The following is a 72,089-nucleotide window of genomic DNA, read 5'->3' as shown; positions in this document are numbered from 1 at the left end:
CTACAGTTGATTCTGCAGCAGCATCAGCGTTTGCAGGTAAGTCGATCTTTAAGTCGATCTTACCTGCAAACGCTGATGCTGCTGCAGAATCAACTGTAGCCTCTGGTGCCGATGTGGCCGTCACGATGCAGGACCTGTGAGTGACGTCACAGATCTGCACTGTCAGAAGCTGGGCGTTCTGAAGAGAAGAGGATGTTACTTCTCTTCAGAGCGCCCAGCTAGTGAAAGTATTAAAAACGCCCCGATGTACGCACATAATACACGCCCACTTGGACTTTTACTTTTAAACACACCCACTTGGACTTTTGCAAGCCTCATTTGCATAATTACAAAAATGGTCATAACTTGGCCAAAAATGCTCGTTTTTTAAAAATAAAAACGTTACTGTAATCTACATTGCAGCGCCTATCTGCTGCAATAGCAGATAGGGGTTGCAAAATCTGGTGACAGAGCCTCTTTAAATTTGAGCTGTATAACTCCATACATGGTGGCTTCAGGCAGCCAGAGTTTTTGGCTCTGTAAAGATAATTTTTTTCAATTTGGAGTTTTGTAAAGATTTACTATGAAATTAAACTACACAAAATTTTAGGGGGGGGGGGGATGTTATGAATGTTATGATCCTTTCAATCTGAGCCACTGGGTGGTGAAATACAATTACGTTTACACAGGTAGTGATGCTCCCCCCCCCCTTCCCCCGGGACCAGTCTGGAAAGGTGCTTTAAAGGTATGTACAGAAGATCATGACTATTTAACTGTATGGGGCCCTGAAATTTCTAATGGCAGCCCAGTCTGCCATCATGCCCCCCCCCCTTTTTCATTTAATTTTAATTATAATAGTGTAATGCTGCATTTCTCCTGCGCTGCAAGGAAATAGAACACTTTTTGCCAGGTTCCCCCATGGATTTCAGCTGATCACTGGAGGTCTCCGAAGCGGGACATCCAGTGATACGTTTTTTGTTGGGGGACCTTTCTAATAAAAGGGGACTTCCACAGCAGACAATCCCTTTAAGGTGTGCACATGTTAGCCTTAGTACTAGGAAATATAGGTGCATTTCTACTCACAGTCAGCATCCTACTACAGAACCAAGGTCTACAGTGCAGCCAGGGTTGAAAATGTCCGTTAATTCACGAACAGTCTGCAAAATATGGGTGTTTTTTTCTGCTGTCAGTAGTGTCCGGCAGAAAAAATCCCCGTCCGTCAATTATAATTTTTTATATACATATATATGTACTGAGCGTCCACCCCGACGCGCGTTTCGGCCCGGAAGCCTTCGTCTGGGGGTGGTGTCATAGCGTGATCTCCGGCCATTTAAATAACCCCCCGCCAATCCCCAAAGGAGAAGGACATGCACTTGCCAGAGACAGCTGTGCACGCGGACTCGCGGGCCGGCACATCGACATCCGGGTCACAGACCCGGAAGCAGAAGACGTAAGGAACACGTGTCCCGCATTCGAGTCCGAGCCAGGAGGCTGAGGGCCGGGCCGCGACACTGCGCAGGCGCACAGCAGAAGAGAATGTCTGCCAGAGAATGCCGATAGCGCGCATGGCCACCGCCAGGGCGCGCCACGACCGAACAGCGAGAAGTGAAAACCGAAAACCCACAGATGGGTAGAATGACTGTCCCTAACCTTTCCCTACACAGTATTGTACAAAAGGGAAAAGAAAAAGAGAAAGAAGAAGGATGAAAGAATCATTAAAGTATACATAATGGTGTTTTGAATGTGTGAAACAAGTAAAAACAGGCATAAGTGGATGGATGAAATGAGTATAAACCCGAGGTGGCAAGTGCATGTCCTTCTCCTTTGGGGATTGGTGGGGGGGTTATTTAAATGGCCTGAGATCACGCTATGACACCACCCCCAGACGAAGGCTTCCGGGCCGAAACGCGCGTCGGGGTGGACGCCAGACACTCAACCTGGAGATGGGTAAGAGATATTGATACATTTCGATATATTGCAATAGGTACTTGCATTATGATGTGCATATATTTTCAGTTACTCTCTTCTACCATTCATGGGCTGTTGTCCCAGATGTATTATACAGAGAAATCATATAGTGTATTCATCATTGCTGCATTCATTACCCAGCACTTTGTATTGACATACAGTTGGCTGCTTGCACATTACTTTTCAACCATCAATGTTATTCGCCACAGTTGTGCTTAGCCTATCTACATAGTGCCGCCATTTGTACTATATGTTCTGGTTGTCCATTGTCCTTGTGGTAATCATCTCTATGCTTTTACATATGTGTTTATTTTAATTGATTCAATAAACTTTCACTGTATTAATTCATTTCTCGTGTGTCAGACTCCAAGTTATAGGTTTTGTTTCATATTTAGCGGGTTCACCGTCACCACCATGCTCATTATGGGCCTGTGGCCCGGTTCCCTATAGAGCCCATACATCACTGTTGAAGGGCCATTTACAATGGAATTTCTAGGGAGCTGTTTGGTGTCCTCCATCTAGGTACAATATATATATGTACTGAGCTCGGTTCTTGTGAGTATATATGTGCTGAGCTTGGTTCTGGTGCTGCATTTATGTACTGAGCTTGGTTATGTTGAGTATATATTTACTAAGCTTGGTTCTGGTGTATATATATACTGAGCTTGGTTGTGATGTGTAAATGTACTGAGCTTGGTTCTAGTGCTGTATATATGTACTGAGCTTTGTTCTGGTGCTGTATATATGTACTGAGTTTGGTTCTGGTGCTGTATATAAATACTAAGCTTGGATCTGGCGCTGTATTTATGTAATGAGCTTGGTTCTGGAGCCGTATATATGTACTGAGCTTTGTTCTGGTGTTGTATATATGTACTGAGCTTTGTTCTGGTGCTGTATATATGTACTGAGTTTTGTTCTGGTGCTGTATATAAATACTAAGCTTGGATCTGATGCTGTATTTATGTAATGAGCTTGGTTCTGGAGCCGTATATATGTACTGAGCTTGGTTCTGGTGTTGTATGTATGTACTGATCTTGGTTCTGGAGTTGCATATATGTTATGAGCTTCTCTTTGGTGGTGTTTATATGTATTGAGCTTGGTTGTTATGATGTATACAACTCAAGAACCAAGCTCAGTACATAAATACAGCACAAGCAGAAATCATTTGCAAATTTAGTTTAACCCCTGTAATATAAGTTTGTACAGCATAAAACTACAGCTCCCAGTATAGCCAGAATGATGGTAAGGATATGCTGGGAGTTGTTGTTTCACAAAAAAAGAACGATAGTACTGATCAGTCACAGGGAGAATAAACATTTACATTTAGTGACTCACCGGTGATGACTTCTCAGATTGAAGTCGTTCTTTTTCTCTTTTCTTTGGTCCTCTATGATGACTTCTCCCGGCCACGACCCATTTCTGCAGTTTGCCGCTCAGATGTCATCTTCTCACTTTTCCAACATTTCCACACCTATAAACGAAGATAAAATTCTCATGGTGCCGCACTCTATGCTCCTAAATATAATAGTATCATACACCGTGCTCCTAAAAATAATAGTATCATACACTGTGCTCCTAAAAATAATAGTATCATACACTGTGCTCCTAAAAATAATAGTATCATACACTCTGCCCCCGAACATAATAGTGCTACACACTGTGCTGAATATCATAGTACTATACACTGTACTCCTGGATATAATAGTATTAGACACTGTGCCCTGAATATAATAGTACTATACAACGTGCTCCTAAATATAATATTATCATACACTGTGCCCCTGAATATAATATTATTATACACTGTACCCCTGAATATAATAGTATCATACACTCTGCCCCCGAATATAATAGTGCTACACACTGTGCTGAATATAATAGTACTATACACTGTGCCCCTGAATATAATAGTAATATACGCTGTGCTCCAAAATATAATAGTACTTTACACTGTGCTCCTGAATATAATAGTATCTTACACTGTGCTCCAGTATATAATAGTACTATTCACTGTGTTCCTGAATATAATAGTACTATACACTACACTGTGCTCCAGAATATAATAGTACTATACACTGTACTCCTGAATATAATAGTACTATACACCGTGCTGAATATAATAGTACTATACACTGTGCTCCAGAATATAATAGTACTATACACTGCGCCCCTGAATATAATAGTATTATACACTGTGCTTCTGAATATAATAGTACTATACACTGTGCTCCTGAATATAATAGTGCTATACACTACGCTCCTGAATATAATAGTACTATACACTACGCTCCTGAATATAATAGTACTATACACTGTGCACCTGAATATAATAGTACTATACACTACGCTCCTGAATATAATAGTACTATACACTGTGCTCCTGAATATAATAGTACTATACACTGTGCTCCAGAATATAATAGTACTATTCACTGTATTCCTGAATATAATAGTACTATACACTGTATTCCTGAATATAATAGTACTATACACTGTGCACCTGAATATAATAGTACTATACACTGCACTCCTGAATATAATAGTACTATACACTGTACTCCTGAATATAATAGTACTATACACTGTGCACCTGAATATAATAGTACTATACACTGCACTCCTGAATATAATAGTACTATATACTGTATCCATGAATAAAATTGTGTCAAATACTGTAAAGTAATGCACCACACACAGGGCCTTTTACACCTGCCGATATTCGGCTGATGCAGTGAGCGCCGATTAACGATACATAGTTGATCGGTGCTCGTTTGCTCCTGTCACAAGGAGCTATGGATGGGGACGAGCGGTTGTTACTCCGAACGCTCTTCCCTATACATTACCATCATGTCGTCAGCGCATCTCCCTGTTTACACAAGGAGATGTGCTGCTTACAACGATAATATTTCACTTTTTTAAGACGATACGACCAGCAGATGATCGAGCATTTGCTCGTTCATCTGCTGATTGCTGCCCTGTCTACACAGGGCAATTATCGGCAACCAGCGTTCTAAGAACATTGGTCTGCCCGATAATCGCCCAGTGTAAAACCCCCTATCGTGTCTCTCATAGAGCCCCCTGTAGATAGTGCTCCCCATCGATAGTGAGCTCCATCTGTAGATAGTAGCGTTCCCTGCAGTTAGTGCCCCCTATATAGTCCTCCCCTGTTGTTAGTGCCCCCTATACTGACCTCCCCTGTGGTTAGTGCCCCCTATATAGAGCTCTCCTGTAGTTATTGTCCCCTAGATAGTTCTCTCCTATAGTTGGTGCCACCTATATAGTCCTACCCTGTAGATTGTGCCCCCTATATAGTCCTCCCCTGTAGTTATTGTCCCCCATATAGTCCTCCCCTGTAGTTATTGTCCGCTATATAGTCCACCCCTGTAGTTGGTGCCATTTATATAGTCCTCCCCTGTAGTTTGTGTCCCCTATATAGTCCTCCCCTGTAGTTATTGTCTCCTATATAGTCCTCCCCTGTAGTTAGTGCCCCTATATAGTCCTCCCCTGTAGTTAGTGTCCCATATATAGTCCTCCGCTGTAGTTATTGTCCCCTATAGAGTTCTCTCCTGTAGTTAGTGCCACCTATATAGTCCTCCCCTGTAGTTAGTGCCCCCTACATAGTCCTCCCCTGTAGTTATTGTCTCCTATATAGTCCTCCCCTGTAGTTAGTGTCCCCTATATAGTGCTCTCCTGTAGTTATTGTCCCCTATATCGTCCTCCCCTGTAGTTAGTGTCCCCTATATAGTCCTCCGCTGTAGTTATTGTCCCCTATAATTAAGGCCCCAACACTACCCACAATAAAAGGAAAAAAACATTATAATCTTACCTGTCCCATTGCCGCGCCATCCTCCAGTGACGCCAGTCCTCCTCCAGCGGAACGACGCAGCGGCGTGTCAGACTGCATCATCACTAAAGCACCAAATGGCGAGGCATCATGTACCTCGCCAGGGCAGCGCAAGTGAACTCAATTGTATTCGCGTCCTAAGGACATGAATACAATTGAGTGCACGGGACCGGTTCCGGTTTCCCACTTCACACCGGCTTTAATTTTAACAACCGGTTTGGGGGAACCGGGGCGAAACGGACGGATCCGACCCCTGCATACAAGGATGATTGCGGTTATATACAGGGATGATGGCGGTTATATAAAGTGATTATGGGGGTGATATAGAGGGATGATTGGAGTACATGAGGTTTATCACTAGCTCTTGATTTTGTAATGTGTCCGTAAAAATTTTGGTCTGTCTGTGATTTTTAGTTCAGTTATCCAGAAATGACTGAAGTGGAGGTTGGCAGTACATTTCTGGCTCAATACAACGTGCTCTATTGGTGTTCTGATATTTGGAACCATGACACATCTCATTAACATCACTTTGTAGCTGTAATGAATCATCAAGTGGAATTTTCTAATTATCAGGCTATACTTATATTTTATAAGGATATCCACAGGTGGGGGAGGGGTGTCATGTAAAATATATACAGGGGCGTAGCTGGGGGGGGCAGGCAGGGCGCAACTGGGTGAGAAGGTTGAGGGGGCGCCGGGCCGGGCACAGATACAATTAAATACTTCTGGAGCGAAATCACCCCTGACGTCACAACCCATATACGGACAGTGATGTCAGGGGCTCTTCCTCCAGGAGAGGAAACATACCTCCCAACCGTCCCGGGCGGCCGGGGGTATGTCCTCAGGACGCAGATACCGTTAAACCTAATGCTGACGCAAGGAACAGTCAGCTCCCTGCTTCAGGGGAGGGTGGCAATATCTACAAGTGGGGCTGTGTGGCACTATCTACATTGGGGCTGGCAGTACCCACATGGCGACGTGTGGCTTTATCTACAAGGGGGTGGGTGTGGCACTATCTCCTAGGGGGGGGGCGTGTGGCAGTATCTACAAGGGGGGGTGTGGCACTATCTACAAGGGGGACGTTTGTGGCACTATCAACAGGGGGCTGTGTGTGGCACTATCTACAGGGGGCTGTGTGGCCCTATCTACAGGGGGCTGTGTGGCCCTATCTACAGGGGGCTGTTTGGCCCTATCTACAGGGGGCTGTGTGGCACTATCTACAGGGGGCTGTGTGGCCCTATCTACAGGGGGCTGCGTGGCACTAACTACAGGGTGTGTGTGGCACTATCTACAGGGGACTGTGTGGCACTATCTACAGGGGGCTGTGTGGCCCTATCTACAGGGTGTGTGTGGCACTATCTACAGGGGGCTGTGTGGCACTATCTACAGGGGGCTGCGTGGCACTAACTACAGGGTGTGTGTGGCACTATCTACAGGGGACTGTTTGCCACTATCTACAGGGGGCTGTGTGGCATTAACTACAGGGTGTGTGTGGCACTATCTACAGGGGACTGTGTGGCACCATCTACAAGAGTTGGCTGTTCATTATGTCATTATATAGTCTCACAAGCCTCAGTTATACAATCTGTTTTAGTCAGGCAATGATCTCTTTATTTATTTTCTAGAGCTTGTAAAATGTACAAATGGTTTTATGCTTGAGTTACATAAAAAAAAAACTGAACAAAAAAAAAATACATCTCATTGATTGGTAGAGAAAGCAAACATGATGAGAGGGAAGAAAATGTTGGGTAATAGGTTGGGGGGGGGGGGGGGGGGCACCAATATGAATCTTTGCCCCGGGTGCTGGAGAACCTAGCTACGCCTCCGATATATCGCATGTACAATATGATGATAGATCAAATTGTTGATCTGTGCGACATATTCCTCCAAATCCCCCATGATACATGAAGAATACTATAAAACTGTTGTTTGAGTGTGACACATCTAAGGTGTAACCCACCAAGTGGAGTAATTCATTCATAAATAGAAATGAAGAATCCGCCTGGGTACTGCATTTTCTGGGGTGTAATACATTGATACTTGTACCCCACTGTGTCAGTCTATGCAATCTTCACAAGGTAAAACGTGTATATTTCATAATTAATATGACACTCACTTGTTGCTGATCCTCCGGAGGTGTCGATCTCATGCTGTGACCCATAGCGTAGGTCCCAAACACTTGCGTAGTTCCCGGGTCACTGGGGCTGTGGCTGCCTCTGCTGCACCCTAAACCCTGATGAGGAGAAGTCCTAGAAAAGTCCTTAAACATTGTCTGGAAGTTAATTCTTGCTCTGTCACGCTCACACTGACTCACAAATCTACGCTGTCTCATTTTTATCAATGGGGATTCCGATACTAAAGTAGCGACGCAATTAAAAACATGTAGGGGGGGATCTCAAAAGAAGAAACGTTACGAGATTCGTGTTATACTCCGACTATTAGCTTCTTCGTTTTACAAAAAGCTGTAATAAATAGTAATTAGTCAATTAAGATGCATAGAAAATGTATATTGGGGTTGTAAAAGCTCGATGAGAAATGTTAGATTCTCCCTTTCACCCTGCAAATGGTACGTTCTCAGGATTACCCAAACTGATGACGTACATACCCTTATAAGGGCATACTTCCTCAGTGACAGGAAAACCCTTCGCAAGAAGCGTCTGTTCTTTTTAACGCTGCTATTTCCATAGTGGAGCGGAAACTATAGGTGAATTGATATCGCTGCCGAGACACCTCGACGAAAATACTTCTGGGAAATGATACTTGTTTATATATCGACAGTTCCTATTTATTTGGTGAAGTCGTTTTACAATTCTTATGACCCTTTTGAGAGGAAACGCCTTCTAATCATTAAATGTTGAGAGGAAAACGTGCTCAGTTTGTCTTAACCTCTTTATTTCCCTTCAGAAAGGATTCCTATAGTTAATGTAGTTTAGAGCTTGTACTTTATTAGGTGAATAATGGAGGGAGATTTAACTAATTTCATGTATTTGTCCGAAAACTGAGGAAATTGTGCCAAATTTACCAAAATGGTGCTTGTGGCATGATGAATTTTGGGCAGCTCACCTTTCTCCTTAACCCTTCCAGGACCAGACAAATTTTTTTTTGTTTTTTTCCTCCCCTCCTTCAAAAAGTCATAAGGGTATGTTCACACGTCTTAACAAAATTACGTCTGAAATTACGCAGCTGTTTTCAGGCGAAAACAGCTCCTGAATTTCAGACGTTTTTGCAAGTGCTCGCGTTTTTCGCTGCATCTTTTACGGACATTATTGGAGCTTGTTTTCAATGGAGTCAATGAAAAACGGCTCCAATTACGTCCCAAGAAGTGACATGCACTTCTTTGAGGCGGGCGTCTTTTTACGCGCCGTCTTTCGACAGACAGCGCGTAGAAAAAAAAGCCCGTCTGCACAGAACACCGTAAGACCCATTGAATTCAATGGGCAGATGTTTGGAGCCGTTTTTTTGGGGCGTAATTCGAGGCGTAAAACGGCAGATTTACGTCCGTAAATAGGGCGTGTGAACATACCCTTATGTGTGATGTGCTGGGAAGCTGGAAAAAAAATCAGAATGTGGTGGAATTGGAAAAAAACAGCAGTTCCGCCATATTCTTATAGGTTTCTTTTTTACGGTGTTCAATGTACGATGAAAAAAACACATTACCTTTATTCTGCGGGTCTTTACGATCACGGTGATACCAAATTTCTATAGATTTTGTTATGTTTTAGTATCTTTAAAAAAAATTAAATGTTTGAAAGCGTCGCCATATTGTTTGTAACGCCATATTGTGACCCCCATAACTTTCCTATATTTCTGTGTACAGAGCTATGTAAGGCGTCTTTTTGTACGTGGAAAGATGTCGTTTTTATTAATACGATTTGGGGGAATGTCTGGCATTTCCATCACTTTTTTTTTTTCTTTTTTTGTGGGGGGCTGAAGTGGCAAAAAAAACAGTGATTCGGACAATTTAACCTTTTTCCCGCTACGACGTTCACTGTATTGGATAAATATTTTCATATTGTTCTAGTTCGGGCATTTTTTGATGCGGGGATACCCCGTGTTTATGGTTTATTTTTGTTTATTTATTTTTATATGTGATCTAGGGAAAGGGCAGTGATTTAAAAAATTTTTGTATATTTATTTTTATATGTGATCTAGAGAAAGGGCAGTGATTTAAAAATTTTTATTTTTATTTTTTTTTTTTACTGTTATTTAGCCCCCCCTAGGGGGCTTGATCCTGCGATCATTAAATCGCTTATGCCTTAGACTGCAATATCACAATATTGCAGTCTATGGCAAAATGAGTGCATTGCTATGGAGACCTTCCACAGTTCACAAGGCTCCCAGCTGCTACAGGAATAATGCGGCTGCGGCGATCTTGCCACGTGGGAGCAGAGACCCGGCGGCTATGGTGCCCACTCTGCTTCTGAGGGGGCGCCATATTTAAATACCCTTTCCCAACATAAATAGGCATATTAGCGCCAGGAAAGGGTTTAACGCTCCATTCACGTCTGCATTGGAGGATCTATTAGAAGCCTCCATCACAGATCCAGTAAAAAATGCAGGGAAAACAAAGCCTGCGCTATTTTTTGCGGAAAAACGACAGACACCATGATGGAAACCTGACGAAACCCATTATAGTCAAGGGTTCCATTGCTCGCCGTTGGTGTCTGTCATGCGACGGATCTGGCACTTCCGTTTTTCTATTTTTCTGCTACTGCGACAAAGCAGAACAGCAGAAATTCTGACTCTGATGTGAAACCAGTCTAAGGCCCTGTTCACACTGAGTTTTTTTGCAGGCAGACTTTGAACAGGCTGCACGTATTTTTCAGTGTTTTTTCGCTGCGTTTTTCACTTACGGCCATTGAAACTAATGCAAGGACCGCAGGTGAAAAAAGCTGTGAAATATGCTCAGAAACGAGCGCCACATTTATTTTCTGCCTCAAAGGCAGAATCTGCGGTAACAAAGGACATTACGATTTTTTTTGTCCTGCAAGCAGTCGAAAGCCGCCCTGGAAAAAAAAATGCCTCTACCTCCTGTTGAAAACAATGGGGGGAGATTTCGGCCATTTTCTGTCGCTAATTCCACTGCGGTTTCCGCATCAAAATCAGTGCCAAAAAAACTCTGTGACAACAGAGTTTTCAGGGATAAAGAAAACAAACTGGCCAAGATGACTGACTTTTTTTTTCCGCGCTTTTTTCCGCGTAAACCGTATCGGAAACTGTGCCAAAAGAACGTCCGAAATCTCCTCCCATTGATTTCAATAGGAGGCAGAGGTGTTTTTTTCCCACGAGCTGAAAAAAAAACGCTTGCGGGAAAAAGAAGCGACATGCCCTTTCTTTGCGTGTTTCCGTCTCTGACCTCCCATTGCCCGTGGCGCTCAATGGCCACAACCGAAAAACGCAGCGAGAAACGCGGCAAACGGAGTGCAGGCAGGTCAAAATTCCAGACAGATGAAAAATTAACCAAGCCTAAAAATTCTAGACTGTTCATGACTTTGACAGTGGCCAATTTTACAAAATCAGCAAGGGATCAAATACTTATTTCCTTCAGGCTGGGTTCACACAACCTATTTTCAGACGTAAACGAGGCGTATTATGCCTCGTTTTATGTCTGAAAATAGGGCTACAATACGTCGGCAAACATCTGCCCATTCATTTAAATGGGTTTGCCGACGTACTGTGCAGACAACCTGTCATTTACGCGTCGTCGTTTGACAGCTGTCAAACGACGACGCGTAAAAATACAGCCTCGTCAAAAGAAGTGCAGGACACTTCTTTCAGACGTAATTTGAGCCGTTCTTCATTGAACTCAATGAAGAGCAGCTCAAAATTTACGGCTGTCAGAGAAGCCTCGCAAAATGCGAGGAGGAGGAATTACGGCTGAAACGAGGCAGCTGTTTTCTCCTGGAAACAGTCTGTCATTTCAGCCGTAAATGACAGCTAGCGTGTGCACATACCCTCACTGTACATCCCCAGAACAAAGCTCAGTACATAAATACAGCACCACAAGCAAGCTCAGTACATGTATACATACCCAGAACCAAGCCCAGTATATAAATACAGCACCAGAACAAAGCTCAGTACATATATACATCCCCAGAACCAAGCTTATTACATATATACAGCACCAGAACAAATCTCATACATAAATACAGCACCAGAACCAAGCTCAGTACATATATACAGCACCAGAACAAAGCTCAGTACTTAAATACAGCATCAGAACCAAGCTCAGTACATATATACAGCCCCAGAACTAAGCTCAGTACATATATACAGCCCCAGAACTAAGCTCAGTACATATATACATCACCAACTGAACAGCTGAACTACAGCTCCCAGCATGACCCGAACAAAAGTAAGGATATGCTGGGAGATGCTGTTTCACAAAAAAAAAAATCATACCACGTATCATCTCGCTGCAGATCATACAGTGACTACAGAACTAATTGGAGCCATTTCTGCAGTTTTCCGCTCAGCTGTCTTCAGCTTCTCACTTTTAAATATTTCTGCACCTATAAATGAAGTAAAAATTCTCAACACCTCTAAATATAATAAAGAGCTATACACTGCACCTCTAGCTATAATAGCGCCATACACTGTGTCCCTGATTATAATAGTACAATACACCGTGCCCCCTGTAGATAGTGCCCCATAGAGCCTCTGTAGATAGTGCCCTACATAGAAGCCCCTGTAGATAGTGTCCCACATACAGCCCTCTGTAGATAGTGCCCACATATTGACTCCAGAGCTGCAAGGCAATAGTGCTAACCACTGAGCCACCGTGCTGCCCTACATATAGCTTCCCCTATAGATAGTGCTCCACGTATAGCCCACCTCTGTAGATTGTACCTCACATATAGCTCCCCTGTATATAGTGTCCCACATATAGCCCACCCCTGCATACAGCGCCCTACATATAGCCCCCCTGTAGCTAGTGCCCCACAGGTAACCCACCCCTGTATATAGTGTTCCACATATAGCCCACCCCTATAGATAGTGCCCTACAAATAGCTCCCCTATAGATAGTGCTCTACATATAGCCCACCCCTGTATGTAGTGTCCCACATATTGCTCCCCCTGTATATAGTGTCCCACTTCCCCACATATAAACCCCCCTGTAGATAGTGCCCCACATTCCCACATACAGACCCACCTGTAGATAGTGCCCCACGTCCCCACATATATACCCCCCCTGTGTATAGTGGACACATCCCCACATATAGATCCCCTTGTATATAGTGGCCCACATCCCCACATATAGACCCCCCTGTATATAGTGGCCCACATCCCCACATATAGACCCCCCCTGTAGATAGGGCCCCACTGTAGGTAACGCCTCTCAGTTTTAGTAGAAAAAAATAAAAATTTACATACTCACCCTGATCCCGTTCCTACGCTATCTGGTGGCAATGCAGATCTGCGCTCTTCTGAACAGGTCTGCTGGAGATGAACGACACAAGCGGCGTGTCGTTCAAAGGTGCTGATTGGCATGGCAGAATGACTTGCCCCGTCAATCAGCCCCTTTCAAGCATGGAAGCGGCTTGCATCGTTGAAAGGCGCTAATTGGCGGGGCAAGTAATTTTGCCCCTCCAATCAGCATCATTGTAAGGCGCTGAATGGTCGAGCACAGAACATGCCCGGCTATCCAGTGCTGATGCATGTATTTGTACCTGCGTGCTATAGATGCAGGTTCAATTACTGCAAGAGGGGATGACTGTCGCTAGAACCGGGGCATGAGAGGGCCAGTGTCACCTGGCCCATACATGTTAGAGGCTCGGCGGCGCGGGCCCCGGAGTAGCGTCGCTACCGATGTAGCAGCCATAACGACTGTTAGCGGCGCCACCGGGCATATAGTGGGTCGTGTCGGCTGGCGGCACGGGCACCCACAAGCCACGGGTCCCCTAATGGCCGCTACGGCTGCTACCATGGTAGTTACACCACTGCTGTTAGGCTATATTCTCACAGTGCGGTCAAATCACGTTTTTGCCGCGATTTTGCAAAAATTGTGGAAAAAAAATGGGATTTGACAGCACTGTGTAACTACACTAAGGCCTTATTCAGACAGCTGCGTTCTGTACGTGATATACGTAGCGTGTATCAGCCGTATTTCCCAGGCCGACCACAATTCAGAGAGCCGAACTCCTAGCATCATATTTATCAATGCTGCTAGGAGTCCCTGCCTCTACGCGGGAATACTGCCCCATACTGTAATGATGTTTTCAGTACGGGACTGGGGACAGTATTACCATGGGAAGGGAGGGACTCCTATGATTATAGATAACTGTGATGCTAGAAACCTGGCTCCCTGAACTGTGGTCGGTCCGGGAAATATGGCCAATACACGGTCCGTATATCACAGACCGAACTTGGACGTCTGAATAAGGCCACTTGTCTCCTATTTTTGGTGCGGATTGCGCACTGAAAATTCACTACAAATTACAGTATATGGCGATATTCAGACGAACGTGTGTGAAATCATTTGTGAATAACGGCCGTTTTTCACGACCGATTTGCACCCGTGCGGGACCTGTTTTCACAGATCCCTTATAGACTTGAGTCTATTGAGGGATCTGTAAAAATGGACAAAAATAGGACGTCTTATTTTTTTACAGGCCCTTCACACAGTCCGTTAAAACAACGACCGTGTGATCAGCCCCATAGAAATACATGCAGACGTGTGACGGCCATTAAAAAATACGTCCTTCACACGGACGATTAACACGTTAGTCTGAATAAGCCCGAACTCATGTGAATGGGGTTTTCAAATCCCCATGCACGTGCAGCAGAAAAAAAATCTTCATGGAATTTAGGACGTGCTGCTGATTTTTAAATCAGCTGCATGTCTATTATGTTGGAGAATTGTAACGTATTTCATCCTTTACAATGTAAGGCCTCATGCACACGACCGTGTTTTTGCGTCCGCAATTCCCCCGAAAATCATTCTTTTCTATGGGGCCGTGCACACGACCGTAGTTTTTGCGGTCCGTGCACGGCCCGGGAGCCCGGACCGCAGAAAGTACGGCCATGTCTTATTACGGTCCGGAGCTGCGGTCCGGGCTCATTGAAAACAATGGCCGCGGCCATGTGCATGTGCGGGCGGCCTGCGGCTGACAGTCCGCTGACAGTCCGCAGCCGGCCGACCCGAAAATCACGGCCGTGCACACGGCTACGGTCGTGTGCATGAGGCCTAAGGCCTGATTTACACGAGCATGTGCGTTTTGCGCGTGAAAACCACGCTGCGTATTGTGCGCTTTGCCATTGCGTTTGCAATGCGTATACGCAGCGTTGTTGCGTTTTAAACGCGTGCACGACCAGCGTTTAAAACGCGTGTAAAAAACGCAGACGTCGTTAATGCGAGGCCAGCCTACAAATAGGCCTGCTGGCCCAACCCCTGCTTGCTGTGAAAACAGGTTTTGCACCTTAATTGCAGCCTCTGCAGAAACCCCAGTGTGTGTTTCTCCATTTGAGTCGTTTTTTGATTAGCAAGGCACAGTTATGCCTTCTCAGTCGCTGGCACGTGTGCTTCTTGCGTGGATGACCTTGCGTCGTTTTGGGGACCGTCGACCCATGCTGCAGCACCAGACGCATGGAAGATGTCGCATTTGGGTTCATCCACTTGTGGCCCAACGAACCTCCAAAGGGCATTTTCATACTCTGTGTGAGGACTTACGCCGGCACCCCGAAAAATTTAGAGCGTTCTGCCGCTTGTCTGTGGCCACATTTGATCTTCTGCTTGAGCAGATTCGCCCTGACATCACCTACCAGAATACCAACATGAGACGCTGCATTTCCCCTGAGGAACGTCTGCTTGTGACCTTGAGGTATGTGTGCAGTTGCAATTACTTAGTCAATGACGCTGTCAGTTTTACCAGCCCCCCCTAACATGTGTTGTGGCTTTCTTTTTCTTTCTCTTTGCTTTCTAGATTTCTGGCCACAGGCAATAGTTACCATTCGTTACATTTCGAATTTCTTTTGGGAGTGACCACCATTTCGTTCATTGTCACATCCACCTGTGTCGTGTTCTGGCAGAGCTTAAAGACCACGGTCATGCCTCAGCCCACGACAGAACAGTGGCTACGAATTTCGGAGCGATTTCTTAGAGCAACTCAATTTCCTAACTGCATTGGTGCCCTAGACGGCAAACACATTCGGGTGAAGAAGCCCCCACGCAGTGGCTCGCGATACTATAACTACAAACAGTATTTTTCTATGGTATTGTTGGCCTTGGGGGACACAAATTATTGTTTCACTATTGTTGACATCGGCTCGTATCGAAGCTCTGCAGATGCCCGCATATTCCGATCATCAAGAATGGGGAAGCGACTCTTGAATAATCGACTGGCGGTGCCGGAACCTTCCATCCTCCCTGGCTCCAGCGGACCCCCAATCCCATATGTCATCGTGGTGGATGAGGGGTTTGTCCTGACAAGGCAAGTCATGCAGCCTTTTGCAAGAAGGGGCTTGGATGAGCGTCGCCGCATGTTCAATCTCCGCCTAGGCCGATGTAAAGGATTTGCCAGACACAGCTTCTGTGTCGACGCCCGTGCAATCAGTCTGCACCTGCTCCTATGTCTGTGAGACTGACTCCATCTTCCACCACTCAGGATGGCAGGCTTAGGAGTGGGAGAGCCTATCACAGCCTCGCCAGACGGAGCTAGCTCCCGCCCACTGTCTATTTATACCTGCCTTTCCTGTTCCTCCTTTGCCTGTGATTCTTCTATGCTTGTTTTCTGGCTTGCTGCTGCTGCTTGTACTACTCATCATCTACTTGTTATTGACCTTGGCTTTTTGACCACTCTCCTGCTCAGCGTTTTGTACCTCATTCTCTCTTCGTTTGACTCGGCTCGTTCACTACTCTTGTTGCTCACGGTATCTCCGTGGGCAGCTGCCCCGTTTCCCTCGCTTCTGTGTACCCTTGTCTGTTTGTCTGTCTTGCACTTACTGAGCGTAGGGACCGTCGCCCAGTTGTACCCCGTCGCTTAGGACGGGTCGTTGCATGTAGGCAGGGACTGAGTGGCGGGTAGATTAGGGCTCACCTGTCTGTCTCCCTACCCTGTCATTACAGCCGAGCTCGTAAATGTGTGGAATGTGCCTTTGGCATTGTGTCGAACAGGTGGCGGGTCTTTCTGTCGACAATGCAATTGTCCATGCAGAATGTGACTCGTGTTATACAAGCGTGTGTCGTTCTGCATAAATTCTGCCGCATTAATGATGCAAGCTTTGATGCAGAATATATCCTAACACATGCAGCCACCAGCGACCCTGTCCTGGCTATTCCTCTCGACCGATCTCTCACATCCGGACTTCGAGTGCGGGATACTTTGGCGGCATATTTGTAGAGCCCATCAGGAGCCGCACCATGGGGGCGTGATGACATTTGAAGGGTTGTCTATTTTTTGGAGGTTTCAGGACACAGGTCCCAAGTGAACAGTGTTTGTTGTTTTAGGTTACGTTCGTGTAGGGTTAGGGACTCGCAATACATGAGGACCCTTGACGCGGGTTGCGAGCTTACATCTGTGGGGGATTGATCAGGCCATTTGCCATTGGGAAACATGTTTTCAGGAGATTGAATGATGGTCGGCCAAAAGTTAGGCGAGTCCAATTGCGACTGTCCTTAGTGTGCCTAGAGTCACATGACAGCACCCAAACGTTCTCATGTCTTGCAAACAATGGCAAACCCCTATAGATGAACTAATACCTCATAACACGTGTGCATGCATTTGGGCCAAAGCCCAGCAGTGTGTGAGTGTATAGTCTAAAGAAATGCGGGGAAAACATTGTGTTGAGGGGTGTGAAATAAAAACACCACACACTTGAAACAATGAACATCCATGTTTATGTGTTTGGTCTTCACAGTAGATAAACATGGTGTGGAAATAAACTCAACAAGCCATCATAAAGAAACAATCACCAACATGGTGAAAAAAACACAGAGGGCCGAGTTGCGAGCCCTTCAAAACTCGTGCTGGAAACGTGCAACAAACCAACACGCTCAAAGGTGTTGGTAGTGGTGGCCCGAGGAGGAGTAAGCGGGCATTTCAGCACCACTATCCTGGACATGGAGCTGCGGAGGATGTTTCTCTCCAGCATAGTGGTGCTGGTATATTGGGGCAGGGAAAGGGGGAGCCATAGGTCTCATATAGGGGTGAGGCCATGTGATCGGGGTGGGTTGGTGATATGGGGCGGTCAAATTTGGCGTGGTGGCTGGCATGGCAAATCCGCGCCACTGCTCGATTGCCGTGAAGCAGTGGTGCGGATTGTGGGGGGGTGTGGAGGAGTCAATTAGAGTGATTATGGAGGCGGGCCATCCGATCCATTGGGACCCTCCTTAGTAGGGGAACAATCCTCCGGGCAAAAAAGTCCTGCCCGTCCTCGTCCGCGGCTCGCCTCAGGTACTCTAGGACCCGCATATCCACTTGTCCGCCGGCGGTTGGCTGTTGAGCACGGCGGCGGCGAGTTGTTGGTCGCGCGGGGCGCTCCTCAGCCGGAGAGGCGACGGCACGGGCAGACTCTACAGGGGCGGAGTCCAGGGGTGTAGGCTCCGGGCTAAGGGGCAGCTCATGTCCAGCAGGAGGTTGCGGCTGAGACTCTGGCAAGTCTGTGTCCTCCGCCGTGTCCTCCAAATTGTCGGTGGTTCTGGAATGGGAAAACAGCGTTAGAACACAATAGAGATCATTGCCCAAAACAACACGATGGCAAACAGGACCTGGGCCCAAAAAATTAGACACATGCAAAAGCACAATTTCTTACGTCCGCATCTCCATGATGTCCTTCAAGAACATAAGCTGCTTCAGATAGATATCAGGTTTTTATATCCTGGACTGTTGGAGGACAAACAAATACATGGTCACACATTGCGACAACGCCCTAACAACTCTGCCCTAAAAATAAATGAGGGGCCCTACCCTGCTAATGACATGCTACACGGTGATGCGGCAGCAACACAAAAGGTCATTTGGCAATTGAGCGGAAGACATATACAGGGCCACAGTACTTCAATAGGGATGACATTGCAGCGCTTCGAAACACATGGTACTCACCCATCCTACTGCGGTCCCGGGTTTGGCCACTCTCCCATTCAGCCCCAAAAAGTGCCTGGGCAATCTCCTCCCAGGCGTCCTCCTTGGCCGTGCGGTCGTGGTACGACTCCGCACGGGTGTCCCATATAGCAGCTTTGGCCTGGACTAGGATGATGAGGCGCTCCACTTCCAGCCCACGCGGCATGCCTGTAGATCTCTGGGTTGTGCACTTTCTCTACACAGACTGGCCCACTCGCAGAGAATAAGCAAGCACTTCCTGGTTTGTGCTTGTTTGGTCCAGCTTTATAAACTCTTTTGCATGGACATAACAAGTGATGCGTGAAAATCGTGCATGCAACGCAGGAGCATCCGTGTGGCATGCGTGTTTTCCACGCACCCATTGACTTCAATGGGTGCGTGATGCGCGAAAAACGCACGATTTTAGAACATGTCGTGAGTTTTACACAACGCACTCGCGCAGCGCAAAAATCACGGACTGTCTGCACTGTCCCATAGAGTAATATAGGTGCTTACGTCACGCGTGAAAAGCACGCGCGTCGCACGCGCGTATATTACGCTCGTGTAAATGATGCCTAAAAGGTTAATTTGCTGTAAATCCTTAGCAAATTCTGTAGGGCTACACACACACATTGAGGAATTTGGTACACAAAATCCGCATCAAAACCGCAAGTAACTCCGCAGGTAAAATCTGCACCTAGTAGTGTGTTTTTTTAAATACATTTTTAGGTGTGGTTTTTACATTTTAATGCCGAAATAGGTGCAGGATTTTTTTTTTTTTTAAACTAGTCAGAAATAATTCGCAAGTGGAAACGCAAGATAAATTGACATGTATCATATTTTTAAATACGCAGTGCAGGTCAATTTCTGTGCAGAAAAAATCTGCGACATGAAGATGAGATTTCTTGATCTCATTTACTTTGCTGGTACTGTATTACACTGCGGTTTTGCCGCACGAAAATACCCGCGACAAATTTGCACATAATTATTATCGTGTGCATTTGGCCTAACAGAGTTTTTTTTAACTGACCCTAAGGCCCCATTCACACATGTTGGATTTGATATGGATTCCGATGACATGCCAATGATTCTGCATCCCATGCATATGAGGTTTCCACAACCCAGTTGACATGTTACGAATAAATTTCCATGTGTATTTTTATTGGCACCAAAAATCTGCCTCGAAATTCCTACAGGCTTTCTCTTCCTCCCATTGATATCAATGGGAGGTCAGAGACGGAAATGCCCGAAGAAAGGGCATGTCACTTCTTTTTCCCTGCGAGCGTTTTATCCATTCGCAGTTTCCAACGCGGTTTCCGCAGCAAAAAATGTGGCAAAAAACTCTGTGTGAACAGGGCCTTAGGGGGGATTCACACGAACGTGATTTGCGTCCGTGCAGCCCGCATGGTTTTCACGCGGATCGCACGGACCTATGCAAGTCTATGGGGCAGTGCAGACTGTCCGTGAGTTTTGCGCAGCGTTAGTCCGCTGCGTAAAACTCGTGACATGTTCTTTATTTCTGCGTTTTTCGCGCATTACGCACCCATTGAATTCAATGGGTGCGTGAAAATCACGCATGCCTCACGGAAGCACTAACGTGGGAGAAGCGTTATTCACGCAACAGCAGTAAAAGAATGAATGTAAACAGAAAAGCACCACGTGCTTTTCTGTTTACAAACATCCAAACGGAGTGTCATGTTGATGGCGGCAGCGCGAAAAGCACGCAGCCGCGCATCCATATAAACAGGGCACACGGAGCTGTCAAGTGCCTTTTGCCTGCGCAAAACGCAGCGTATTTTGCGCGCGCAAAAACGTCACGTTCGTCTGAATCAGCCCTTATTCTCGTGCGGATCTGCTAAACGCTTGTGGCACATCTGCGTCAGAAATCAAAGGGAAAGCCTCAGATTTTATCTGTTGAAAAACACAGTGAACTTTAATGGCAACATTAGAATGGAGCATTAGCTCTCCTTACATCCTCACAAGCGCTTCCCCCTCCCTTAACCCCTTAATGACCAGCCTATTTTAGACCTTAATGACCGAGCCATTTTTTACGTTTTTCCATCGTAGCATTCCAAGACCTATAACTTTTTTATTTTTTCGTCGACATAGCTGTATAAGGTCTTGTTTTTTGCGGGACAAGTTGTACTTTTTAATAGCACCATTTTGGGGGACATATTAATTATTTATTGATTAACTTTTATTAACTTTTTTTTGGGGGGGAATAGAAAAAACCCTGAAATTTCGCCACTCTTTTTCGCGTCTTAAATCAATGGCGTTTACCGTGTGATATAAATAACACCATAACTTTATTCAGCGGGTTGTTACGATTGCAACGATACCAAATTTGTATAGTTTTTGTATGTTTTACTACTTTTACACAGTAAAAACGCTTTTTTTTCAAAATTATTTGTTTTTGTGTCTCCATGTTTGAAGAGCCATAACGTTTTCATTTTTTCGCCGATGCGGTTGTATGAGAGCTTTTTTTTTTGCGGGAAGACTTGTAGTTTTTATTGGTATCATTTTTGAGTAGATTCGACTTTTTGATCACTTTTTATAACATTTTTTTAAAGTCCGGATTCACAGAAAACAGCAATTTTTCCATAGTTTTTTATTAAATTTTTAACGGCGTTCACCGTGCGGGTTAAATAATGTTATAGATTTATAGTCGGGGTCGTTACGGACGCGGCGATACCAAATATGTGTAACTTTTTTACTTTATTTTGGTTTTTTAATAGTAAAGCATTGTGTAAGGGGAAAAGCTGGGTTTTTCATTTTTTTTCACATTTTTTTTTTCATTAACTTTATGAAACTTTTTTTTTACTTTTTTACTAGTCCCACTAGGGGACTATAATATGCGATTCTCCGATCGCTATTGTAATACACTGCAATACTTTTGTATTGCAGTGTATTACTGCCTGTCCGTTTAAAACGGACAGGCATATGCTAGGTCATGCCTCCGGTATGATCTAGCAGGCAGTCGCTCCAGGCAGACCTGGGGGCCTTTATTAGGCCCCCGGCTGCCATTAGAGACACAGACACTCGGCGATCGTATCGCCGGGTGTCGGTGGGGGAGAGAGGGAGCTCCCTCCCTCTCTCCAAAACCACTCAGATGCGGTGCACGCTATTGTGCACCGCATCTGAAGGGTTAAACGGGTGAGATCGATACTAATATCGATCCCACCCGGCAGAGCAGGGACGCTCCCAGCCCTCAGCTGCCTCTAGCAGCTGAGAGCAGGGAGATTTGACACTCCCTGCTCTGTTTACTTTATCCTGATGCAGTGCCGTAAAAAGGCATATGCATCAGAATAAAGCCCGTTAGTGGCCGCCGTTAAAAGGCGTATTGGCGGTCACTAACGGGTTAAGGCCCCTTCACATCGTGTTGTTGCCCTAAGTTTATCGTGTACATCAGGAAATCTCCTAACGTACACTATAAACAACATAGAAGATAATTCATAGGTCTCCATTACGGTATACCTTATTTTTGAAGGATGGAATAGCGTAGTAGACTTTGCTATTCCATCCTGAGAGATTCCACAAAAAAACGTATACCGCTCCTGACATTAGCATGTGGACAGTGATGTCAAGAGCTTCCCAATGCCGGAGTCCTCAGGCAGAGCATCACAAGTGCTCTACCCGTGGACTTTGTCCCTGGGAAAGCTCCTGACATCACTGTCCATATATGTAAAGTGACGTCAGGGGATTCTCCAGGGCTGGAATCCCTGGTCAGAGCGTTGCCGATGCTCCGGCCACGTACTCAGGCATTGCAAAGCTTCTGACATCACTTTATGTATATGGACATCAGGAACAGCGCCATAGTCCCCGGGCAGAGCGCTAGTAGAAGGCTCCAGCCCTGGGAAAGTTCCAGACGTCACTGCCATTCATGGGCCATTACCCGGACGACGTATCCCACTGGATGCCATACAGTGGGATAAAATTTGACTAAATAGATAAAAATCCAGGGCATTAAACGGTCACTGCCTGCTCCATGGTTTCAATCACTGTAATTGACATCAGCACCAAAATCAGTTAACCCCTTGCCGACATTTGACGTATCCATACGCCAAAGTCGGGTAGGGGAATTATGGAGCGGGCTCACGCAGTGAGCTCGCTCCATGCTATGCTGGAGTCAGCTATATGTTACAGCCGACACTTCAGAGCAACTAGCGGCATCGCGCACGAGCGCGATCCCGCTAGTTTAACTCGTTAAATGCTGCGGTCATTACCGACCACAGCATTTAAATCATCAGAAAGAGGGAGGCGACCCCCTCTAACAGCTCATCGGGCCCCCCGCAACTCAATCGCGGGGGGCGATGGTTGCTATGGCTGTCTGGGGGCTTAATGAACGCCCCCAGGTCCGCCATCTTTGTACACCTATTAAGCCTTGCCTCCGGCAGGGCTTAATATGTGCCTGTCAGAATCACGATATACTGCAATACATTAGTATTGCAGTATATCGTGCAAGCGATCTAACGATCGCTGGTTGAAGTCCCCTAGGGGGACTAATAAAAAAAAGTAAAAATAAGTTAACGTTTTTTTTTTGTGTAAAAAAAAAATTAAAACATTTAAAGTTAAAAAAAAAAAAAACCTTTTCCCATTGTGAACGCCAAAATGTCTATTTTTTGGTCACCTAATCTCCCACAAAAAATGAAATAAAAAGTGATCAAACCGTCGCATGTACACCAAAATGGTATTATTAAAAACTACAGCTTATCCCTCAAAAAATAAGCCCTCATATCACTTAATCGACGCAAAAATAAAAAACTTATGGCTCTCGGAATTTGGCGATGCAATATGAATTTTCTTTTTTACACTTAGGTTTTTACATGTAAAAGTAGTAAAATATAAAAAAAACTATATATATTTGGTATCGCCGTAATCGTATTGACCCGCAGAATAAAGTTAACATGTTGTTTTTTTTTTAAACATTCTTTATTTTTGGGTATTTTTCAACACAAAGAAACCATAACAAGCCAGAAATATACAGCAATACAGAAAATATACGCATCCATCTTACATTGCAGGCCAGAAAAAACACAAAGAGAGCAAAAAAAAAAACATGTCAAAAGAAAATAAACAGACCATATTATGCATATGACACATCCAGACAATGCAACACAGTCCTCTGTACCAGCAGAGGTTAGCGTAATATGATGAACAGGATACATGGGCATCGAGGAAACATAGTACAGTACAAACGATACTGAAACTGCATCCAGGACAGTGGGCACCACGGCAGGCAGCATCAGTATCATGACATGTGATAAGGCATCAATTTCATACTCCACATCGGATAGAGGTGAAAGAAAGCAGACAGAACCAGAGGACCCGGACTCCCACTTTCAACGTCAAGGCGGATCAAGCCAACACCCCCCCTGCTATGTCCTATGAGGCCTACGCATAATGTAAATATTCGTCCGACTCACAGAACTCTTGCCACACCTGCCAGACCAATCTCCCCGCTCTCGGATATACTTGCTGGGCATGTGTTGCCTCCTCCATTCTCTGCAGATGTAAAATCTCCTGGAACCATTCAGTGATGGTTGGCACGCTACTGGTTTTCCATAACCGTGGAATAACTGTGCGGGCTGCGATCAACAGAAAACTGATCAGGGTTTTCGAATATGTTTTGATCGCCCCAGGGAGCATGGAAAGAAGCAACACCTCCGGGGTATTGGGAAGTACTTGGCCCGTGATTTTCTGTATAAGGTGCACCACCGACACCCAGAATGAGCGGAGTAACGGGCACTCCCACCAAATGTGCAGCATCGTACCACCAGTTCTTCCACACCGCCAACATGTATCTGGTACCGCCGGGTAGAAGGAATGTAGCAATGCGGGAACCCTATACCAGCGCGACAAGATCTTATAGTTTGTCTCCTGGGCCTTGCAGGAGATGGAAAAGCTATCACACAGGGAAAAAGCTTTACACCAGTCCGCCGACGATGGAGGCAACGTAAGCTCTCTTTCCCACCCTTTCACATAGGACGGTGGAACCTTGTTATGTAACTCCTGCAAACACTTATAGAGAAGGGAGATAGTCCTCTCCGGAGGGGAAGCAGCAACACATAGCTGTTCTATCGGTGTTAGATCTCTGTTCAAAGACAGCCTCACCCTACGAGCAGTATAGAAATGTCGTAGCCGTAAAAAATCCCAGCGCCCTACTGATGATCTCTCTGGCTCCGGGACAAGTGCCTCAAAGGACTTCAAACCCTGACCCGTCAGTACATGACGAAACGTCAGTGACGAAGGTCTGGATGCAAAGGTCAAGAAGGCAGGCTGCTTCCCAGGCGGAAAGTCCACATTATGAGAAATCGCCACCATGGGACCATCGGAAGGAATCCCTACCGCCAGAGTTCGATAACGTTTATACGTGAGTACCACTTGGCCCGCAACCAAAGGGAGCAGAGTGTTCTCCTGCCCCTTAAAGTACCTCCCCCGGAACCAGGGAAGGACAGTGAGAGGAATCGGCGCCAAAAGATTTTCCAGTCTCACCCACAATTTAGAGTCCGCATGATGGAACCAATCCAAGATCCTAGCACTTGCCGCCGCAAAGTAATAGGTCAATCAGGCAATCCTAGCCCCCCTCACCGCTTACTCTTGAACAAGGTAGTTTTCGCTATTTGCGGCAGTCTGTCCCGCCAAACAAACCTAGCCAGAGCTTTGTTTAGCTGAAGGAAAAAACCCCTGGGCAAGACACACGGGACCGTCTGAAAAATATACATGAGACGCAGCAGGATATTCATCTTTATCTCGTTTATCCTACCCAACCACGAAAAATCCTTGGTATCCCATTTGTCTAGGTCAGCTCTAAGAGTCTGAAGAATAGGCAGAAAATTAAGAGAGTAGGAGTCCGCAAGCACCACAGGTATCTGCACCCCTAAATATTTCAACCAGCCCGTCTGCCACGAAAAAGGATAGTTACTACGCACCTGCTGGGCTTCCTCCCCTGACAAAGATATCTTCATAGCCTCGCTCTTAGACATATTCATCTTGTAGTTACTATAATAGCTATACGTTCGGATGGCTTTCATCAGAGGCGGCAATGTGAGGTGTGGACTTGTAATATAAAACAATAAATCGTCAGCAAACGCCGACACCTTAAACTGCATTTCCCCAACCCGCACCCCCCGAATGTCAGCATTAATCCAAACAGCTGTCAATAGGTGTTCCATCACCACCGCAAACAGTAGGGGAGACAGTGGGCAGCCCTGTCTAGTCCCATTACCAATCCTAAATGGAGCAGATAGAGATCCATTAACCCTGATACGCGGCTGGGGATGATTGTAAAGGGACATTATACGCGTCAACATTAGACGACCTACTCCCATCTGGCTCAAAGCCGCCTCCAGAAACCCCCAATCCACCCGATCAAAGGCCTTCTCCGCATCCAGCGACAACAGCATACAAGGAACGCTACTCGTCGTCACGTGATGAATCAGAGAAAAGATCTTCAGCGTGTTATCTCTGGCTTTGCGCCTTGGGACAAACCCCACTTGATACGGGTGAATCGGGGACCCCAGAAACACAGCCAGTCTATTCGCTATCAACTTAGCATACATCTTAGCGTCTGTGTTGATGAGAGAGATTGGCCTATAGTTCACACAATGTTGCGGATCCCTACCCCCTTTCGGGATGGCCGTGATATGAGCCTGCAAAAACGAATCAGGGAACTTCACCTGTTCCGAAATTGAATTAAACGACTCTTGCAAAGGCGTCACCAATTCCTCTGCTAGGGATTTGTAAAATTTGTACCCATCGGGCCCCGGGCTCTTCCCTGCCGGTAACGCTTTAATAACCTGCAATAACTCCTCTCTGGTAAATGGTAAATCCAGGCCCACCGCCTCTTCTGGAGACAGCCGAGGTAACGCCGTGTCTCTAATATACTCAGATAAAGAGAGCGGGGAATCTCTAGCATGATCCCCCCTAAAATTCTCCACTGTTTGTTTCAACTCTATCATACACAATGGGTCCTTCAGCAAAGACTTGTTTAGGCGCCAGGTAAATCCACTGCGATGCTCCGTGGAAAAGCGCAGTACGCAAGACACCGGAGCGTGGTCAGAGAGAGGCATATTGCCAATAGAGGTCTCTTGCACAAAAGACAAAAGACAAACGTAATCAATCCTGCTATAAGAGTTGTGGGCGAATGAATAGAAAGTGAAGTCCCTGTCGTCCGGATGGGTCAACCTCCACACATCACAAAGCCGCATATCTCTGAGCCTCTTCCTCAATTTGTTCAACTTATTGTATGCCAGGGAAGTCCGCCCAGAGGACGTGTCGAGCAAAAGATTAATGGCTAGATTAAAGTCCCCACATAGGATAGGCGCGCCCGACGAGAAAGCGCTCAACTCCTCCAACATCTTCAGGAAAAAAAGGAACTTGGTTAGTGTTCGGGGCATAAATATTGGCTATCGTGACCGTGCGGACCCCTACCTCACATTTCAGAAAAATAAATCGTGCCTCTGAGTCCACATAGGAATCCATCACACTACCCTGAAAAGACTTGTGCAGGAAAATAGACACCCCCCTAGTCTTGCCATTTGGATTACTATAGTGGTATCCCACCAGATAATATTTATTACGAATGCTTGGAACCTGATCCGCCCGGAAGTGAGTTTCCAGAACACAAAGTACCTGGATCCTTTGTTTATGTGAAGCATACAAGATCTGAGACCTCTTCTCCGGAACATTAAATCCCTTCACGTTCAGGGATGAGATGGTGAAATCAGCCATTATCCATGAATTCAAAGAGAATCAAGATGCAACTAATCACAAAATACCTGTGTTCGCCAGACCCTGCCGCCATGCCCACCATCCCGTCAAAGACATCAAGTACATTGCAAACCTTCCATGTATACATTACATTACCAAAGCACAGCCTGCAAAATAGAAAATGGATAATAAGAGGAAAGAAAAAAGAAACAAATGACGAGTAAAACATCCTGTCACACCAATATACTAATTTGTGCCACTCAGCACCTGTATCACTGGTTAGAACCAGTCTAGTCTCAGCGATATTCCTTTGTGGGGGTCACAGAGGACTACCTTCAAACAGTGCACTACTACCTGATACCAGTAAGTATATATACCGAACTAAACTCCACAGCCTCTAATATCAACATCTGCTGTACCAGTTACATAAAGGGACAGACCTCACTAATGTTAATGCAAACCACCTACGGGGACTATAAATGCCTAACATGTCTATCCGCTCTAGAGTCTAACTTCGCATAGTATATTTAAACCAGGGCCCTACATCCGCCCAACCGGAAATTAATAACATGGCTTTTCGCAGACTCACGAAAATGACGGGCTCGGGCATCCCCGCATGGGTGAACACCTGCAATGCAAACAGGGTTAAAGAGAAAGCATATCCATCACATCAACGCTTGACGGGGACGCTCTCTGATGCCATCGCGGTCTCTGCGGCAACGGTGATGCAGATCTCTCCCGCCTCACAGGCGCGGACCTCCCAAGCGGTGGCGCTCCTGGCCCCTGCAAAGTATCCAGTTGGAAAGTCTCCCAGTCCAGCAATGCGATGACAGGCAATCCAAGGGCCCTCAAAAATCCCGGAAGTTCCGCATGTGTATGTAACGAGACAGTTCTGTCCTCCACTCGCACATGCAGGGCAAATGGGAATCCCCATCGATACGATATCCGCCGTTGTTGCAACATGGAGAGTAGAGGGCACATCAGACCACGCTGCCTCAGGGTGCGTCTCGCTAGATCCGGAAACAGGAGCAGTTTTGCCCCGTCGAAATCAATCTCAGCCTTCAATCTCGCCTTCTGCAGAATCTTCTCTTTTAGGCCATAATAGTGGATACGGCAAATGACATCGCGTGGTCTAGCAGCATCAGCACTCTTCAGACGCAATGCCCTGTGAGCTCTATCTATCTCAATATAGGTGTCCACCGGGCGATTAAGTAAGGTGTTGAAGATACCCGTCAACATCTGCATTAAGTCGGCAGTTCTAGTTGCTTCCGGCAAACCTCTCAGACGTATATTATTCCTCCTGTTCCTGTTTTCCAGATCGTCCAGCTGCCCTTGTAGTTGTCTCTGCTGTGAGCCTGACACTCTCTGCGCCTCCGTAAGCTGTCGTATAGTAGCAGACACAGAGTCCTTCCGTGATTCCAATGCCCCCACTTTAGCTCGCAAGGCTGTTACTTCAGATTGGACCACGTGTAAGTCCCGGCGCCACGCTACTTTTAGATCGGCAGCCATCACCTCCATGTCCCTCTTAGAGGGGAGAAATGCCAACAAAGCTTGCAATTCCGGGTGTCCCCTAAGCGTCTGGGCCGCCCGGTCCGGCGGCGGTAGATCTCCCATCAGGCTCCCACAAATGGGGAGGACCTCTCTCCCACTATTCCCCTAAGTCTCTGCCGCCTGCAGGTTTCTGGGGGTATCCCCCCATCTTCCGAGGAGTACTCCTCTCCCTCATCTTCCCCGGGCTCGGCCTGAGCCTGGTCGGGCCTCCGGTCTGTCAGCTTCCCCAGGTCTGCCATCAGGGCTACTGCTTCCAGGTCCCTCCCGGTGACCTGCACGAGAGAGCCGGCTGCCGCCCTGCCTCTCAGCTCCCCAGCGCCATTCTCCTGCGCCACTGCACAGCTCCGGTCCTGGCCGCCATCTTGGCTCCACCACGAGGCGTCGGCCGATGCAGGTAAGCGACATCCCCTGCCGTTGCTGCCCTCTCCTGCCTCCTCATCTGGCTCCTCCGTCTCCTGTGTCAGCGTCCTCCTCTGCCTCACCGCAGACTGGGCCTGCCCGCATCTGAGGCATGGTTCGGCATCCGCCATCTCGTGCGGTGGCTCACCCCGGTCCTGGTCGCCGCCATCTTGGATCCTCCCCGAGGCCCTCATCGATTCAGGTATGCGTCTCCGACCTCCACTTCTCTCCCGGCCGTTACCCCCAGTCAGGGAACCGGGGGTCCGCGACTCTGCATGCTCCACCTCCGGGGACAGCAGCTTCTCCATGCTTCCAGCTGGCGGCTCCATCAAAGGCAGCATCGCAGCTCCTTCCGAACTCGAATCCCCGGACACCAGTGGCCAAAAAAATAATCTGAAATCGGGGTATCTGCACCCCCTTGTGTCTGGGTACCCCGTCGGGCCTTTTTGGAATGGTTTTTCCCAATTTAGGTGCCCGATCTGTCCCTTTCTAGCACAGGCCTGAGGAGAGCTCACTCAAACACGTCTGCTCTCCAGCTCGTCCAGCCACGCCCCCCAACATGTTGTTTTAATAGCACAGTCAATTCCGTAAAAACAGCGCGCAAAAAACCATGGAGGAATCACTGTTTTTTTCATTTTCTACCCCACAAATAATTATTTTCCCGTTTCCTAGTACATTATATGGCAAAATAAATGGTGCTACGAAAAACTACAACTCGTCCTGCAAAAATCAAGCCCTCATAGTACTATATCGACGGAAAAATAAAGACGTTATGACTTCTGGAATGTGGGGAGGAAAAAACTAAAATGAAAATCTGAAAGTTGTTTACGACGGGAAGGGGTTAATGCGTATAACGTACAAATGTGAGCGCCACACTCTCCGTTGCCCACCCCCGGTAATGGAGTGTGGGCCCAGACATCTTGGTTTGTATGGGGCCCAGAAATTCCTGATGGCGGCCCAGCTGATGCGTTCCATGATTGCACCAAGAGATGCAGCATGGGAAGCCATTGGAGAAAGCAAGTTCCAGCAGCAGTGGTCCAGTGCGCCTTGCACTGGACCACTGCTGCTGGAACATGCTTTTTCCAATGGCCTCGCTGCTGAACAATCTAAATTTGGTAAGTGCAACCATAGTGGTGCCCCTAGATTTATATATTGTATATAGATGCCCTTTATCCATTCCTGTCATGTGGCACAGATCGAACAGGTTTTAAAGTAAAATATTATTTTAACCATTACCGCTATGTGTCCCTGATAGAGGTGGTGTCCCCATAAATTCCCCCTTTATAAATGTCTGTCATGTGTCCCTGTTAGAGCAAGTTTTAGCGTTAACAAATATTTCAGTCCTTTATGCCATGTGCCCCTGATAAAGCTGGTGTCACCGTAAAAATTAAGCATTCATGTCATGTTGGCCTTGTAGAACAGGTTTAACCCTATAATAGCCCCTCACCAATTAGATAAGTATATATATATTTATATGTATTTTATTTTTATTCAACAATGGATGATATCAAGGTCCACTGGCGAAGCACTACGGACCGATATAGATGCTAGATCACGTACAAAAGGAGAAGTGTTTTTGCTCTGTCCAAAAAAAGACCATATCTGTTCACTCAGCGCCCGTTTTTATAAATTTCTCTGTAAGTATCCTAAAAAAAAAAAAATTACATTGGTTTTTAAAACGTGTAATATATTGGAATGTAATTAATTATGTCCTAAACTTTGCTAGGACAACCTAGAGGAGGATGAGGAGGAGAATGGAGACGTGGAGGAGAGCACACCAAATACCCCTGCCCAGGAACACTCGAATCCCAATGATCCAGCTAATCCAGGGACTACATTTGGCCACAGTGTCTGTAGCCCTCCCTCAGCAGAAAATACTGCCCCTTCACGTGCCACCAGCAATAGATAAAGGGTGCAACCCTCTGCTGCTAGCCAGGTTGACTCCAGGATATTGGAGTACTTAAATAAGATCAAACCTGAAGATGAGGTGGACACTTTAGCCTGTACCATTACTCCATATTTGCACTTCATTCCACCAGAGCATCGCCTCAGGACCCAGCCAGCTGTTCTAATTTTATTGGAGGCCGCAAACCCCCCAAATGACCCCAGGGAGTGCTTTACAGCACTGGGGCACTGGTGCCTCTATGGCCACACTACTCCTCAGCCGTTACCACCATCCACGCATATATCCCCACCTCCACCACTGCCATCGCCATTTTTATCCAAGGCACTTTTTATCCTGAGTCACACCCCCAAAATGTTTATAGGGGGTCGTACTACAGCCCACAGGAGCTTTATTATTATGCTTCTCCACCTCCTTGGCAATCTGCAGGCCAAACGCCTTCAGAGAGAAAAGAGTCTACTCCAGCAAGTGGACCACCGGCCTCTCCTGATCTGTTTAATTTATAATTTATTGTTTCAGTTTATATATTTCTTTTATGTACAGCCTCATTTTTGTGCTGTAGTTTTGCATTTTTTTATTTGAATTAATTTTTTGGATAAAGTAATATTTGATATCCAAATTATTGTGCGTGTTTCTTCTCAAGGATGGTGGCGGATGGGCAAGAATTTTGCATGTATTTGTGGACAAATCATTAAACTGTTTGGTGACAAACAAATTTGTTTATCTAGAAAAAAAAATCACTCTTGAACACATACATTTTAGGAAATCTTTATTAAAAATACAAAATATATACTTACCTAGAGGACAAAAATGAGGTATTAGTTGATATTTAGGTCAACATATTACAATATTTTAAATGCACCTTGTATATGGTTAAAGTATTTTTATATTACATATTAAATAAAACAAACTTAATATTTTGACCTAAATATGAAAGCTTGAAACCCACGTCAAGGGTGCCCATTGTATTGCGAGTCCTCACACTAACCAAACAAAACTAAAACAATGCAAATTATAAACACAAAATCAAACTTTACACATGACATCTCTATTGGATAGAGTCCTGATGCCAGGGCACTACTCCCTCAGGGCTCACAAAATAATCCACAAAGAATTCCCGGATTCTGAGTCCAGATGTTCCTGGTCATCCTTGCGGTGTCTCATGAATTGTAAATACTCCAGTGGCCATGTGTTGTTCAATGTCACCATCACCTGTTGAATCATTCATCTGGGTGAATTTGTGAAGGATGACACAGGCTTTGATGACATGGTCCACATTGTCTGGATCCATCTGAATTGTGGACAAGAAGACTCTCCATTTATTGGCGAGAAAACCAAAGGCGCACTCAACAAACCGATGAGAGCCTGGTGAGCCGCTGACCCATTCTGGAAGCCCTGAAGATGCCAGCATCAATAGTTCTACCATAGGAACCGATGTCCACAATCACAAACCGGTAATTGCTGTCAGCCAAGGCCAACAGCACTACCGAGAAATACTGCTTGTAATTGTAGAATCGGGACCCTGAGTGCGGCAACTTCTTGACACAGATGTGTTTCCTGTCCAGCTCCCCAATGCAATAATGGAAACTGAGCATTGTCGATGAACCCATCCAATGAGCATCTAATGTTCTGCCGTGGGTTGAGGCATCATCGTGTCTTTGAGTCTCTTCCAGATGAGCTCAGAGGTAGACCGGATAATCCCAGAAATGGTTGACGTCCCCAGTAGAAATTCAAAATGAAGGGACGCAAAATAATTTTTAGTTGCAGGGAATCTGAAGAAATAAGATAACAAAATTAATTAACTACATAAACTATCAACATTACTGCCCTGCTTACAGGCCTCATCAACTTGCTCTGTGAGGATAACTACAGTGCATTTAAAAAAAACAATGACATTACTATTTATTGGATAGGGTCTTTGTGGCCTTCACAATACTAGTTAGATTAGCAAGCTAACATATGTTATAAAAGGAGGCATTAACTGTACTGATAGGTATAACATCCTGAGGGAATCATCTGGGGGAATTGGGAAAGGCCATATAGCATAGTGCTACCTCTATCGGGCTGATAGGGCGAATTTTTATAAAAAATGTATTCTTACCTCAGGGTGAGGATGAGCCGTTCCTCAGATGAAATGCTGCGTCGCATGTTGGTATTCTGGAATGTTAGTCCAGGACACAGCTCCTCCAGCAGGCGGTCAAATGTAGGGATGGACATCCGACAGAAAAAAAAAAATTTTGCCGGATGAAGCCACAGCTCCCCATACAGGGTATGGAAGTGCCCTTTGGAGGCACGTTGGGAGACAATGGGATGAACCCAAAGCCTTCTTCTCTTCTTAGGTTCTTCTTCCACCATATGGTGCCGCTCTTCATATGTCCGAGAGATAAGCCACAGGTGCAAAACATGCTCTATAGGTTTGGATGACATGTTCACAAGCCAAAAAGTAGACAAAAACCAAACTGACAAAGCAGAGGAATCCGACAAAGATCTCTACGCTGTAAAAGCAATAGAAAATGGCGTCTAGCGATCTTGTGCCCTTCCTGTGGGTGTTTTCTGAGGGTTGGGACAAAATTGTGACAAAAGTCCTCCTTCTGTTTTTTTTGCGTCCGTGATACACGCATACAATACGGATGACATACATGCGTTAAACATGGACAAACGGAAGTCACATGGAGATACAAATGTGGTGTATTTTGTGGATGATAAAGGTACACGCTCGTCTGAATGTAGCCTTAGACACTGCAATGGAAAAAAAACCATAACTGACAGAATGTAACTAGGCCCATAGCTACAACAGAATGTAATGTCTTCTTTGCGTTTTTCTGCTTGTGTACATGTGGCCCCTATGGTGAAATCCACAAAGTTACTAACTCCCTTTACTGAATGCTTACCCTGCTGTCTATCATTCTATGTAGTTGTATTAAAATTATTGTTCCCTTATTATTGTTACCAACCAGTTGGATGGAGAGGTGCTGGAAATCTCTGTGCATTCAATGTAAGGCTTCGTTCACATCTGCGTTGTGCCATCTGTTTAGTGTATCCATTGAAATTTAAAAGTACGGACTGCTTGACGGATGCCAAACTGATTGCAACAGAAGGTAAAATAAGGTGTTTTTTGACGGATCAGTCAAAAAAAGGACTCTTTTCTTTCCGTTTGCCATCAGTTATACTCTGTTTTAACGGATTTGTTTTTTAGTTTTTTTCTTGTTTTTTTTTGGTCAGGAAGTACTATAAAAACCAGAACTAAATCCAAGATGACTTCAGTCTGGACAAAATATTTTCTGGGGAGAGTATCTCTTTCTGCTCCAGATTTTATTGTTTAGCATTTTCAACATGTTGCCTGCATATCTATTTTGCTGAATATTTTATCTCAAATGCCGGATGGGTTGACTGGCAAGAACACATGATTTGATGTTCTCTTTTTTTTTCTTTCCAATAAAATCCTTTGTTGTGTATTTCTTTCTCAATATCTGTAATTTGTGAGCTCCATATCATTTTAGCCTATTTATAATCAACATAATTTATTTAAAATATTTTCAACACTATTTTGCCATGTGTTTTATTATTATTATTATTTTAAAATATAAGTTATATGGGGCTCATACCGTACAGAAATGTTCCTGTCATATAGTAAACTTGTTGTGCATTGAATCATTAATCATCTAATTTTCTTTAGATTTTTCCAGCAACCTGAGCCAGGCTGGTCATGCTGGCCAACTGTGTGGATAGCACACTTATCCCACCTGAATGGTCTTGTTCAGCGCAGCTGTCAATGACACAACACCAGGTAGCAGTTAGGATATGTTCACACGCAAACTCAAAAATGTCTGAAAATACGGAGCAGTTTTCAAGGCCGTTTTTGGAGCTGTTTTCTATAGAGTCAATGAAAACCTGCACTTCTTTTTCGTGGCCGTTTTTTTACGCGGCCGTTTTTCTGCTTCCGATTTTTCGGGAGTTTACGGCCCAAAAAAACGGCTGAAAATAGGCCGTGTGAACATACCCTAAGGGATCACATTGATACTAAACATTAGTCTCTTTGACAACTGCGGTGAGACAGGCTGGTCATGCTGGCCAAGTGTGCTGACAATCAGCACACTTGGCCCACCTGGATGACCTTGTTCAGCTGAGCTTTTGGAGCTGTTTTTCTATTGACCCAATGAAAAACGGCTCCAAAAACGGCTCAAGAAGTGACATGCACTTCTTTTTTATAGGGCATTTTATTACACGCCTTTTTACATACGGCGCGTAAAAACCGCCCCATGGGAACGAAACTCCATTTTTCCCATTGAAATCAATGTGCAGATGTTTGCAGCCGTTCAGCCTACGTATTTTTAGACGTTTTTCGGGTGTTTATGGTGATCCTAAACATTAGGCTGCTCATGCTGGCCAAGTGTGCTGACAATCAAAACAGTGTTGCAACTTCGGAGACATTATTTGCAAATACAATGATAATGAATAAAAAATGGTTTAGTAATTACATAGATTAATCACATGAAAATCAGTTGTTTTTTTTCAAAGTTATGAACTTTAATTTATATTGTAAAATTAAATGATCAATTTCAATGTAAACTTTATAAAAAATGGAAACTGAAAAATTTCGGATATGTTTTTCTTCTATAATAAAAACTATATACATTACAAATTTGTTCATGGTTTGATACAAACAATCAAAAGATAAACGACATATGCTAATATTCAGGCTGGGGGGTGGCAGACACATGCCTCTGTCTGCTGACCCCTCTATCTTCTGTTTCTTCCTGAATGGCACTCTCACAAGGGTCGCGCTGTCTGGAAGGTCCTACAGGAGTGTATTTATGAGGGGTTTGGAGGGAATAAGAATCAGAAAAAGTAGGAAAGAGTTGAGTGTGAGGTGTGTAAGGTGTAGTAAAAGAGGTAGGCAGAGAAAAAAGAGAAGAGGGAGAGCGAGCAGAGGACCAAAAGTGAGAATGAGCAGATTGAGAGTGTGAAGGTGGGATGGAATGTGATGGTGTAAAGGACTGTGAGTGGGCTCAGGAATTAGAGGAGAAATGTCCTTGGGATGGGCGATAGGACTGGGACGGTGGATAGGACTGGGATGGAGGATAGGACAGGGATGGAAACAGTGTAGGATATTCCACACAGTTTGAGTGAGTACCACCCAGCACTCCAATATCTGTTCAGGTGTCATTTGCTCCACCCAAGGAATAAGAGTTTCGAAGAAATGATGAGTAGTTGTAGGGAAATGCGTCGCTACCGCCCTCTCCGAGCGACTAATAAGATATAAAATCTCCTCCCTAAAACGACATTATCACGGTCTGTGGGTATGTGGACTCACTAGGCCGCACCGCCGTAGCGGGGAGGCAGCTGGCCAAACAACAGAGCACCCCAGCAAAACAGAGTCCCGTACTAGGGTATCTGAATAGTCCAGACAGTGGCCGAGGCTTTGGCATGGGTGGAGGTGGGTGCAGCAGGTTATGCCAGACTTGGGAGATGACAGCAGGTGCAGCACGTTGCGCCAGACGTGGCGGATTACACTGGACGTGGAAGATGGCACTGGATGTGGCAGATGACAGCATGTGCAGCACTTTGCGTCAGACGTGGCGGATCACACTGGATGTGGAAGATGGCACTGGACATCGCAGATGACACAGGACGTGGCAGATGACACAGGATGTGGCAAACGACAGCAGGTGCAGTAGACACGAATCCAACACTAGTAGGCACAGGAACAAGAACACAGCACGGGATACAGGAACAGGTAACAGGGCACGGGTAACTACTGTAACAGGAAAGCACTAAGGGACCATTTGCAAGACAGACATGGGATACACTAACAACGCTCAGGCAAAGATCAGAAGGGCAGGGCCTTTGTTATAGTCCATGAAATCATTGCAGTTGATTATGATGATTGTCCACGGGACACAGCGGACCAGAGTGGAAGTGAGCGCTGGCGTCTCCTAGGAAGGAGATGCGAGCCAGCACTCACTGATCCATGGCTGCGGGCTTCGGGAGGTGAGTAAACCCGATGGCCTGCGGCTATGGACGCTACACTCATCTGTTCATCTAATCTCAGCAAGGCATCCCTACAGTACCTTGCAAGATCCTCCCATTCACTTGGGCGTCTCTTACCAGGTCTCTCGCGCCTTAACAGATTATCAAAGTTGGTCTGAATTGATGATGTACCTGTTAAGGCAGAAGAGGGTACTGGTGGGGGAGCCTAAAGTGCCCTGAATAGTCATTGGAGGAATAGAGGGGCCAGCCGAGTTGTCTTCTGTAGTGACCGCTTCATGAGGGACTTCATGCTCACGAGTACTCGATGTTGTCCGACAAATAAAAGAATAATGAAATAAATAGGTATAACAGGCTAGAAGTACTTGTATTCGAAATAATTGAACGATTATATTTGCTTATGCCATCTACCAGGATTTTCTTGAACATAGACAACAGTATAGAGATGTTATTATTTTTTTATTTTAAATGGGGAGAATAATGGCCTTATATGACTTTACTTATGGGTGCGCAGAATAGTATATTTTACGCAATTAATAGCATATCTATATATATATATATATATAGATATGTTCATAGGCTGGATGTAGATTCATCAACATACAAAATAGATTTTCTTTAAATAGGGGCCAGGATTACAGTGTGTATATTATTGTACATAGGAAGCAGTGTTTTAGTAGTTCACATCTTGTGCATAGCATTCAGTCTAGTACTTTCATTCTTGTGTTTATACAGCGCTAATTACTTCTACATAAGGGGCAGTATTATAGTAGTTATATTCTTGTATATAGGGGCAACATTATAGTAGTTATATTCTTGTATATAGGGGCAACATTATAGTAGTTATATTCTTGTATATAGGGGCAACATTATAGTAGTTATATTCTTGTATATAGGGGGCAGTGTTTCCTGCTGCTTTGGCTCTGGCTCATCTGTGGTCTTGTCCTCCAGATGCCTTTAATTTGGACTTCCGGGTGCTTCGGTCCAATTTTTACCATCAGCAGATGAAGAAACATCAGTCTTAGACTCTTCCATGCCTTCTTCATCACTGCTTTCAAATTTCTTCTTTTTCCCTTGGAACTGTATCTTCTTTTTGAGTGAATCATTTCTTCCACCCCTTCCTTTTCCTTCCCACCTATTCTTTTCCATTTAATGTAGGATTCTTGCTGATCTTCCATGATGTTCTTTAATGCAGCTTTCTCTACATCACCCTCAAGAAGTTCCCAGCTCACATCCTTCTCTTTCAGCTGCAGGCTGTCCTTATTTGCAGCTTTGGCCTTTTCCAATGCTTCTTTTGCATTGCTTTTAGATAATATCATTCCCTCCTTCGCTCCCCTGCTAAAATCAATCCATTTTATTTCCCCATGACTCTGAAATAATGCATGAATATCTTCTCTGGAAGTCATATTGTCCAGATCACCTGAGAATTTTAAGAGGCAGCCGGTCTGTTCTTCTAATGATTTAATTTCAGCTTCCTCAGCTTGCTTTTGGGCATTTGACTTCTCGTTTGGACTTTGCTTTGCCTTCAGACTGTTTGTGCTTCCTTTCTTCATTCTTGGAAAAATATTCATCCTTTGACAGTATGATCATGTCAGAATCTTTGAGCTTAAGACCTCTATTTTCCAATAATTTTTTTGAAGCCTCTTCTGTCTCAAATACAATAAATATAGAACCCTTAAAGGAACAGTGTCATCACAAATTTTTTTTTCATATGTTCAAGATGTTAGTGCTTTATTAAAAACGTTTATATTTATTTGTGTGTTTGTGTTTTACTTTTTCTTATTTTTACACTTTTTCTTCCCTATGGGGGCTGCCATTTTTTGTTCCATTTCTGTGTGTGTCGATTAACGACACATACAGACATGGAATACGGCAGCCACAGTCCCATAGGGACTGCGAACGGCTCCCGTCCCATTCACTTGTGTGTACGGCGTCTGTGTGGGAACTGCGCATGCGCCGCTCCCACACAGTCCAATTTGAAATTGGCGCCGTCCGGCGCCATTTTCCTGTGGACCGGAAGTCGCGGCCGGACAGTAATATTACTACTTCCGGTCGCGGCTTCCGGACTTGTGCACTTGGACCAGCGGCAGCAGACGGAGCGGACGGGCCGGAGGGAGTCGCGGCGGCAGGAGCAGGTAAGAGATTTCAATGTATGTTCGTGTTTGTGTGTGTTTACTACTGTATGTAACCCTACTACACTGTGTGTTAGCTCAAAAAATGGCGACACACAGTGTAGGAGGTTACACCGTTCAAACCCCTCGTTTATCCCGGCACTAGCCAGGATAAAGGAGGGGGGGATGCTGAGAGCTCACTAGGGCTTTTTACCCAATTTTTCAGCAGAAAAGCTATGTGGTTGCTTTACCACATATTTTTGGGAATGGCTCCATCTAGTGACCAGAAATGGTAAATACTATAAATTTGAATCCAATTGAATCCAATTTATAATATTTCCTGACTCGTGAAAAAAATAAAAAAAATTTGAACAATGTTTAATCACCCACACACTAAATGTTTAATTTAAAAAAAAACAACATGTTTTTCTGGCAACACATTGCCTTTAAAGGTCTTCTGAAGAGTTGGTCTCATTTGAATGTTCCCAATTGGACACTTTCCTTCAAGCCACTGTTTTATATGATCCAGGGATGTGTCAGGCTGAAATAATTTAACGTAGACCGATCAGGTTTTCATAGCAGTCTTGTATTCCGGTAACGGCTTGTCAGGTGACCGTCTAAGTCTAGATTTCTCCTCATCAATATGCAGTGGACCAGTCTTGGATTTTTTTAAGTGCTTCAAAAATCTAGGCAAAATCTGTTGTCAATTTGTTCAACCTGTTGAACTTGATCATAGTCTGTAGGGGCACCCAGCCATCATCGAGGGCAATTCGTTCCTTTAAGAACTTATCTCTTGGAAGATTATGATCATCAAAATAGTACTCAACTTGCTGACAAATCTTTGTATCCAAGTCATGCTCATTGTACCCATTTCAGCCATATTAAAGCCTGAGCTTGCCACAATCCTCCGGTTCTACAAACCACACGCTGCTAATGGCCTGAGGAAGATGCTGGTGCAGTATCGAAACGCGTAGCCTAACAACTGGCAGAGAATGCCCAATGTAAAATTGTTAGAGGTAAGCAAATTTACATGCTGGAATCGCAGGTGATAGTTTTGAGAAATCATGGTGATGATATTGATGCACAGCTAAACACTTCAGAATTGTTTATGTGTCAGTATAAAACCTCACATAGCGATCTAAAAGGATCCCTATGCGCTGACAAAATGAATGGAGAGGAGTACATGACGCTGATTGGTCAGCGTCATACACTCCTCTGTACAACGCCCACTTGGTCTAAAGTAAAAACACGCCCACTTGGGCATTAAGCAACTCATTAGCATAAATCTAAAATCACTAAAAAAGTGGTGAAAGCAGATCGTTTTTTTTTTAAATAAAAAGCACTGCTGTCACCTACATTATAGTGCCCATCTCCTTATGTAGGAGATAGGGCACTTATAATGTGGTGACAGAGCCTCTTTAAGCAGCAGCAGCAGCAAAATTCCACAGAGAGGACTGAGGAGAGCTGTTATGTAAGTATAAGGGGATGGATTTGTTTAAAGGGTCTGTATTTAGGGTAACTGTATTTAGGGGGTCTGGTGTGGCATCTGTATTTAGTGGGCCTGGTTTGGGGACTGTATGTAGGAGGCTTGGTGTCTGTATTAGTTTAAGGGGTCTGTATTTAGGAGGTCTGGTCTGGGGTCTGTACCAGTTTAACCGGTTTACGGTCAGCATATTTAGGGGTCTGTGTTAGTTTAAGGGGTCTGGGGTCTGTATTTATGGGGTCTGGTCTGGGGTCTGTATTAGTTTATAGGGTCTATTTAGGGGGCCTGTTCTAGGGTCTGTATTAGTTTAGGGGTCTGTATTTAGGGGGTCTTGTCTGGGGTCTGTATTACTTTATAGGGTCTATTTAGGGGGCCTGTTCTAGGGTCTGTATTAGTTTAGGGGTCTTTATTTAGAGGTCTGTATTTAGGGGTCTGGTCTAGGGTCTGTATTAGAATAGGGTTCAGGTCTAGGGTCTGTATTACTTAAGTGAGTCAGGTCTGGCGTCATTATTAGTGTAGGGGTCAGGTCTGGGGTCTGTATTTAGGGGGTCTGTATTAGCTTGAGGTCTGGTGTCTGTATTTATGGTGTCTGGTCTGGAGGTCTGTATTTAGGGGGTCTGGCCTGGGGTCTGTATTAGTTTATGGGGTCTGTATTTAGGGGTCTGTATTAGTTTAGGTGGTCTGGTCTGGGGTCTGTATTAAGGGAGTCAGGTCTGGGGCCTATTTAGGGGTCTTGTCTGAGGTCTGTATTTATTTAGGGTGCTTGTTCTGGGCTCTGTATTTGTGTAGGGGGGTCTGGTCTGGAGACTGCAATAGTTTAGAAGGTCTGGGGTCTATATGTATTCTATGATCTAAAGAGAAATCTGGGCAGCACAGTAGAACAAAAACCTCCAGGGTATCTGGGTGCAGGCCTCCAGGGATCCGACTTGTAAATTCCCAATAGTAGACAAGATATAGAAATAGAGGCAGCACTCCACAGGTCCAAAATAGAATATATTTATTCACCCATCAGTGATAAAGGTACAATGTTTCAGCTGCTCTGTTCAAGCTTGACAAAGGCTGCATTGAGCAGCTGAAATGTTGTACCTTTTTCACTGATGGGTGAACAAATGTATTCTATTTTTGACCTGTGGAGTGCTGCCTCTCTTTCTATACCTATTCTATGATCTAGTCTGGGGTCCAAATTTATTAGTCTGAGTAAAAGGGGTTGTCCGGGCACATCGATAGGTCATCAGTATAAAAAAACGGTCTGTGCCCGGACAACCCCTTTAATGTAAGGGCCTGGGCCTTGGTGTCTAAATTTGTGTGTTTCTATAGAGGCTGGAAATGGCTGCAGAAGTGATTGGCAAAGATGTCTCATCAGGAGAAGTCGCCATAACGGTCTGCGTCAGATGGAGAAGAAAAGAAAACGGCTCCCATCAGAGAAGACATCACTTGTGTGTCACTGGATCAATAGGGAATCTGTCACCTCTCCTGACATGTCTGTTGCAGGTAATCCTTGTATTCTACATATCTCTGTGTACCCAGGACTAATAGACAAATGCGTGTTACCATTCCCATTGTCAAGAGGAAGTGTCCCTACACAGTGGGATACTGTCAGCGATGGTTGGAGACGGTCAGTATGTAGGGACACAGCCCTTTGACAAGGGGAATCGTAACAACCATTTGTCAATGCTCACACAGAAAGGTGGTGTCCACTATAGACATGACAGAGCAGCGGTGGAGAAGGGGGGCCCAAGTTTGTGGAACAGCCCAGGGCCTATGGTCTACTTAAGCCGCCACTGAGCAGGTCCTGCGTGTCTGTGACATGCAGGATCCACCTGTAATCTATCACATAAAGCCTTAGGTTATATTCACACTTCGCTATTGAGGTGTGGTTGAAAACCGCATTTGAAAAAATACATGCGGTTTTACTGCAGTTTTGCAATGCGTTAAATGGATGCCAATTTTTTTTCTGGATGAAACACATTTATTTGATATGTTTTACCCATGAAAACTGGCCATTTACTGCATCACAAAACCACGACAAATTGTAAGAAACTGTGTGCGTTTTTTTTAACTGCACCTCAACCGCTACGTTTAAATATACCGTAAGGGAACAAAATAGTCACGCCTCCCTTCCCAACACAAAAACTAGAAAGAAAAATCTTCCACACATAATATTTACAAAAAAGCCCCCTTACCCCAAACAAATGAACTATAAGGGTCTCTTCTTATGCCACACATTTACGGTTTTTGGGCAATTGCTTTATAACTAGGTCATTGGACACAGTTTTGAGAAAATCGCTGCAAAAAAATACAATATGACTGTAACCTGTGATTAGATGCTAAATAAGTCCCCACACACATAGCGTTCATCCCATTCCCACAAAAAACAATGTATTAAGAAGTCCCCCTCCCCAACACATAGCATTTACAGTAAAATCCTCCCTCCCCACAAAAATACAGAATCCCCTTACCCCACACATAATATTTACAGTTAAGTCCCCCCTCTCCCACAAAAATGATTTATAAAAGAATCCCCTCCCCCACACATAATATTTACATTCAAGTTCCCCCTCCCACACAAAAAGGATTTATAGAAGAACCCCCCCTACACACACAATTACTGACAAGCCCCCTTCTCACAAAAACGATTATACAAAATCCCCTCCCCCACATATAACACTTACAGTAAAGTCCCCCCTCCCCACAAAAACGATTTATAAAAAATATCCACACACACACACACAACACTTACAGTTCCCCCTATTTGCTCAGTATATACACAGCTGTACTCACCAGTCCTGAGCTCTGTCGGGGGTTGTGCAGGCAGGAGGACAGCTGTGTGTATAACTGCTCCTCCCCAGCCCTCTCTTCCTCCATCCTCCCGGCCTGTCTGCTATGTAAATAGCCAGCACCGAACACGGTGTTCTCCTCACGGGCAGAGTGTAATGCACACACAGATGCCCCATACAGTATAATGCTCACACAGATGCCCCATACAGTATAAAGCCACCATAGCTGCCCCCTACAGTATAATGCCCCATAGTTGCCCCTTACAGAATAATGCCCCATGGCTGCCCTGATACAGAATAATGGCCCCATACCTGCCCTCCTAGAAGCAGAATCCACGGCCAGAGCATCGGGGGGAATCCGCTCCATGAGTTGAGCTTGACGTCACTGTCCATATATGGACTGTAACACCTAAGGCTTCACCAGGAGCAGAATCCTTGACCAGAGCGTTGGCATCTCTGTGGCAGGGAATGACGCTCCAGAAGTAGCCCCTGACGTCACTGTCCATATATATGGCAGTGGGCAGTGGCGTCGGGTTCCCTCTAGGAGCGGAATCCCTGGCCAGAGCATCGGCAACGCTCTGACACTGGATTCCGCGCCTGGAAGAGTCACTGACTTCACTGTCCATATATGGACAATGATTACAAGTGCTTGCCCGGGCTCAGTGCTTAAAGTAGCGCTGTGCCCTGAGGGTCCTCGACGAGTGGAGGAGCTCCGTCTGCTCCTCCACACTGTACAGCTGCTGAAGCTGGGAGCTGACTGTTCCTTGCTTCAGCATTAAGTTGAACTGTATCTGCATCCTCAGGACGCAGTAGACACTTGGACGTACCACCAGCCGTCCAGGACAACGGGACACTGCTCGGAATTCAAGACTGTCCCACTGAATCTGGGACGTTGGGGGGTATGTGCAAGGTTGTCACAGAAGAGATAGAATAGAGACGGGAATGATGGCAAAAACAGAGTCTTTACTCAAGCCGGTGTTAACTCCAACATGGGGACACCAGACAAACAAACACTTCTCACTAGTATAGACCTTAGGCGTGTGTACAGGGCGCTGCATCCTCACTGCATGTAGGGGGGGGGGGGGTGACTGGGCAGGCCATTTAATGAACTCTCATTCCTAATGGTTACACACACGGAGACAGAGCAGAGACTGCCAGTCTACCTCTGCAAGAAGCCTGTGCAGCAGGGGAGGAGTAAGGTTTACAGTTGGAGACTATTGGAGAATCTTTCTACAGTTTGTGCCTGTATATATAACTATGTGTGTCTATATGTGTTTCTATGTGCATATGTGCCTCTGTGTTTCTATGTTTCTATTGCCTATATGTCTAAATATGTGCCTTTATGTATGTACAGTATATATGTTCTAGTATGTGCATATCTGTAAATGTGGATAATTTTTGGTTTGTGGAGGGCAGCAATAGAGAGTCCCGTACACGGCACCATCCAACCTAAGGACGGCCCTGCTTCTCAGACTGGAGAGGCAAAGTCTCTTATAAAACTCTGGTTCAGGCAGCAGGGTAATGGCTGGCTCAATCTGAGGACAGATTCAAGGGCACTGCTCTCTGATACATAGGCAGGGCCGCCATCAGGAATTTCAGGGCCCCCTACAGCTAAATTTTCTGGGCCCCCCTACCGTGGCACCACCTGTTAACGGTACTCCGTCCAGCACTATATTATGGTACCCAGGGCCGTCATCAGGGGGGGTATTATGGGTACTGATGTGAGAGGCCCGGCCAAACCTAATTGAAAGGGGGGCCCGGCAACTGCCGCGACTTGCCTTTGGTAGAAAAAAAACAGGCCCCTGCAATGGGGCCCGTTTTTTTCACCAAAAGAATGTCGTGAGCTGCGGGCCCCCCTTTCAATTAAGTTTGGCCGGGCCTCTCACATCAGTACCCATAATACCCCCCCTGATGGCGGCCCTGGGTAGCATGGGGGTCGTCATGGGGGCCGTCAAACACTGCCGCCCGTGCGACCGATCGCGCGCACCCACAAACTCCCGCGCATGCGCACCCGCGACCGCCTGGAACCGCGCACTGAATTTTGAGGCAGATTTTGACCTGCCCACACTATTTTGCCCGCGGCGATTGAGGACAGCAGACAAAAAACGCAGGGAAAAATGCATTTTCTGCCTCCCATTGATTTCGATGGGAGGTCAGAGGCAGAACCGCGGCAAGAAAGGACGTGCTGATTTTTCTTTTTTCCGCGACTGGCTCCCATTGATTTCAGATTAAATCAATGGGAGGCGGTTTTGGAAGTTCTTTGGTGCTGATTCTGATGCAGTGTCCGAGTCAATATCAAGGCCCAAAAACTCTGTGAACTGGGCCTCTATTCTTAGTGCAGCCCCGCCTCCTGTCATGACGTTTCATCCCATGTGACTGCTGCAGCGGTCACATGGTCTACAGCGTCATCCCAGGAGGCGGGGCTACATTCAGAAGAGAGAGATGAGTTACCTAAACTACGGCCGGGGCAAGTCGAAACTTTTTTTTCCCTGCAGGATTCCCGCAGCGGACATGCCTCCCGAAACCTGCGCCACTATTTGGTGCGGTTTTGCTGGCAGAATTCCCTGCGGCTACCGGGGCGGATAAGCTGTGTAGTTTTACTCAGCATATCCGCCTAGTGTGTTCCTTATGATGTCGCTCCTGGAGCTGCTGCCGGTCTCTAAATAGGCAGTTGGTCCAGTAGAATTTGGAATTATTTTTTTTTGTGAACCAGCTTAAAAAAATACAAAACTTTTGTGTTAGGGCCTGTTCACATCACCGTTCGCTTCCGTTCCGGGGTTCCGTCTGAGGTTTCCGTCGGGTGAACCCCGCAACGGAAAGTGAAAGTGACAGCACAGCTTCCGTCACCATTAGTGCAGTCGACTACGCTATTGATTCCGTCCGAAAACCAGCCGGAATGGTGACGAACGGAAACCATTAGCGATGTTTCCGTCATAATTTAGATCAATGGTGACTGAAACGGAAGCTGTGCTGTCACTTTCACTTTCCGTTGCGAGGTCACCCGACGGAAACCTCAGACGGAACCCCGGAACGGAAGCGAACGGTGATGTGAACAGGCTCTAACACAAAAGTTTTGTATTTTTTTAAGCTGGTTCACAAAAAAAAAAAAAATTCAAAATTCTACTGGACCAACTGCCTATTTAGAGACCGGCAGCAGCTCCAGGAGCGACATCATAAGGGACACACTAGGCGGATATGCTGAGTAAAACTACACAGCTTATCCGCCCCGGTAGCCGCAGGGAATTCTGGCAGCAAAACCGCACCAAATAGTGGTGCAGGTTTCGCGAGGCATGTCCGCTGCGGGAATCCTGTAGGGAAAAAAAAGTTTAGACTTGCCCCGGCCGTAGTTTAGGTAACGCATCTCTCTCTTCTGAACGTAGCCCCGCCTCCTGGGATGACGCTGTAGACCATGTGATGCGCTAAGAATAGAGGATCGCGTCACCAGGACTACGGCCGGGGTAAGTCTAAAGTTTTTTATAAATGTAAAAAAGTACCTTTTTTTTTTCTCATGTGTGATTTTTGCGGCAGAACCGCAGCATTTCCGCAACAGAGGAGCAGCGATTCCACAGAATAAATTGACATGCGGCTTAAAAAGCCACATTGCAGGTCCATTTTTTTTGCAGCGTGTGGATGAGATTTGTTTAAACCTCACCCACTCTGCTGCGACTGTAATACGCTGCGGATTTTCCACAATAAAATGTGTTGCATAAAATCCGCAGTGTTCATGCCTAGTGTGTTCCTACCCTAAGGCCGGATTTACACGAGCGTGTGCTTTTTGCGCATGCAAAAGGTCCATAACAGCTCCGTGTGGCAGCAGCGTATGATGCGCGGCTGCGTGATTTTCGCGCAGCCGCCATCATTATGACACTCTGTTTGTAGCACGTGGTGCTTTTCTGTTTTCATTCATAGTTTATACGGCTGCGGAAGTGCTGGGCGTGATTTTCACGCACCCATTGACTTCAATGGGTGCGTGATGCACGAACAACGCACAAATATAGGACATGTTGTGAGTTTTACGCAGCGGACACACGGACACACGCTGCGTGAAAATCACTGACAGTCTGCACGGCCCCATAGAGTAACATAGGTCCGTGCGAGGCGCGTGAAAATCACGCGCGTTGCACGGATGTATTACACGATCGTCTGAATAAGCCCTAACAATAAGACCCAGTTCACAGAGTTTTTGGGCCTTGATATTGACTCGGACACTGCGTCAGAATCAGCACCAAAGAACTTCCAGAACCGCCTCCCATTGATTTAATCTGAAATCAATGGGAGCCAGTCGTGGAAAAAAGAAAAAGCAGCACGTCCTTTCTTGCCGCTGTTCCGCCTCTGACCTCCCATCGAAATCAATGGGAGGCAGAAAATTCATTTTTCGCTGCGTTTTTTATCTGCTGTCCTCAATCGCAGCGGGCAAAAAACGAAGCAAAAAACGCAGCAAAAAACGCGGCAAGATAGTGTGGGCAGGTCAAAATCTGCCTCAAAATTCTTTAAGGAATTTTGAGGCAGATTTTTTCGGCCTGCAAAATACTCTGTGTGAACAGGGCCATACTTAAACAGCACTTTGAGACACTTTACTCACCGTGTCAGAAGAGCTGCTCCCACTCCAGTCCTCTTCAGGCGATGTCTTCGGTCCAGACGTCCAGTCCTTCACCTCCAGGCTCCAGAAAATGGCAGGGATCGTAGAACTCCTGCCGCCGCGCAACAACTAGACTCCTCCCCCTCTCCTTACCTAGCTACGCTCTGGAGAAGGAGGAGGAGGCGGAGTCAGACAAGGAGGAGGAGGACGAGGAGGCGGAGTCGGAGGCGGGCCAGCAGGTAAGTAGACTGTGCGCCGCTGTCCCTGTGTGGCTGTCCTTCCCCCTAGATCTTGTGTTGCGGGCGCACCGCCTCCCTCTCGGCGGCGCGCCTGGTCGTTCGCGCGTGGGCGCGCGCGCTTGCGGTCATGCGCGCACGCGGGTGCGCGCTTGCGGGCGGTGTTTCGCGGCGGTGATGAGGGGGGGGTCCGCAGCTCACGACATTGTTTTGGTGAAAAGAACAGGCCCCATTGCAGGGGCCTGTTTTTTTCTACCAAAGGCAAGTCGCGGCAGTTGCCGGGCCCCCCTTTCAATTAAGTTTGGCCGGGCCCCCTACAGTAGTACCCCTAATACCCCCCTGATGGCGGCCCTGTACAGAGGTAGTGTCCTGAATAAATTTCTTGCTGACCTGATTGCTTCTCTGATTCCAGTCACGCAATTTCACCGCACTGTGAACACTGTATGCCCTAATATCACAAGTAGCAAGAACACACATGTGACGATGAGTGCTGCAGAATGAAGCCAGTAGTCCCTTAACCCCCTAATGACCGGGCCTGAAAAGGCCTTAATGACCAGCTACATTTTTCCATTTTTGCCTCTCTGCCTTTCAACAGCCATAACTTTTTTATTTTTTCATTGACCTGGTTGTATGACGCCTTGTTTGACGCGAGAGAACTGGTATTTTTGTTTTTGCGCAGTTAGGGAATACAAAAAATTCACTGTGTAAGTTATATAATTTTTTTTTGTTTACTTTTTATCCTGTTCACGTTTCATGATAAATAACCTATTAAATTAATTCTGCAGGTAATTACAGTCATGTAAATACCTAATATGCATATATTTTTTTGTTTTTATGTAATGTATGGGCAATAAAATATATTTTATTCAAAATAATAACTTTTTTTGGATGTTTTTGTATTTATTTATTTTTTTGTTAATCCCATTAAGGAATAACTTTATTTACAACTTTATTTTTTACTTATAATGTATTAGCATACTCTTGTATGCTAATACATTACACTGTGTCACTATGACACAGGCTGCTGTTAGGGCAGCACATAGTGTGCCATAACAGCAGGCAAAATGAACAGACAGCCCTGGGGTCCTTTCTAGGTCCCCAGGGCTGACTGCAGATGCATTCCCCGGTCTTTGGTGCATCATGGTGTCTCGAGTCTGACAGCGGAACAGCATATGATATTAGATCGCGTGTGTCATAGCGTAGATGGTACTTTGGGAGAAATCCTGTTTTTAGATGCACCCGGTGGGACGGGAAAAACATTTCTCACCAAAGTCGTCTTGGCTCAAATACGCAATCAAAGCAGAATTGCTCTTGCTGTCGCTTCATCAGGCATAGCAGCCACATTGTTGCCCGGAGGCAAAACCGCCCATACAGTGTTCAAGATCCCGATTGACTTGAATCTTACGGAAAGCCCAGTGTGTAATGTTTCTAGAAACAGGGACAAAGCAAGGGTTCTACGTGATTTCTGCTTAGTAATATGGGACGAGTGTACTATGGCAAACCGTAAAGCGGTAGAAGCAATAGATAGAACCTTGCGAGATATCAGACAAAATTACCAGCCCATGGGTGGTATGACAATGCTTATATGTGGCGATTTTAGGCAGACTTTGCCAGTCATACCATGAGGAATGAGGGCAGACTAAATTAGAGCCTGCCTAAAGAGCTCAAGTCTGTGGCGCAACGTTATACCGATGCATTTAATAATAAATATACGGGCGCGAACAAGAGGCAACCAAAATGCACAAGAGTTTTCAGATTTATTACTAAAAATTGGTGAGGGCACATATCCGCAAGAAGAAGGGAAAGTTATTTTTCCTGATAATTTATGCTGTACTGTTCCATCACTGCAAGACCTCATTTCTTCTGTGTATGGAAACCCAACGCAAATAACAAACCATGAAAACTCTTGGCTACGCGAAAGAGCTATTTTGATCCCTCGCAACGACCAGGCAGCAGCAATAAACGCAGAAATATTGACGGATGTTCATGGGAAAAGTGCAGAATATATCTCGATCAACAGAGTCATTGAACAAGAAGACGCTACCAACTATCCGGTGGCATTTTTAAATCCATAAGCACACCCGATCTTCTGTCACACAAAATTAATTTAAAAGTTGGCGTCCCCATAATTCTCCTTAGAAATTTAAGTCCACCCAAACTATGTAACGGCATCCGGCTAATAATCACAAATCTACAACAAAACGTGATAGAAGCTGAGATTTTAACAGGTTGCGGCGCAGTTGATAGCGTATTTATCCCCCGAATCCCCCTCATTCCAAATAATTTTCCCTTCAGTTTTAAACGTGTATAGTTTCCGGTCAGCTTATGTTGTGCTATGACCATCATCAAAGCGCAGGGCCAAATACTGCGCATTGCGGGCGTGGACCGCAGTGCCAGCTGCTTTGCTCACGGCCAGCTCTATGTGGCTCTCTCCCGTATTAGCAACTCCACCAATCTTTATGCAAACATCCCTGGTGGTTCTACTGCTAACATTGTTTATAGGGAAACATTGTTGTAGTGAACCTGACTACTGAAAGAAAACTATTTTTTATTGAAGTTTGTTTATGGTCTTTGTTTTTTTTTTCACTTTGTTTTGAGTATGGTCCAAGGCTAGGAGTATACTTATAAAAAAACGTAATCGGTACGTTTTTCAGTGGTCTGCGCGTATGAAGTCGCGGGCACAGCTAGTTAGCAATAAAGTAATCATTTAAATGAATCCACGGAAAAATACTGGCTTCCCCTTGCAGCGCTTATTATACCCGTATTTTCTTGCTACTTATGATATTACCATACAAGTGTGCAAATCCCCAGAAAAATCTGCAGGAAAGTTTTTATGAACTCACTCTATGGCCCTGTTTAAATGTGTCGGAATTGACGAGGATTCAGCACAGATTCCACGCTAAAATACGCTTAGAATCCGATGACAATCCGTATGCCATGCATGTGAATGGGAGTTTCTGTGACCTGGGCGGGAGGGGGCCTAAGCTGAACTTTTGCACCAGGGCCCATGAGCTTTTAGCTACGCCTCTGTGGCTAATCACTCCCCTCGCTTATCATGTCCACAAAGAAGAGCATGCTGGGACATATAGTGCATGTTAACAGCAATGGTTTGTCAGTATATTGGAAGGTGCTGGGCAGTCCGCCTTGTCTAATATTATGGGTGTGACTAATATGCTGTAAGCCAGCATGGTGCACTGATAAAAGCTACATTTGTGCAATGATAATACTAAGCAGCCACCCCCCTCTTGGATAATGGGCATGAGAGTGGGTGTTTCATCAGTATATTGCACCTGTGAGATCTCCCTTTATGCAGCATTGTGTTTTGTCTGCATCCTGCCTGGAGGTGTTATGCCTGCGATCATGAGTAAGAAGGTAAATTTATGAACGATTTTTTTCATGCAGCGTGTAGATGAGATTTGTTCAAATATCATCCACTCTGCTGCTACTGTATTATACTTTGGATTTTTTACAATGAAATTAGTTGTAGTGTTTACTCTACATGAGTCATAGACCCAGGAAGGTACGTATGTAATGGTTTTGCTTTTTTAGTTATTAGTATTACTAATGTGTTGTTTTTTTTGTGTTTTTTTCAGCTTTGGTCGTTTGACTATGTTCGATTTGAGAACTACTTTGATGACAGCATTTTTATTCTCAATAAAATGGTTTACGAGGGTTGTGGGGGGGTTTACTTAAATAAAATATATTTTTTCATCTGAAGTGATGGTTGGGTACTGGAGCAGCCACAGGCTGGTATTATTAGGCTAAGAAAGCCCAAAAACAATGGGCCTTCCCACCCAGGTAATTCTAGGCTGCTGCCCATAGAGCCCTCACATCACTATAATGGAAGGATTAGTGTGGGTGGGGGAGGGTCTGAGCGTCTGACTTACTGCAGAGCGCTCTATAGGGGGGGATTCTGCCCCCCCTTTAGAGCAGTCAGTCAGATGCTCAGACACCCCTAACCTTTCAGTATAGTAACTAGTCAGGGCTCTATGGTGGGGGGATAATTCCCCCCTATAGAGCCCTCTGCTGTCAGTAAACTGCCCAGACCCCTCCCCCCTTCCAGTATACTCCTGGCTTTGTAGCTTTCCTGTGGCTTTGTAGCTTTCCTGTGCTTAATTAGCGTGGGAAAGCTACAAGCGGGGCTGTGACTGGTGAGTCTCACAGTCAGTCCCAGTGCGGCAGCAGCAGCAGCCGCCAGTCTGACTGAGTCTCTGACCAGTCACCACCCACACGCAGCAGACAGACAGGATAGACTGATAGTGCCTGTCATTAGTGAATAAACCCTCAACTACTATAGTTTAACATGCATTGACTATGATGGCTTCTATAGTGTAGTGGTCAGCTTGTCTGCCTTACATATGGAAGGCTGTTGGTTCAAAGCCCGACTGGGTTGTTTCTTTTTTTTTTTTTTATATTATTAATATCTTACTTGTATTGGGCTTTGTTCACACTAGCATTATTATACGTTTACCTCTCTTCCGTCAGATGAAGAGAGGATTGATACGTTAAACTGAAAGCAACGGCTCCATTAGAATTACCATTGCTTTCAACAGTAATTCTTTTGTATCAGTTGCTTTCAGTTTGTCTCCGTTCGCTAGGTTTCCGTTCTTTTGAACGGAAATAAAAGTTCTGCAGACTGAACTTTTGTTTCCTTTAAAAAAACGTGAAACTTAGCGAACGGAGACAAACGGAAAGCAACTGATACAAAAGAATTACCATTGAAAGCAATGGTAATTCTAATTTAGCCGTTGCTTTCCGTTTAACGTATCGATCCTCTCTTCCTCTGACGGAAGAGGTAAACGTATATTAATGCTAGTGTGAAAGAAGCCTTAGGGCCTGTTCACATCAGCGTTGGCTTTCCGTTCTGGGGTTCCGTCGGAGGTAACCCCGCAACGGAATGTCAAACTGAAACCACAGCTTCCGTTTCCGTCACCATTAGCGCAGTCGACTGCGCTATTGATTCCATCACAAAAACGGAAACGAATGGTGACGAACAGAAACCATTAGCAATGTTTCCGTCACCATTGATTTCAATGGTGACTGAAACGGAAGCTGTGGTTTCAGTTTGACATTCCGTTACGGGGTTCACCCGACGGAAACCTTCCATGGAACCCCGGAACGGAAAGCCAACGCTGATGTGAACAGGCCCTAATCCTTCCCCATAAACCTGCCCCCGCTAATTAAAATAAATATATTATATAATGTATATAGCGCTGTATCCTGTATCCGTCAGGTCAGCGGGACTGACTGATTCAGTGTCAGCGAGTCCTGCAGGATCGAGCTGTTACCGATCACATCTAAGTTCATAACTTAGATATGATCGGTAATAGGCGACCTAATGGATACAGGATACAAAGCAGCTGTATCTCAAAAAGTGCAAATCATTTTCAATAAAAAGTAATTAAAACTTGCACCAATCGCATTAAGGCTGGGTTCACACGACCTATTTTCAGGCGTAAACGAGGCGTATTATGCCTCGATTTACGCCTGAAAATAGGGCTACAATACATCTGCAAACATCTGCCCATTCATTGGAATGGGTTTGCCGACGTACTGTGCAGACGACCTGTAATTTACGCGTCGTCGTTTGACAGCTGTCAAACGACGACGCGTAAATTGACTGCCTCGGCAAAGAAGTGCAGGGCACTTCTTTGCAATGTAATTTGAGCCGTTCTTCATTGAACTCAATGAAGAGCAGCTCAAGATTTACGAGCGTCACAGACGCCTCGCATAATACGAGGAGGAGCTTTTACGGCTGAAACGAGGCAGCTGTTTTCTCCTGAAAAGTCTGTCTTTTCAGACGTAAAAGCCTCTCATCGTGTGCACATACCCTTAGGCCTCATTTACACGAGCGTGTGCGTTTTGCGCACGCAAAAAAACGCAGCGTTTTGCGTGCGCAAAAGGCACTTGACAGCTCCATGTGTCATCAGTGTATGATGCGCGGCTGCGTGATATTCGCGCAGCCGCCATCATAGAGTTGAGGCTAGGCGACGTCAGGAAATAGTCACTGTCCAGGGTGCTGAAAGAGTTAACTGATCGGCAGTAACTCTTAAAGCACCCTCGACAGTGAATTCCGATCACAATATACAGCAACCTGTGAATAAAAAAAAAGCCGTTCATACTTACCAAGAACTTCCTGCTTCCTCCAGTCTGGTTTCCCGGCCGTTGCCTTGGTGACGCGTCCCTCTCTTGACATCCGGCCCCACCTCCCTGGATGACGCGGCAGTCCATGTGACCGCTGCAGCCTGTGATTGGCTGCAGCCTCTGCTTGGCCTGTGATTGGCTGCAGCTGTCACTTGGACTGAATCGTCATCCCGGGAGGTCAGACTGGAGGAAGAAGCAGGGAGTTCTCGGTAAGTCAGAACTTCTCTTTTTTTTTTTTACACGTTCATGTATATTGTGATCGGAAGTCACTGTCCAGGGTGCTGAACCAGTTTAACTCTTTCAGCACCCTGGACAGTGACTATCTCCTGACGTCGCGTACCGGAAATTTTTTTGCCGGGTTTGGTCAAAACGAGTTCAGCCGAACCCGGTGAAGTTCGGTTCGGTTGTCCGGGTTCGCTCATCTCTAAGACACTCTGTTTGGATGTTTGTTAACAGAAAAGCACGTGGTGCTTTTCTGTTTACATTCAGAGTTTGACAGCTCTTGCGCGAATGACTTCAATGGGTGCGTGATGCGCGAAAAACGCAGAAATTTAGAACATGTCGTGAGTTTTTTTCAGCGCACTCACGCTGAGCAAAACTCACGGACTGTCTGCATGCCCCCATAGACTTGTATAGGTCCGTTCGACCCGCATGAAAAGCACGCGCGTCGCACGGACGTATATCACGTTCGTGTAAATGAGGCCTAATAGATATCTTTATATATCATAGTGACATGTCCGAAGTTTTCATCGGTGGGGGACCGAGCACTGAGACCCCCACTGATCGCTAAAACGAAGCAATAGAAGTGCTCGGGTGAGCGCTGTGCCGCTTCATTTATGATCGACTTTCAGCCGAGTGAGCGGTGTACGGACTCCTAGACTTTCTATTGAGCCCGTACACTGCTCCAAGGAAAGCCAAACAGAATTGAAGCGGCACACTGCTCACCCAAGCACTTCTGCTGCTTCGTTTTAGTGACTAGTGGGGGTCTCAGTGTTCGGACCTCACTGATCAAAACTTCTGACATGTCAAAAGTTTTTTAAAAAGTTGTTACACTTTAAAGAGAATCTTTCACCTGCCCACAGATTTGCATTTGAGTGCAGCATGTAATGGGGAGGGCTGCACAAACTCTGGGGCACTTTATATTTTTTTTCCTACCCTCTTTCCTTACTTAGATATCGGTGCTGTAATATTTGGCGCCCGATATTTAAATAACCCCATGAACTGCCAATGGGGCGGTAATTGGCAAGGGGACGTGTAACATCGCTGTGACACTGCCCAATCCGCTACGGACAATGTCAACAGCAAGAGCTGGAGAGAGGAGATCATGTGCGCACGCACGCTCTCACTCTTCAGTTCTTGGCAGGCAAGTACAAGACTGTGATCTCAGGTGAGAGATCAGTCTTGTCGTCCATGTCTGCCGAGAGCTAAAGAGTGAGAGCGTGCGTGCGCGCACAGCTCCGATGCCATGAAACAGAAGAAGAAGAAGAATTCACTCTTCTTCTCCTCTTGTGTTCCTTAGTGGTGGCGGAGCTGCGCGCACTCTCTCCAGCTCTTGCTGTAACGTAGCTGATTGGACAGTGTCACAGCGATGTTACACTCCCCCTTGTCAATTACCTCCCCATTGACAGTTCATGGGGTTATTTAAATATCGGGCGCCAAATATTACAGCACTGATATCTAAATAACGAAGGAGGCTAGGAAAAAAAATGTAAAGTGCCCCAGAGTTTGTGCAGCCCTCCCCATTACATGCTGAACTCAGCTGCACATTTATGGGGAGGTGAAAGGTTCTCTTTAAAAGAAAGGTGTTATAATTTTTTTGTTTTTTAATTTGATATGTTTTATTTTATGGGCCTAATTTTTCTAATTATTTTAATATGTTTCGGAAGGTATCTATTTATTCATATGTTTGTACGTCTGTTGGGGCAGACATCTTTATTTTTATTTTTCATACTGCTAATTTTTGTTTTGCAGGTTCCGCTGGACCATATGGACTACGTCGTAGATTCGTTGGACTACTTCGCTGATTTAAGCTTTATTTTTATTTTTTTAATAAAATGGTTAAAGTGGATTGTGTGGAAGAGTTGTAATTTCAATAAAATAAATTTCTTTATGTCTCTGTTTTTTAATACTTCATTACCGCCTTAGTAATGGCAGCTGTCTGATTGAGAGCGTCCATTATTAAGAAGGGGCTTAGTGTTAGCCAGTAATAAGGCTATCACTAACCCCTATTATTACCCCGGTACCCACCGCCACCAGGAGTATAGGGAAGAGCTGGGTACGATCCAGCACCCGACCGTCTGAAGAGAAGAGCGGGTACTGGGGTGGCCTCAGGCTGGTAATATCAGGCTGGGAATGGCCAAAAACCATGGCCCTTCCCAGCCTTGTAATGCTAGGCTGCTGTTGCTTTATTGTATCTGGCTGGTTATGAAAAATGGAGGGGATCTCACGTAATTTTTTTTCTATTATTTTTCATAACCAGCCAGATACAATAAAGCAGCTGCAGCCTAGCATCACCAGTGTGGGAAGGGCCACGTTTTTTATCCCTTCCCAGCCTGGTAAAACGAGCCTGTGGCCACCCTGCTGCCTTACCGTCGCTTCAAATGGTCGGGTACTGGATCGTACTCCCCTCGTGGCAGTGAGAACCGGTTTAATAGGGGTTAGTGATAGCCTTTTTACTGGCTAACACTAAGCCCCTTCTTAGTAATGGACGCTCTCAATCAGACAGCAGCCATTACTAAGGCCATAATAAAGTATTAAAAAAAACAGACATAAGAAAAACTTTTTTATTGAAACCTAAACTCCCCCATGCAACTCTCTTTCACCATTTTATTTTCTTTTAAAAAGTAGATCATCGAAGTAGTCCAATGAATCTACGACATAGTCTAAAGACTCCAGCGGAACCTACCATAAAAAAGCAGTATAAAAATAAAAAAAACGTATATTTGCCACAATAGAAACTAGAGGTCAAGGAAAAATAATTCCCCTTCATGTAACTGCTTCCTGTCAACTGAAAAGTCATCCGCCAGAGGGAAAAATGTTTCCCCATGGTGCAGTACAAGAAAGTCTAATTCCCAGGTCAGCCTTTCTAGTACTCCGCCATCAAGAAACATTTTTCCTCCTGGTGGATGATTTTTCCATTGACAGGTAGCAGAGTTCTTCCGCAGCGGTGTTAGGGGGGCAAACTCGCCAATTGCCCCCAGAATACTCTTGGGCCAGTGCTGTGTGCTTGCCCCGCAGACTAAAATTTGCCAGCCAACCCCTGGCCATTGGCTCCCTGCTCCGCCATTTGATCTTGTAGGCCACAGCCTGGTTTAGACCTGAGGCCTACAAGAGATCGGGAGCATGCTGATGACGTCAACTGCCCACCACGATGACATCACTGCATCATGCCATCCACGGGCCACGGAACTCATTTAAAATTCATAAGTCTATTAGGTAATAAAAAGGGGGCATAAAAAAGTGGCATACAAAAGGGGACATCCTTATTGTGGGGGCATAAAGCAGGCATTTGAGTGTGGCAGAAAAAGTGGCATTAGTACTGAATGGGGGCATAAAAGGCCGCATTACTACTGAGTGGAGACATTATTTCTGTGGGGACATAAAGGGGTATTAGTACTGAGTGGGAATTCTATTACTGGGTGAGGGCCCTAAAAGTGGCTCTATCACTGAGTAAGTTATAAAGGGGACACTAACACTGTGTAGGGGAACAAAAGTAGCACTTACTGTGTGGGGCCTTTGGGGGAACAAAAGGGTGTGTGTACTATTCCTGTGTGGGGCACCTAGTATAGTATGTATAGGGAGTTTGTGTAGAGGTAGGGAATAGTTAGGAAGTGCGCTAGAAAAGCAAGGAGTCAAAGATATCTGTGTCATATTCTGCAGGGCATAGGAAATCGTGTCCGGGAGAAGTTGTCATTGCGGTCTTGGCTGGATAAAGAAGAAAAGGTGAAAGTGAGCGACTTCAATCTGAGAAGACGTCACCTGTGAGTCACTCGATATAACTATACTGTAATCACTTATATGGTCTGCAGATATCTTGTGTATAACTGGCATCTATCTCTATAAGGTCACTGTATGGTGGTAATATTGGTCTATATATAGTGTGTTTTATTCACTAACAGTATGGTGGGTTTTTTCTGACACTATGTTGTAGTAATATGTGATCATGGTTTGGTAGTTTTTTTCAGTAACAGTATGGAGTTATTGTTCAGTAACAGTATGGAGGTATTATTCAGTAACAGTATAAAGGTATTATTCAGTAACAGTATGGAGGTATTATTCAGTAACAGCATGGAGGTATTATTCAGTAACAGTATGGAGGTATTATTCAGTAACAGTATGGAGGTATTATTCAGTAACAGTATGGGGGTATTATTCAGTAACAGTATGGAGGTATTATTCAGCAACAGTATGGAGGTATTATTCAGCAACAGTATGGCGGTATTATTCAGTAACAGTATGGGGGTATTATTCAGTAACAGTATAAAGGTATTATTTAGTAACAGTATGGAGGTATTATTCAGTAACAGTATGGGGGTATTATTCAGTAACAGTATAAAGGTATTCAGTAACAGTTTGGAGGTATTATTCAGTAACAGTATGGAGGTATTATTTAGTAACAGTATGGAGGTATTATATAGTAACAGTATGGGGGTATTATTCAGTAACAGTATGAAGGTATTATTCAGTAACAGTATGGAGGTATTATTCAGTAACAGTATGGGGGTATTATTCAGTAACAGTATAAAGGTATTATTCACTAACAGTATGGAGGTATTATTCAGTATCAGTATGGAGGTATTATTCAGTAACAGTATAAAGGTATTATTCAGCAACAGTATAAAGGTATTATTCAGTAACAGTATGGAGGTATTATTCAGTATCAGTATGGGGGTATTATTCAGTAAGAGTATGGGGGTATTATTCAGTAACAGTATAAAGGTATTATTCAGTAACAGTATGGAGGTATTATTCAGTAACAGTATGGGAGTATTATTCAGTAACAGTATGGGAGTATTATTCAGTAACAGTATGGAGGTATTATTCAGTATCAGTATGGGGGTATTATTCAGTAAGAGTATGGAGGCATTATTCAGTAACAGTATTGGGTATTATTTGTAATGTTGGTCTTACAATCTATGTACATTACTGTGGTGGGGGCTGTGGGGAAGTGTGAGTGTGGCAGCAGATGATCAGGCTAAGAGACAGTCTGCAGAGTGGCATGCGATGTACTTTGACATGTAGGTGAGACTGAGGCTGGGTTCACACGACCTATTTTCAGATGTAAACGAGGCGTATTATGCCTCGTTTTACGTCTGAAAATAGGGCTACAATACGTCGGCAAACATCTGCCCATTCATTTGAATGGGTTTGCCGACGTATTGTGCAGACGACCTGTAATTTACTCGTCGTCGTTTGACAGCTGTCAAACGACGACGCGTAAATGGACTGCCTCGGCAAAGAAGTGCAGGACACTTCTTTGCCACGTAATTTGAGCTGTTCTTCATTGAACTCAATGAAGCACAGCTCAAGATTTACGAGCGTCTCAGATGCCTCGCAAAATGCGAGGAGGAGCATTTATGTGTGAAACGAGGCAGCTGTTTTCTCTTGAAAACAGTCTGTCTTTTCACACGTAAATGACAGCTAGCGTGTGAACATACCCTTAGGCTGGGTTCACACGACCTATTTTCAGACGTAAACGAGGCGTATTATGCCTCGTTTTACGTCTGAAAATAGGGCTACAATACGTCGGCAAACATCTGCCCATTCATTTGAATGGGTTTGCCGACGTATTGTGCAGACGACCTGTAATTTACTCGTCGTCGTTTGACAGCTGTCAAACGACGACGCGTAAATGGACTGCCTCGGCAAAGAAGTGCAGGACACTTCTTTACCACGTAATTTGAGCTGTTCTTCATTGAACTCAATGAAGCACAGCTCAAGATTTACGAGCGTCTCAGATGCCTCGCAAAATGCGAGGAGGAGCATTTATGTGTGAAACGAGGCAGCTGTTTTCTCTTGAAAACAGTCTGTCTTTTCACACGTAAATGACAGCTAGCGTGTGAACATACCCTTAGGCTGGGTTCACACGACCTATTTTCAGACGTAAACGAGGCGTATTATGCCTCGTTTAAAGTCTGAAAATAGGGCTACAATACGTCGGCAAACATCTGCCCATTCATTTGAATGGGTTTGCCGACGTACTGTGCAGACAACCTGTCATTTACGCGTCGTCGTTTGACAGCTGTCAAACGACGACACCTAAAAATACAGCCTCGTCAAAAGAAATGCAGGGCACTTCTTTCAGTCGTAATTTGAGCCGTTCTTCATTGAACTCAATGAAGCACAGCTCAAAATTTACGGCTGTCAGAGAAGCCTCGCAAAATGCGAGGAGGAGCATTTACGTCTGAAACGAGGCAGCTGTTTTCTCCTGAAAACAGTCTGTCATTTCAGACGTAAAAGCCTGCTACCGTGTGCACATACCCTTAAAGAGGCTCTGTCACCAGATTTTGCAACCCCTATCTGCTATTGCAGCAGATCGGCGCTGCAATGTAGATTACAGTAACGTTTTTATTTTTAAAAAACGAGCATTTTTGGCCAAGTTATGAGCATTTTTGTATTTATGCAAATGAGGCTTGCAAAAGTACAACTGGGTGTGTTTACCGTAAAAGTACAACTGGGCGTGTATTGTGTGTGTACATCGGGGCGTTTTTACTTCTTTTACTTGCTGGGCGTTAGGAATGGGAGTGCATGATGCTGACGAATCAGCATCATCCACTTCTGTTCGTTAACACCCAGCTTCTGGCAGTGCAGACACACAGCGTTTTCTCGAGAGATCACGCTGTGACGTCACTCACTTCCTGCCCCAGGTCCTGCATCGTGTCGGCCACATCGGCACCAGAGGCTACTGTTGATTCTGCAGCAGCATCAGCGTTTGCAGGTAAGTAGCTACATCGACTTACCTGCAAACGCTGATGCTGCTGCAGAATCAACTGTAGCCTCTGGTGCCGATGTGTCCTCGCTCGTCCGACACGATGCAGGACCTGGGGCAGGAAGTGAGTGACGACACAGCGTGATCTCTCGAGAACACGCTGTGTCTGTGCACTGCCAGAAGCTGGGCGTTCTGAAGAGAAGTGGATGATACTTCTCGTCAGAACGCCCAGCTAGTAAAAGAAGTAAACACGCCCAGATGTAAAACACATTATACATGCCCTGTTGGACTTTTACTTTAAACACGCCCAGTTGGACTTTAGCAAGCCTCATTTGCATAAATACAAAAATGGTCATAACTTGGCCAAAAATGCTTGTTTTTTAAAAATTAAAAACGTTACTCTTCTCTACATTGCAGCGCCGATCTGCTGCAATAGGAGATAGGGGTTGCAAAATCTGGTGACAGAGCCTCTTTAAGTGTAGGGTGTGGGCAGATAACTTATGCACAGCCCAGGGCCTAAGATCATATTAATCCACCGCTGGCATCGAGCCAGCACAGGGAGACCACTACAATACAGCAGGTAGAGCAAAGAAACCAGCCCAGGACGTGCCGCTTCAAAACAGGCCTTGAAGTTTCACCTGGCAAGAAGATGTGTTAAACCATTTTCAGTGATAATGCTGCGTTGTTGATCTATGATACTAAAGTAATACAGTACGAAGAATTCTTTAAATCTGTTCTATACTTCAAACAGCACTTTAACAAAAAACAACAAATATTTTCCGATTTAAAAAATTTATATATTGCATGTTTGTTATGTAAAGCTAGTAATGAGAAAAACTCAGATAGAATTGGGCGGGGGGGGGGGGGCGTCTTTTGATAGTTCGCCTCAGGCAGCAGAGAGGCTAGGTTCACCCCTGCCCGCATCTATCTGACATTTATGACATATCCTGTGGAAATGTATTTATGACATATCCTGTATTGCAGTGATCGCTGGTTCAAGACCCCTAGAGGAACTAACAAAATGTGTAAAAAAATAAAGTTTCAGGAGTGTAAAAAAAATTGAAAAATATTAAAAATTAAAAAAAAACATTTTCCCATTTTCCCCAAGCACAATGTAAAAAAATATAAAAAATTGGTATCACTGCATCCGTAAAAGTATTATTTAACTCCTACGGTGAACAGCGTAAAAATAAATAAATTAAAACACTAGAATAGTTGTTTTTTGGTCACCTTAGCGCTAAAAAAATGAAATAAAAAGTGATAAAAAAAATTGTATGTCCAAAAATATGGTGCCAATAAGAACTACATCGCGTCCCGCAAAAAAATAAGCCCTCACACCGCTTAATCGATGAAAAAATATAACAGTTAGGGTATGTTCACACGCAAACTTAAAAACATCTGAAAATACGGAGCTGTTTTCAAGGGAAAACAGCTCCTGATTTTCAGATATTTTTTTTAAGCCACTAGCGTTTTTCGCTGCGTTTTTACGGACGCTTTTGGAGCGGTTTTCTATAGCACCAATGGAAAACGGGTCCAAAAACGACCCAAGAAGTGACCTGCACTACTCTTTCACAGCCGTTTTTTTCCGCGGCCGTTTTTCAAAACGGGCGCGTAAAAAAACGGCCCATCGGAACAGATCGCCGTTTTTCCCATTGCAATCAATGGGCAGATGTTTGGAGACGTTCTGCTTCCGATCTTTCGGCCGTTTTTTAGCCGTTTACGGCCCGAGAAAAGGCAGAAAATAGGCCGTGTGAATATACCCTTATGGCTCTCAGAATGTGGTGAGCCAGAACAAATTTCTTTTAAAACAAATAGTTATTTCTTTGTAAAAGTAGTAAAATATAAAAATATTTTTTTTCCTATTTTCTGTTGTCTAAAACCTGGGTACGTCTTATAGTCTCAAAAATACGGTAAATGTTTCCAGTTAATATTTTCGCTTTATAACATTTACAATAAAACATTCCCTTTTATCCCATACAACAGCTGGCAAATACAATCACACTGCCTCTCCCTTATGCGCCAGTCTCGCCTCTGCCACTTTAAGACAAAGAACTCTCTAAGGTGACAGCAAGCTGAGTCACAATTACGGGAAATTAGATAGACACACGTGATGGTGAGACAGCAGAAATAGACAGCTGGGAGTGGCAGAATTCGTGTCAGAGTATCAGGAATACAGAGGAAGGGGGAGGGAATGGGGAGAAGGAGAATTGGGGAATAGTAAGGAAGGAGTGTATTTACTGCGCACTCCTATGAACAGCTTAGGGGAAGAAGAGTCAGACATATTGGATGATGGGAAACAAAGAGGAAAATATCTTAATGCTGTACATCCAGAAGCTTCCACAACATTATACTTATCCACATGGACAGAACAAAGCTGACTACATAAAGTCTCCCTGCTCATGAACAATGCTGCATTGTTCACTTGACATGTTGGCAGCACTGTGCCCACTGATTTTTGTTGTTTGTAATTCAGCCATTTTTTTGTTTTACAGGGCTAAATGTTAGGCTGGGTTCACATGAGCATGTTACGTCCGTAAAGGACGGAACGTATTTCGGCCGCAAGTCCCGGACCGAACACACTGCCGGGCTCCTAGCATCATAGTTGTGTACGACGCTAGGAGTCCCTGCCTCTCTGTGGAACTACTGTCCCGTACTGAAAACATGATTACAGTACGGGACAGTTGTCCGGCAGCGAGGCAGGGACTCCTAGCATCGTACATAACTATGATGCTAGGATCCCGGCTCCCTGCTGTGTGTTCAGTCCGGGACTTACGGCCGAAATACGTTCCGTCCTTTACGGACGTAACATGCTCGTGTGAATCCAGCCTCAGAGTGTCTAGTCCTCAGACATGAACATTTGTGGATCTTAGAAGCCTTTGCTGCTGAAGGGTTTTTCATTTAGGTGAAATTCACACGAACATGTGCGTTTTGCGCGCGCAAGAAATGCTGCGTTTTTTGCGCATTGCAGTTCCGTGTGTCATAAGTGTTTGGTGCGTGTCTGTGTGATTTTCACACATATGGCATCCTTATGACACGCGGTTTTGAGGTTTACAAAAAGAAATGAAGGAGGTGCTTTTATTTTTCCCTTTATTTCTTGATCTACTGTTCCGCAAATCACGGGCAGCACACGGAAGTGCGTCCGTGTGCTGCGCGTGATTTTCAAGCACCCATTGACTTCAATGGGTGCGTGATGCGCAAAACACGCTCAAGTATAGAACATGTCGTGAGTTTTACGCAGCGGACACACGCTGCGTGAAAATCACGGACTGTCTGAACGGCCCCATTGAGTTACATAGGTCCGTGCAACGCGCGTGATTTTCACACGCATATCACGGACGTGAAACATGTTCGTGTAAATAAGGCCTAACACGCCACACATCTATGGGTATGGGTACACGTCCATTGAGATATATGTACATATATAATTAATATATCTATGCAGAGAAAATGTGCAAGCAAATAAAACATTTCCAGTACATTATTAGTTGACACGGTTTTCTGCTTTGGACAATCCCTTTTTTGGTTAGAAGTGTCCCCCACAAATAAGCTGATCACATAATATCCTGCTGCTGGGACCTTTAGCAAACAGCTGTAATTGACAGGGGAACAGGACAGCAAGTGTTAAACCCCTTAATTACCAAGACGTTTTTTGGTTTTTTTTCCCTCCCCGCCTTCCATGAGCCATAACTTTTTTTTTGCTGTCGACATAGAATTTTTCTTGTGGGACAAGTTGTATTTTCTAATTGCGCAATTTAATTTACCACATAACATACTGAGAGTTGTAAAAAAAAAATATTTTGTGGCATGGAATGTAAAAAATACAATTTCTTCATTGATTTTTGGGTTTAGTTTTTACAGCGTTTACCATGTGCTAAATATGACATGTTAGGGTATGTTCACACGGCCTATTTTCAGACGTAATTCGGGCATTTAACGCCTCGAATTACGCCTGAAAAAACAGCTCCAATACATCTGAAAACATCTGCCCATTGATTTCAATGGGTTTTACGATGTTTTGTTCAGACGAGGTGTAATTTTACGCGTCTCTGTCAAAAGACGGCGCGTAAAAAGACGCCCGCCTCATAGAAGTGCATTTCACTTCTTGGGACGTAATTGGAGCCGTTTTTCATTGACTCCATTGAAAAACAGCTCCAATTCCGTCCGTAATGAACGCCGCAAAAAACGCGTGCACTTGCAAAAACATCTGAAATTCAGGAGCTCCGTAACAGCTCCGTAATTTCAGACGTACTTTGCGTCGCCGTGTGAACATACTCTTACCTTTATTCTGCAGGTCAATGTGATGACGGCGCTACCAAATTTACAGTTTTTTTTAATGTTTTACTACTTATACAAAATAAAAACCATTTGTTGAAAAAAAAAAAAATAATAGTTCTTTGTTGCCATAGTCTGAGACTATTAGGCCTCATGCACACGCACAAGTTTTTGCGAACGCAATTCACACCACAGTCCGTGCATTGGCCTTAAACCTGGACCGCAAAATGATAGAACAAGTCATTATACGGTCCAGGTTTGTGGTCCGGGCTCCTTGAAATCTATGCGTACACGGTCCGTGATTTGTGGTCGGCCTGCAGATGACACTCCACGGCCGTCCGCACCGCAATCACGGTCCATGCATATGGCTACGGTCGTGTGCATGAGGCCTTAGGGTATGTTCATACACGTCGGATGCGCCATCCAAAAAACTGTACCAAATTGTGGTGCACATCTCCGCTGCAGAAAACAGAGCTAAAAAAAAGCCAATACATACAATCACTGGCGTCCTTCACCATGCAGCCTGGCCGCCGGTGACAACGCTGCAGCCCATGGGATCGCTACACCATGTGATGAATCGTTATTCCAGGAGGCTATGCTGCACGGAGAACAGCCAGGGGATTGAGGAGCCGTCTCTATGACCACACCAGCGGGGTAAGTATAGACTTTTTTTTTTTTACTCAATTTAAAACAAAAAAATTGCTTGCTGCCTGCATTTTGGGGCCTTCTTCTTCCCTAAATAGTTCTTGCATAATTTGGAGGTGTGCTTTGGGTCATTGTCCTGTTGTAGGATGAAATTGGCTCCAATAAAGCGCTGTCCACAGGGTATGGCATGGCGTTGCAAAATTGAGTGATAGCCTTCCTTGTTCAAAATCCCTTTTACCTTGTACAAATCTCCCACTTTACCAGCACCAAAGCAACCCCAGACAATCACATTACCTCCACCATGCTTGACAGATGGCGTCAGGCACTCTTCCAGCATCTTTTCAGTTCTGCGTCTCACAAATGTTCTTCTGTGTGATCCAAACACCTCAAACTTCGATTCGTCTGTCCATAACACTTTTTTCCAATCTTCCTTTGTCCAATGTCTGTGTTCTTTTGCCCATATTAATCTTTTCCTTTTATTAGTCAGTCTCAGATATGGCTTTTTCTTTTCCACTCTGCCCTGAAGGCCAGCATCCCGGACTCGCCTCTTCACTGTAGACGTTGACACTGGCGTTTTGCGGGTACTATTTAATGAAGCTGCCAGTTGAGGACCTGTGAGGCGTCTATTTCTCAAACTAGAGACCCTAATGTACTTGTCTTGTTGCTCAGTTATGCAGCGGGGCCTCCCACTTCTCTTTTTACTCTGGTTAGAGCCTGTTTGTGCTGTCCTCTGAAGGGAGTAGTACACACCGTTGTAGGAAATCTTCAGTTTCTTGGCAATTTCTCGCATGGAATAGCCTTCATTTCTAAGAACGAGAATAGACTGAGTTTCACATGAAAGCTCTCTTTTTCTAGACATTTTGAGAGTTTAATCAAACCCACAAATTTAATCAAACCCACAGATTCTCAACTAGCTCAAAGGAAGGTCAGTTTTATAGCTCCTCTAAACAGCAAAACTGTTTACAGCGGTGCTAACATAATTGCACAAGGATTTTCAAGTGTTTTCTAATCATCCATTAGCCTTCTAACACAGTTAGCAAACATAATGTACCATTAGAACACTGGAGTGATGGTTGCTGGAAATGGGCCTCTATACACCTATGTAGATATTGCATTAAAAACCAGACGTTTGCAGCTAGAATAGTCATTTAGCACATTAACAATGTATAGAGTGTATTTCTGATTAATTTAATGTTATCTTCATTGAAAAAAACTGTTTTTCTTTCAAAAATAAGGAAATTTCTAAGTGACCCTAAACTTTTGAACGGTAGTGTATACTGTAAAGAAAAAAAACACAGACTGGGAGGGCAAAAACACTTTATTTTAAGAAGGCCAATTTCCCCAGGATGAGGGCTGCAATTCATGACATAGACTGTGAAGAACTACAGTCAAATAATGGGACAAATTATAAATGGCAGATCTTAAAATTCAGTTTGTATAATTATAGTGCAAGATTGATTGCTATAGGTAACAAGTATAAACGACTAAAATGAAATCCCACATGGCTTACACCTTCTGTAAAAAGGGCAATATATGACAAAAAAAGGGCATTTGAAAAATACAGATCTGAGGGTACATCTGTAACCTTTGTAAATTACAAAGAGCTCAATAAAATCTGCAAAAAAATTTATAAAATCATCAAAAATACAAAATTAAAGGCAGGTGGCCAAGGATAGCAAAACAAATCCACAGTTACTAAATGTGTTCTTTAGCTCTGTATGAACAACAGAAGAAAGAGCAGCTGATGTAGCCAGTGGCAGTGCTGCTAATACATCAATTAATATCGTTATTAGGCTGAATGTACATATGGTCCAAGCTAAGTTAAATAAAATAAATGTGCACAAGGGTTCGGGACCAGATGGGTTACACCCTAGAGTTCTTAAAGTACTTAGTTCAGTTATTTCGGTCCCCATAATATGCAGAGATTGTCTAGTGACTGGTATAGTGCCAAGGGACTGGCGCAGGGCAAACGTGGTGCCTATTTTCAAAAAGGGCTCTAGGTCTTCCCTGGGTAACTGTAGACCAGAAAGCTTAACATGCATCATGGGAAAATGTTTAAAGGGACTATTGAGGTACTATATACAGGAACATGTGACAATATGTATATATATGTGTATATATATATATATATATATATATATATATATATATATTATAAGTGAAAGCAAGGACGGTTTTACTAAGGAGAGAAGTTGTCAAACCAACCTGATTTGTTTTTTGTTTTGTTTTTTAAAACATTTTTATTGGTTATCATATAATCACAGTACAAACAATACAAAACAGTATATAAACCATAAGACAGTTACAATTTTCAACTCACGCAGGAGCATACATAGTGCAACATTTGAAGCTTTGTCACATATCATAACAGTAGTACATGTATTCTATCCACCTTCCATGGCAGTAATGTAAATGTTATAAGCCATACAAACTAAACATTTATTGCATTACAGTCTCCTTTACTCATGACATTAGTACAGTGCCCCGTAGATAAGTCAATACACTATTACCACTATCAACATGTCCCACAGTGGCGTGACTACCGCCGTAGTAGCAGTAGCGGCTGCTACGGGGCCCGCGGCATGAGGGGGCCCGTGTCGCCCACCATGGCCGCAGGCTCCGCTAACAGTCGCTATGGCTGCTACAGAGGGACGCCACTGAACACTACGGCAGAGCAGGGAGGTATCTCCCCGCTCTGCCATTAAACAAAAGACATGTATACCCTATCCACAGGATAGGGGATACATGTGTGATCGCTGGCACTGATAGGGAGAACGGGGGACTGAAAGTCCCCTGAAGTTCTCCATCACAAACCTCGGACTTCCGGGGTCTGTGTCGGCAGCTCCATAGAAATGAATGGAGCGCCGGTCGCGCTTGTGCACATGCGTGACCAGCGCTCCTTTCATTTTTATTGAGCTGCCGACACAGACGCCGGAAGTCAGAGGTTAGTCATGGAGAACTTCAGGGGACTTTCAGTCCCCCGTTCTCCCTATCAGTGCCAGCGATCACACATGTATCCCCATCCTGTGGATAGGGGATGCATGTTATTTGTAGGACACGCTATAGGTCGCATTTTTGGGGGGGGGGGCTGTATGGCGTTCCCTGCAGGGGGGGCGCTGTATGGCGTTCCCTGCAGGGGGGCGCTGTATGACGTTCCCTGCAGGGAGGGGGCGCTGTATGGCGTTCCCTGCAGGGAGGGGGCGCTGTACGGCGTTCCCTGCAGGGAGGGGGCGCTGTACGGCGTTCCCTGCAGGGAGGGGGCGCTGTATGGCGTTCCCTGCAGGGAGGGGGCGCTGTATGGCGTTCCCTGCAGGGAGGGGGCGCTGTATGGCATTCCCTGCAGGGGGGGGGGCGCTGTATGGCGTTCCCTGCAGGGGGAGTGTTGTATGGCGTTCTCTACAGTGGGGGCTGTATGGCGTTAGCGCCATACAGCCCCCTCTGTAGATAACGCCATACAGTCCCCCTGTGGATAGCGCCATACAGCCCCCTCTGTAGATAGCGCCATACAGCCCCCTCTGTAGATAGCGCCATATAGTCCCCCTGTAGATAACGCCATACAGTCCCCCTGTAGATAACGCCACACAGCCCCCCCTGTAGATAACGCCACACAGCCCCCCCTGTAGATAACGCTACACAGCCCCCCCTGTAGATAACGCCACACAGCCCCCCCTGTAGATAACGCCACACAGTCCCCCTCTGTAGATAACGCCACACAGTCCCCCTCTGTAGATAACGCCACACAGTCCCCCTCTGTAGATAACACCACACAGTCCCCCTGTAGATAACGCCATACAGTCTACAGGGGGGGCTGTATGGCGTTATCTACAGGGGGGGCTGTATGGCGTTATCTACAGGGGGGGCATGGTATGGCGTTATCTACAGGGGGTGCGCTGTATGGCGTTATCTACAGGGGGGCTGTAAAAAGGCACTATCTACAAGGGGGGGGGGAGTTGTGTGACACCCACGGGAGGGGGGGCCCCAGTCAAAAGTTTGCTATGGGGCCCAGTCTTTCCTAGTTACGCCCCTGATGTCCCAGCATATCCTACTTCTTCGTCCAGCCTCTAGTCGCCTATTCTAATCCCCTGCATCGCAACATTTCCGGCCGTTCAGGTGGTCATGTGACATCTATAACTCCATCCCAATTAAAGCACTTTTAGTTTTCCCAGAGTCCCCTTAATGTCTTCCGTGAGATACCAGGATGTGTGTTGGAAACTCTCCATCACTACCCCAATTTCTTTTGCAGGCAATTGCTCAATAAATGGCCTCCACCTTTTAAAAAACCCTGCAGTCTTTTGCCTCTATTGCTTTGTCGCTTCTACTTTGTCTGAAAACATGCAGACCCTCATTTGTTGGGTTAAGTGATGCAATGGAGGTGTGGTAGATTCCAGCCAAAGTTTCAACAGGCATCTTTTGGCAATGATAAATATGATATGCATCAGGGAGGGAACATATGTTAAAGACCCCACTGCTTCCGCATCAATTGAGGCCATAGAGTGAAAAAGAAGCAGCATAGGATCTGCCGGCAACGTTCTGCCCCAGAGTAACTGTATGTAGTCCAGGACCACCTTCCAAAATTTTGTGTCTCAGGACATGACCATATGCCATAAGTCAGTGCCCGGTTGGGCACATTTTGGGCATGCATGCAATCTATGTTGACTGGCAGCCGTTAAGGGAATGTTGAAGGCATATATTGCCGCATGCATAAGTTTAAAGTGGGACTCCCTCCACACCTCATTTACCACATGTTTCCGTACGGTCTTCCAGCCCTCCAAGACAGGGGCCCTAATGTCTGGCATATTCAGAGTGCGCCTCCAGTATGCAAAATGAGCTCTCGGAGCTACCTGAATATACAAATCTCGAATTGTTTTATATAACATAGACAGTGATGTTCTATGTGATTCATCCTCAATAACCTCATCAAAGACATTGTCTACAATTTTTGATTCCAAGTTCCTCACCAACTTTGTGCAGAAAGATTTAATTTGTAGATATTGGAGGAAGTGATTTGGGGAGATCCCAAACTTCTCCACCAACTGAGGAAAAGTGCTCAATCGGGGTTCCGAGACATGGAGTATGTGGCCCACTGTCGATATTCCCCGTTGTTTCCATACAGCGAAGATGGAACTAGACTTCCCAGCTGGAAAATCTATGTGAGACCATAACGGTAAGTATTTGGACAATTGAAATGAAAGCCCCATCTTTTTCCTTACCTCGTTCCAACACATGATAGTATCCCGCAATAATACAGAACCCTTTACATGCCTAGGGAGCGATGCTAGCCTAGTATGTAGCAGTGCAATGAGATCATGAGTTCCCGCTAATGCCTCATCTAAATCATAATTTGAATAATGACTGGAGCGATGCAACCAATCTGCGACATGTCGGAACAAGCTGGCTATATTGTATCCCCTCAAGTGTGGAATATTTACCCCACCTTGCCAGTGATAGCCCTGCAGCTTGGCCATTGAGATTCGAGGCCTTTTATTTGACCAAATAAACTTTAAGATGCTAGTGTTAAACTCTTTGACATCTTTAT

The 72,089-nt window shown here is 45.0% G+C and overlaps 1 protein-coding gene and 1 pseudogene across 1 annotated transcript in view; both read right to left on the bottom strand.

The window, feature by feature from the left end:
* Window positions 1–8,123, bottom strand: part of FOSL1 (FOS like 1, AP-1 transcription factor subunit) — a 19,084-nt gene extending 10,961 nt beyond the window's left edge. Inside the window, exon 1 of the mRNA XM_075836875.1 lies at window positions 7,908–8,123. Within this exon, the coding sequence (XP_075692990.1) occupies window positions 7,908–8,123 (216 nt within the window). The remainder of the gene's footprint in view (window positions 1–7,907) is intronic.
* A 30,098-nt stretch (window positions 8,124–38,221) lies between these two features.
* LOC142660154 (lupus La protein homolog B-like) lies at window positions 38,222–43,837 on the bottom strand (annotated as a pseudogene).
* Between the last annotated feature and the right edge of the window lie 28,252 nt (window positions 43,838–72,089).

The sequence above is a fragment of the Rhinoderma darwinii genome, chromosome 9, assembly GCF_050947455.1.
Source record: "Rhinoderma darwinii isolate aRhiDar2 chromosome 9, aRhiDar2.hap1, whole genome shotgun sequence".
Lineage (NCBI taxonomy): Eukaryota > Metazoa > Chordata > Amphibia > Anura > Rhinodermatidae > Rhinoderma > Rhinoderma darwinii.
Note: the sequence above shows the minus strand (reverse complement) of the source record. Positions and strands in the feature narration are given on the sequence as shown.